General features: G+C 44.0%; 1 long non-coding RNA gene across 1 annotated transcript; it reads right to left on the bottom strand.

Moving 5' to 3' along the window:
* Positions 1 to 14,981: 14,981 nt before the first annotated feature.
* Positions 14,982 to 32,422, bottom strand: LOC128324370 (uncharacterized). Its single transcript, XR_008306818.1, has 4 exons — positions 32,292 to 32,422; positions 29,668 to 29,741; positions 24,035 to 24,119; positions 14,982 to 15,221 (listed from the first exon to the last, which is right to left on the bottom strand). It is a non-coding gene; the product is annotated as an uncharacterized LOC128324370 (long non-coding RNA).
* Between the last annotated feature and the right edge of the window lie 29,581 nt (positions 32,423 to 62,003).

Here is a 62,003-nt window from a genome sequence, read left to right as displayed (position 1 = left end):
ACTTTACTTTAAAGTGAGATGAGATGTCCCTGAGACAGGCATATGCCTCATTCATTCCTTCATTAGTTGTGTTTTCTGTACAAATAAATTATACTATTATGTGGCATCAGGCAGAGCCTTGATATGATTGGAGAGTAACATCCAATGCATACTACTGGAAAATAACATTCAGTGCAGCAGCCTTTGCCTTGGGTGGATAGAATCTCTATACCAAGTGCTGACCTTACAATCAATGAGTACAAAAAAGTATATTCTAAAGTTTGTGAAATGAAGTAACTACTACTTGCATGAGCATAGCCTAATCTATGTCCTCATCAACAGCACATAACGTTACTATGGAATAAGCCTGATATGCTAAAGCAGCAGTTCCCCTGTAGTCAGATTTGTTTTGATAGTGGCATGTTTTTTTCCACTGATGTTCTCTGCCCATGGCATTCTGTCCTTTAGCTCAAGGGATCACAACCTTGGGTTCTCAGATGTTGTTGGACTACAGCTCCCAGCATCCCCAGCCACAATGGTCAAGGCCATTGTGACTGGAGAAGATGAAGATGAACTACCAGGAACCATACTGTATGTCAACAACATCTGGGGACCAATGACCTTGGACCATTGCAGCTGGGGATGCTGGGAGTTGTAGTCCAACAACATCTGGGGACCAAGGTTGTGATCCCCTGATCTAAAGGACAAAGTACCATGGGCAGAGAACATCAGTGAATAAAATGAGCCCCTGCCAAAGCAAATCTGCATGATGTATGCATGTGAGCCAACTATAGGAGAAGGCAAATGCAACGCCTCTCTCACTTCCCTACATTTATTTATTTATTTATTTATTTATTTGAACCATTTAATATACCACCCCCTCTGAAGACTCTGGGTGGTGCACAAAAACATGCAAACAAAGCAACATTAAAAGTTACATTCTAAATTAAAAACTAAAGTGCCTAACAAAAAACAAATAGGTAAACTACAGGGCAAAAGCCTGGCAAAAAAGAAAAGTCTTCAATAGAGATTTGAAGATCAGTAAAGAAGGGGCTAAATGAATCTGGAGGGGAAGAGAGTGCCAAAGAAGTGGGGCAGCAACCGAAAAGGCCCTTTCACAGGTCTGAGAGTCCTGAACCTCTCGGAAATCAGGGACCGACAAGAGGGCCATCTGAGATTATCTAACCGGACAGGATGTAACTGGATGGAAGAGACGGGTCTGTAGGTAGACAGGCGCCAAGCCCCACAAAGCTCTGAAGGCCAGAACCAGGACCTTAAATTGAAATCGGAAGCGAATAGGCAACCAGTGTAATGACTGCAGGAGAGGTGTTACCCTGTCATATTTTCTGGCACCCATGAGTAGGCGAGCCACTGCATTCTGGACCCGTTGAAGCTTCCCGATCATCCTCAAAGGTAACCCTAGATAGAGAGCGTTACAATAATCTAAGCGGGATATAACAAGGGCATGGGTCATTGTCATTAATGCCTGCCAGTCAAGGTAAGGGCATAATTGGAGAACCAGATGAAGCTGGGCAAAAGCACTTCTGGCTGCAGCCTCCACCTGCTGTTCAAGCAGGAGGTATGAGTCTAAAAGGATCCCCCAATCCCGAATAAGCTCCTTAGGCGGCAGCGCCACCCCATCTAAAACAAGGTTCACATCCAGCTGTTGGACGGTACGAGGGCTGAATAAAAGTAATTCAGTCTTAGTGGGATTCAGTCTGAGCTTGTTTTGGTTCATCCAGACCTTAACAGCTTCCAGGCATCGAGTAAGCACAGAAACAGCATCCCCAGAATGGTCTGGGATGGCAATATACAGCTGAGTATCATCAGCGTATTGATGAAATCTCACCCCAAACTGGGAAATGACCTGACCCAGTGGCTTCATATAGATGTTAAAAAGGACAGGGGCAAGTACTGAACCCTGGGGAACTCCATAAAGGAGTGGCCATGGATCAGAGCACCTGTCCTCAATGCATACTGACTGGACACACCCGCTAAGGTAAGAACAGAACCACTGTAAGACAGTGCACCCAATACCCAACCCACGCAGGTGATCGAGAAGGATAGCATGACTGATAGTGTCAAAAGCTGCTGAGAGATCTTAAAGGACCAAGAGAGGGACACTACCTTTGTCAAGGTACCGAAGAAGGTCATCTACCAGAGCAACCAGTGCTATCTTTGTGCTATGCTGAGGCCTGAAACCCAGCTGATGAGAATTAAGATAGCTAGTTTCTTCCAAGACCCTCTCGAGCTGGGAACATACAATCCTCTCTAACACCTGCACTAAAAAAGGGAGTTTGGAGATTGGTCTAGAGTTGTCAAGGACCTAAGGGTCCAGGGAGGGTTTTGTCAAGTGAGGGCAAACTATCGCATTTCTAAGGGCTGCTGGCATGAAACCCTCACATAACGAGGAGTTAACCAACTCCCGTAACCAAGAATTAACATTTTCACCGGCTGTTCTAACCAGACAGGAAGGGCAAAGGTCCAAGCAACATGTTGCCATACCCATTCCTAAAAGAATTGTGTCCATATCCTCAACCAACTCAAAGGTGTCCCATGTAACGTCACAAGGCGGAATCTCCTCTATCTGATCGGATCCTAGTAGAGTCCAGCTCTAGCTGAAGGCGGGTGACTTTATCAGCAAAGAATCAAGCAAATTGATCACAGCGGCCAGATTGAACATCTACCGGTAATACGAAATAAGGCCGCTGGACGAGAGTCAGCTGATGCGATAAGAGTAGAGAAATAGTGAGATTTCGCCGTTCTTATCATCCTAGAACATTCCCGAATATGAGAAAGTAATCGCATTCGGTCATCTTCAGCACCAGTTTTCCTCCAACAACATTCCAAGTGTCTTTTGGTCTGCTTCATCTCCCTAAGATCTGCAGAGAACCAAGGGAGCTGGGATCCACGAACCTTAAGAGGACGCTTGAGAGCGATTTCATCTAACGCTTTCGTGGCCGCGATGTTCCAAGATTCCATGAGCTGCGTCAGAGAAAAGCCCACCAGATTGCAAGGAATGTCCTCAAGAGCCTCCTGGAATCTGACAGGATCCATAAGGCGCCTGGGGCGGAAACCATCCGTGTTGTAATGCTGTCCTGGTGGAGACAGGGGGCCGCTACAATATGCATATTAACCAGAAAATGATCGGACGATGGCAGGGGAGAGATGACAATGTCTCCCGTGGCCAGATCCTCCTGCCATTGCCCTGAGAGATAAACCAAGTCCAAGGTATGTCCACCCGCATGAGTCGGCCCCGAAATGATCTGAAATAAGCCCATGGTAGCCATAGAGCTACATCCCACCCAAAAGACTACAAGCATTTTATTACCTTTTTATGTAGCTCCATTATACCATCTGAAACCATTTTTAAAGGGGCAAATGGTTCTCTACAATGACACAGCGGTTCCTGCTTTTGTTTGTAAAAGTGTTCCATCAGTGCCAGAGATGTTGTTTTCTTCCACCATCATTTTCATTTCATTATTACTTAAAAACATACTGGAAACTCGCTTTTTGGTAGAATTATTTTTCAGTACTCAATGATGCAGGCGCTCTAATGGATTCAGGAGCTTATAGGTAATAATTTAACGTCCAGTCTATCGCCATCCTGCTCACATCCCACACATAATCCCCCAATGTACTTATGCCATTATACAAAATATGGGTATAGTTATTAACTCAGTAGTAGCAGTTAAGCAGAGTGTTAATGACATGCCTAATAAAGTACAAAATACTTTCCAAATAACACACATAGACACATTCACACAGAGAGGATATTGTTCTGGGGGAAAAATATGAGTATGACTCTGCTTTCTGTGTCATTTTTCCTGTCACCAGTCCAATCTGATATAATGTCCTTGGCCTCATAACGTTGGCGGGTAGAAATCTTAATGCAATAAAAACTCAAGAAGGGGCAAGTTACTGGGCAGGCTGAACATTATAGCTAACAGCCAACTACTCCTCTGTGGCTTAAAATGCTATTTGGGTCATTAATGGCAGGCCTTAAATGAGCATTGTCTGAGTTCAGCAATACCAACCACTCAGCCATATCATGACTTTTAGTACTTTGTCCGTAAGCCCCCACCCAGAGTTGCAAGCTTATGTTCTCTGTAACAAAAAGGGCAATTTCTGTATAGCAACTTAATGATTATGGTTCCTCAATTCAGGATTAAACCAAAGCCCCTGTACACAACAGCATTTAGAAATCGTGTTACATTTTTTTATCAGCTGGACTTCTAGAATATTCTGCTCCTAAAACTCCACAGAGAAAGAAACATGTTGTGCTAATAAAAAGTTATGGCAGAGAGAACTGGTTCTTTTCAGCACTTGACAGGCAGGGGGCTAAAAGCATAGTTCTCAGCCCCACCTTGGATTCATTTGTGTAAGACTAAATATATATCCACCTCACAGCAATTAGAGCTGGGAAAGATTGCTTGGGGGAAACTTGCTCATGTTTATAGAAAATGAGCAGATGACTTTTGCCTCTGGTTACTGAGAGCCCATGTCGACAGCAGGTTTTGAGAGTCATCCTGTTTGTTTAGGTTTGGGTAATGACCCTGTTCAACCAATAAAGGAATTTTTAGTGCCACTGGTCAGAAATAATGTTTAGGGCTAGTGGTCAGTCAAGGCCAGTCTAGTCATTTGGGCAACAGACAGATGCCCATATCTTCTTACCCATATCCCACATATCCAGCATCATTTTTAAAATGGGGACACAACAGGTAAATATGCTTCTACAAGGCACACAAGTGAAGCTGTACTGCTTCCCATGCAAGAGAAGTGGGATGGCATAATGCCCTTTAAAAGTTTAATTCCCAGTTTAATTCTCCTTTGCAAAGTTGTGCTGGCACTGGGCACTCGTGGCCAAAGAGAGCTCCAATGGGAAGACCACGAGGTAAGGTCAGTTAGCAGGTCCTCAGAGAGTGCCAAGGGAGCAAATTCATCCAATGGAGCCCCAAACCCAACTGAGCCCTTTTATGTCTCTTGGTCCTGGGTATGGCAAAATGGGGCTTTGTCTTGTTCTAGAATTTCAGTTAGAAAATAATTATTTGTATTTCTGTTTGTAGTAAGGTATCACGTTATACTGGAGGTTTTGCACTAAATGTAGTAGAGGCTGCAAAATCACCATGGTGATGGGGGCAGTGGGGATTCCATATGCAGATTGGGAGAGAGTCTGTGGCAGTTAAACGCCTTCAGGATGGGGAGATGTGTTTTATGTAGCACTGTGTAAAGGGGGGAAGTATTACAATTATTTCAAACAAGGATAAATCCTTGATTGTTGTTTGTCCTGTACTTGTCCAATTTCCCAAGTACAGACAGAAGGATTTCATGCCAAGACAACACAGATATTCTGAGATGCTTGAGGGATCAGGGTGAGTTTCCTCAAATTGTGGCAGTGGGCTGATTATCCAGCTACAAACATCTCAAAACTTTATGGTGAGGCTTCACACTGAGTACCTTTTTCAGGCTCCACCCCTTTGCTGCAGTGTTGGATCTTTAAAGGGGCAGCCCTTGGGCCTGAAGCCAACCTCTATGTCATTTCTCAGCCAGCTCTTGTTTGATGCATTCCCCAAGTTAGTGAGCAGAAACTGGGGATGTGCACAAAACCAGTTCACCCAGTTTGGTTCAAATTCTAACCGGGTTCAAACCGGGGTGGTGGTGGTTTGGTTTTGCTCAAACCACCCCCTGGTTTGGCTCAAATCTGAACCAGTTTCAAACTGGTTTGAGCCAGTTTGAACTGGTTCAAACCTCAAAAAGTAGGTAGGCTGGTAGGCACCCTTGGGTGCTAACTACCACCCAAACCTCAAAGCAATTGGACATTCCTATGATTTTATATGAATTTCCCATTGTTGCCCATAACTCCTTCTGTGGAGTATTTAGGGGCAAAAAGCTGGGGTAGGTGGTAGGCACCCATGGGTGTCCCCCACCCACAAACTCCCAAGGCAATTGGTTGCCCCTAGTATTAATGGTGAATTTTTTTGGGGGGGGGAATTCCCATAGGATATAATGAAAATTTGGGGCGGCCCCGAACCCCACCCCAAAGTGGGTCTGGGGCCATGGCAAAAATGGCCTCAATCCCTCCCAGACATCCCCAGATTGATAGGATTAATGGTTTGTTTGTTTGTTTTTAGGATTTTCTAAGGCATTAAATAATATCTAATTGGAAAGAATGGAATGTGTGTCACTGGGTGAAAGGTTAAGCCATCAATCCCTATGAGATATTATTTCATGCCTTAGAATATGAAGATAGATAGATAGATAGATAGATAGATAGATAGATAGATAGATAGATAGCCTATCAATCTGGGGATGTCTGGGAGGGACTGAGGTCATTTTTGCCATGGCCCCAGACTCACTTTGGGGTGCTGCCACCCCACAGAGGTGGGGTTCAGGGCTGCCTCAAATCTTCATTATATCCTATGGGGAAATGTTTTGTGTTTTTTTTAAATTCACCATTACTACTAGGGGCACCCATCAATTGCCACCCCAGCTTTTTTGCCCCTATCCGGGCACCCTAACACCATCCAGGTCAGTCCACCTTATATACCCAAGCGACTAAGATGACACAAACCACCAACTAGTGTTGACAATGACAATGATCTAAAAAGCCACTGCTGCCTGCCAGCACAACACAGCACACACAGAGAAGAAGCACTGCTCTGCTGCTCCTGCAGGATGAATGATGCCAAAAAACCCCACTGCCCCAGTGCCTGCCCACTGAGGTCACCACAGACAGAAACTGACCTGCTCTGCTCTGCTTCTCTCCTCCTTCATCATGGATGCACAGTTGCACATGCTACAGCTGAAAAAGCCAAGAAGGGGTCCAGGCAGGCCAGGGCACCAATCCAAACCAAACCAAGCACAGACTACTAGCTACTACTACTAGTAGTAGTAGTAGTAGTAGTAGTGCTACACTAACATCACACCAAAGCATGAGCATAGCACACAGCCAGCAGCTGCTTCCCACACAAGCCAACAAGACCTAACTAGATGGTGCACAGCAGTAGTAGCCAACCCGTGTGATGACGCAACTGCAAGGGAAACAGGGGAGGGCATAATTACAGGCAGACAATTCTAACACAGATAGAAAGTTAAAATTAACTACGGAGGAAAACACCAGTAAGTCTACATAGTGCAACTGAGAGCTGAGTGTGATGACAGAGCAGAGCATTGAGCATTGCACTCACCTGCTGGTTCAGTAGTTCTCTCTGCTAATTTTCTTGTCCAGTGTCTTCATCTCTTCGTGCATGCCTTTTGCCTTGCTTGGGGAAAGAAATGGCTCTGGTCCACCACATCTTTGCTCTAGAACACAGAGGCCCAAGGCAGGTGGTAGCACCAGTGTGAGTGTATGTGTGTTTGTGTGGCTAGGTGGTGTGTGTGTGTGTGTGTGTGTGTGTGTGTGTGTGTGTGTGTGTGTGTTGCTAGCTAGGAGAGGGGAAGGGAGAAGGGAGGGGAAGGAGGGGGAGGAGGTCCGGCTCAGAGCAGGTCATATGCCACATATATGCACACACGTGATGTGTGTGCTTCAGTGAGAGACCAGTTCTCATCAGCTTGCCAGACCAGGGGTAGGTGGGTGTGGAAGGTAGGATGGAAGGGTGATGAAGAGGATGAGGGGAGGGTGGGAGGGGGGAGGGGGGAAACATGCAGACACAGACAGACAGACACCACACTACAGCAAGCATCCATACACACACACACACACACACACAGAGAGCTTTTTCTCAAGACAAGTACAAGCAGCACAGGCAGACACAGACCCAATTCCCTCCCTCCCCCCAAAGAACCCAGACAATCAATCAATATGTTGTGTTGACAAGTTCTATTATGATGATTTGTTTTTTTCGATCAGTCAACATCAATAGTAACCATAATTAACAACATGAGAATTCATCCAGCAAGCATTAAAAAGATATTAAACACATTTTTTATGAAAATCAACTCCACACATGATTTCTTTGACAACATATTTTTTAAAAATCAATACTTTTTTGAGTCATCATTTGTTTTCAAGTATGATTTTCAATATGTTTGGAGGGTTGATTAACAGAACATTGTTGGAAATTATTGTTTACATATTTAAAGAAAGTGTACCCACCGCTGCCAGTAATAGTCTGGTGGTATTATTGTGGGGCTGTGCTACTTTTAGGTGTGTGTGCCGTGCTCACGCCAGGTCCCCGAATGCTGACAGGTGGAGATAAGGGCTTGTTGTGGTCAGCATCGGGTTTCTTACATGGGCATGATTGGGGGGGTGTATAAATGTTTGGCCAGTCGCAGCACTAGTAGAGGGCATGCTGCGACTTGGCTGGCATGGCTCAGCATCTGTCACGTCAGCTCAGATAGAGGTGGAAGGGTGTAGGGTAGGGATGAGCAGAGGATGAGCCAGGCAGGTGACCAACCATGGGGCAACCATGGTAATCACTTACCCAGCTCCAGCTCCAGCTCTAACTCGGGGTAGCCCAACAAGGGGAGGTTGACCTTAAGGAAGACCAACTGCTCCACCAGACCAGCATCCAACCGGGAGCGAGAGGGTGTCACCACCACTAACCTGGCACATGAAAACACCCGCTCACTCTGGACACTGGTTGGGGGGCAGGAGAGGAGGTGCACAACAGCCACTGCCAGGTTTGGCCAGACTTGGCAGTGGGTCGCCCAGAACTGGGCAAGGTCCCTTGAACTGTCTTCCTCCACAGGCTCCTCCAAGTACTGGGCAACGCATTGGTCAGCACTGGAGGGCCTGGCAGGTTGAGCCTCCCGCACACCAGGTAAGGCACCAAGGCACACCCGCTGAAACCACTGGGTGGTTTTCATGGCAGGAGCAAGTACCTGCTGCATTGGCACTGCCTGGGATGCCACGCTGCTGGACTGGGAAGAGGAAGGGGAAGGGGAAGCTCACGCCACCTGGCCACCTACACTGCTGCTGGATACGGGTCGCTCGGGGGGAGACACACCCACACCACTGCCACTCTCCTGGTCTCTCCTGGTCCTAGCAACCTCCTTCTCCATAACTTTCTGGACCAGGAGGTCCCTCCACCCGGGCAAGTCACTGGCACTCACGACATTGCCCTTGATGGCCAGGTCGCAGAGACAAGCGAGGACATACTCCTCCCTGCTACCCAACTCACCAACAAGCCTCTTGGCCACTCCAGACTTCAGCCTTCCAGCCAGGACACGACCCTCTAGCGTGGTCAGAGAAGTCTGGAGTTCGCCCATTAGTTTCTCAAGACTCAGAGCTGTGGGCAGCACCTGGCTCAAGGGAGTGGTGTTGCCACACAAGCCCTTTGTGGCAAGCTGGAAGGGCTCGAGTGCCGACACCACCTCGGACATCTGCTTCCACTCTGCATTTGAGAGGTAGCAGACAGCCAAGGACTCATGCCTCGCCAAGGCGCCAAGGGCTCTCTCCTGATCCAGCAGGCGCTGGAAAAGGAAGAAGGTGGAGTTCCACCACATCTCTACATACATTGGGATGAGATGATGAGGAAGCCCGAGGTCATCCTGCTTCTCACGAAGCAGGCGCCTGGACTTCTCGCTGCGGTGGAAATGGCCGGCGAGCTTGCAAGCCTTCTCGGCAAGCGTGGCCGTGGCAGCAACACCACCTTGAAGGGGGCAGGCCTGGGAGGATGCCTTCAGTTCCTTAAGGCCAAGGGCATCCCTGACAGCCAGATGGGGTGTGTTTGCCATACACTGTATTTGTGGACACCAGCCAATCCGCTCCTCTATCCGGCGGTCGAGTACGGCTGCCACCTCCTCCATGGTGTGCCCCATGTCCATGGTCTCCACATGCAGAATGGCCCACCTGTGCCATAGTGCAGTGGGAGACCCGCTGGAGCCAGAGGCAGTGTTCACGGAGGTCCCCTCTCTCTCCGGGCCCCACCAGTGGGCAGTGAGGGCCAGGAAAGCAGTGTGCATCCCACTGACACTGGTCCAGAGGTCAGTTGTGAAATGCACGCTGGTGCCAGCCGAGGCCGCATGCAGCCCGGCTGACACAAGCAACCTGCACCAGCGGTACAGGGAGTGGACCACATTCCGGCTGAATGTGATCCTTGAGGGGATGATGTAATTGGGAGCAAGGTACTGGAGAATCCGGCGGAAACCAGAGTTCTCGACCACCTGAAATGGCTGGTCATCGGTGGAAATCATCTCCCCTATGAGGCAGGTGAGGTGATGATGGTCCACACAAACAGTACACTTACTGACTGACACCTGTGTCCACCGCTGGACTGGCAGTGTAGCCTGCTTTTGGGGTGGTGCAGAAACACTGCCCTTGTCCGCCCTAGTGGCAGGAGCACCAGGTGCACTAGTGCTGCCAGCCGGGCCATGGAGAGCTGGGTGATGACAGTCCATGTGCCTCCACATGGGCGTCGTACCCAGGTGCTTGAGATCCTTGCCCTGACTGACCTTCTCCCTGCAGGGCATTTTCAGGGATCTCAAAATGCTGCCAGACACCGCTGCCCTTGGCCTCCTTCGCCCTGGGAGATGTCTTAGGCCTCTTGGTTTTGGGTGGCTGCAGTCCGGGGGGGGGGGCAGCTGCCGCTGCCTGCCCACTGCTGCCACCCAACCCCCTTCCACCCTGCATGGAAGAGGAAGGGCCTGGCTCCACTGGCAGAGGAGAGGCAGACCTCTCCACTATCTCAGCAGACCCTTCCTCATCGGAGCCAGAGTGGTGGGACCCACCACCACTGGATGCTGCCATGACTGCCTGGGCATAATGAGGGGGGGCCACTGAGCGGCAAAATGATAAGGGGAAGGGCCCCAAGAGGGAGGAAGAACCTGGCTGCATTGCAGCCAGCCGTAACATCCTCTCTGCCTGCTCCTCCACACCAGCAGTCTCCTCCACCACCACTGGTGGTGCCCCAGCAGCACCTGGCACCAAGGGACTCGCCACAGCCCTAGTGCCTCTGCTTTGGCCTCGGCTGGCAGCAGGCTGGGAGAAGTCCAGCCTGAGCACAAACCCCTCAGCTGGGGCAAAGAATTCTGCAATGGGGAGGAATGGGGTATCCTCAGGCTTGTCCCCATGTCCGCTCCTACTTTGCCCACAGCCACAGGCACAGCCCACCCATGGCCTCTCCCACCTCTGCCTGGCAACCTTATGCGAGGCCTGGCCTGAACATGGTGCTCGCATTGCTCAGACATAGTAAAGGTGGGTGACTGTAGGAGAAAGGCCGGAAAGGGGCAAAAAAATACTTTGGGAGAAGGGGAAGGGGCAAAAAAAGGCCAATTAATTGGGAGGCAGGAGGGAATGTTTAGGGGGAAAGCCAATTGTGGGGAAGGGAAGACTTTGAGCAGTGGGGGGGGGAGGCCAATTGAGGGGAAGGGAGGGGAACCTTTTGGTTTAGGTTGGAAAAGCCAATTGGGGAGGGGGTGTTAAAATTTAAATAAAGGGGAGGAACCCTGGGTGGGTGGCATAGGCAGTTAGGAGGAGGAGTTGCGGGGGGGGTTAATGGGAAAAATGGAATGGAGGGGGGAATTAGGACACAGCACCTACTGGGGAGGGATGGAGTCAAAGCTTGGGGAACCTGAAAATCAAATGAAACCCTTCTTTAGTGAACAGTGTAGTTTAAGATTTGAGTGGGAGGAACAATTTAATTGCTAAGCCTACCTAGCCTATTTTAAAAGACCCCTTTAACAAAACCCACCCACTCCAACCAAAGCAAGCAAGCAATACATACAATAGCAATAATCAACATAATAATAACAATAGCCGGGGGGGGGACCTGTGAAAAAAGAAACAACCTGCAAAATAAGCAACAATTTCTTCAAGCAAACAACACAACAGCACATCTCAAAATATCCCTCCCCACACCCAAATGCATTGCAAAATAAAGGAGTCCCTATTTAAAACCACCAACTAGGGAAGGGGACAACAAAAGGTGCACACATGCGCACGCACACACCTGGTACATAGACAGGGCGGGCATAGGCAGCCGGGGTAGTCAAGGTTGAGAAGGGTACTGGGCAGAATGAGGAGCCACTATTTGTGACTCACCCACCCCCAAGCAGCGACAAATAAAATGAAATACTTTTAAAAATATATATATAAACCAATGGCAGGTGCTGTGGCTGCAGCTGTGGGGATGAAAGAAGGAAAGGAGACAGGAAGAGACTAGAGCATAGAGTGAAGGAGGAGAGAGCAGAGCAGAGAGTAAGAGAGAGAGAGAGCAGCACAGAGAGGGGGTAAGTGGGGGTAAAGTAGCTGGGAGGGGGTGTTAGGAGGAAGGGGACATCAGCAGGCACAAGGGGGCAGAGAGAGGGGGATGAGTGGGGGTAATATAGCAGGGAGTGGGGGTGTTAGGAGGAAGGGGGCAGCATGCCCAAGGGGCAGAGAGAGGGGGTGAGTGAATCTAGCTTGGAGGGGGGTTTCAGGGGGAAAGGGGCAGTAGGTCCAGGGGCCACACAGAGCGGAAGTGAGGGGGGGATCTGGATTGGAGGGGGAGATTGGCAGAGCAGGAGCAGGAGTGGGGGGGCACCAGGCCCCAAGGGGCACAAAATAAATCAACAGGTTAACAACAAAAACCAGGAATGAACCAAGAAGAGCAAAAGTACAAAAACCCAGGAAATAATGGACAACAGACCAAACAAACTCTTCAATAATATTAATAAGAGAAATCAGGCCAACAGGGTGCCACCTCTCAAACACTGGCACACTCAACAGCCTACCAGAGTGTAAGACTCATTCTGGCCAATCAAACGATCAATAGCCCAGCCAATGCAAAGTCTGAAAAATAGGCTCACAAAAATGGAGGCCAGGAGCAAAAGTAAACAATGATCCGCAAAATAGAGGACAGACACACGCAATTGCAAAAATAGACCCTAGGCACTCCATAGCACATCCGAACCGGTTCGAACCAGTTCGGATTCTGTTTGAACTCGGACCAGAAGGGCAAAACCATAGCTTTGTCTGGTCCAAGTTCGAACTGAACTGTTTCGAACTCAAACTGGTTCACACATCCCTAGCGGAAACTGAATGGCAAGAGATTCCTGATACATCCAGGTCCAACTCCTCAAATATATTTTACTCAGTGTGGGTGCAGGGAATGATCTCTGAGGGTTTGGGTTCCTGGGGCTCCTCATTGCCCAGTTCATCCTTGCTGCTGGGGCCAGAACATTGACAGCTGATGTTGGTATTGGGGATTTGCCTGGCTCTTTCCCCTCAGGATCTGAGACCTGGCCGCTGCTTGAGGTTAGGACCATGACACCCACCTCCTTTGTTAAACCCCACCCACAAAGGCCTTCAGAATTCTTGTCTAGCACCACCACAATCTGTAGCAGTGACAGAGAACAGAAGGGCTGGACTATAGTGTCTGAGTAAGTGGAGAAGACACCTCCTTGCTCCATATTATTATTATTACAATTGATTATTTGCATGCTATTAAAGAAAAATATGTTGGTGTTGTCAGAGAGGGAATTTCAAAGCTTGATATACCCCAGTTTCAAGTTACTCCAGTAAAAAATAGCTCTCTCTTCTTCTGTCCTTTAAACAGTCAGCTCCTCTTTTTGCTCTAGGTTACCTAAACCTTCCCTAAACTCTGATGGGTATCTTGTTCAAAAGCAAAGAAAGATTCCCAGCTATCAGAATAAGATCATGTCCTAACAATTAGCTCATTAATGAAACATCAATAGACCATCCTGGATTATTAGCCAGCAATCGACCTAACAAAGGAATGGCCAGCCAGCAACCACAACCTATATTTCTTTCTTCACTCACTTTCCCCTATAGTTTTTTCTTTTGTTAATTCAGTCTGTTCTGTCTTGTGTGCATTAACTTAATGATTCTTAAGTGCAACATTCCAGCTAAGTCTACTCAAATTCTACTCAAACATGTTATTTTTGTGTTTCTACATACAGTTAAAATTAAGTTGTGCCTTTGTTAAAACTACAAGGTGCGTAATTAGTTGTAATTGCCCTGGAGCACAATTATCCTTTAGCTTCTGAGACTAGTGAATGGAAGTTGTTAACTTGATTCTTATTCTGTAACAGCACTTCAGTTTCAAGGTGCCCCTGGTTTCTACAAAATCCAGAATGCTTTCCAATTTTATCACCAGCAAATTGTTTTGGATTTTCACCAGGCACCTGTATAATTTTTTAAAAAGTGAAATCATATAGAATATTGGAGGGCTAATATGTACTATGCAGTTTGAAAGTCTGGAAATTGTACATACTTCACGGTGATGCTGTCTTCGACATGGAAAGATGTTAGCTCAGAGGCGGTCCCCGACGTAAACCATGTTCTGCAGAAAAGACTCAGAGGAGATCATTCTACCAGCTTATCTCCCAGCTCAGGCTCTCTGCTTCTTGCTTCCAATTCCATTATCTAGCAAATACAGGATTTGCAAAAGTACCCATTGTTCATCTGACTCTGCCCTTCCCTAAGGAAAGGCTAAAGTCTTGGGGGCAAATTTTTAGTTTGTGGCGGGGAAATGACTAAGGGCCAAACTCTGCATTATTCTAAGTGCACAATTAGTCCATGTGTGCTTTATTTATTATTTATTATTATTATTATTATTGCTGTTGTTGTTGTTGTTGTTAAGAGCTGTGGGGTACACTGATCTGGATCATGCAGGTGAAGGACTTTAACCCTTTACCCCCATCATGTTCCCAATCTGGATCAGGTGAGGTCCCCCTGAGGCTACTATTTGCAGATGTGAAGCTCCCATTGGCACAGTTTCCTGTCCAGGGCAAAAAGCAGCAGTGGAAGGCCTGGTTTGGGACTCTGTGGTGGAGACAAAGCCCTGCTTTCTACTGTGGTGCTGATCCAACTTGACCCCCACCCCAGGTGCTGTTTAGTACCAAAACAAAAAACACATGCAAGGGACAATCATGTGCTCAAAGTAACAGCTTTTTTTCACCCTAAGCAGAGACATGATAAAGGTTTACAAAATGGTTAATGGGGTTGGGGAGGGGGAAGAAATTTTTTACCTCTCATATATAGGTCTGTATGTCTAAATACAGAAGGAAATAAGACAGTAGATTAAGTTAGGCAAAAGAAATTTCTTGTTCACATAACACACAAAGTATTAACTTCACTGCCATAGGATATGGTGATGGCCAGTTCCTTTGACATCTTTAGAAGGAGAGTAGACACATTTATGGAGGACAAATCTGTCACTGAGTCATGATGCCTATGTGGAACCTCAGTATCCAGAGGCAGTATACCTCTGAATATCTGTCGCTGGGGTGGTCAACAGCAGGGGATGGCTATTTCCTTCATGCTATTTGTGGGCTTTCCGGAAGGCTTTGATTAGTCACTATAAAGAAAAGAATTCTGGATTAGATGGATATTTGCCCATTTCATCAGGGTTCTTCTTTTCACTGAAATGAAAAACAAGGAAGGAATAATACAAAACCTTAGTCCATGTCATGGCCGCCTTGTGCATTGACAGCTGCAGTTTTCTCCTTGCTTGCCCTCCTTACTATCATTTCTCTCCTCATCAATCAATTCAGAATGCCTCTTTTAAAACAAACTCTTCTATCACTAGTGTCATATCAGCAATCTCTAATAGATTATGCAATGGCATCTTGTCACTTGCTGCATGAAGTTCAGTCCTTGTTTTTAAAGGCCTCTTTAAAGACATACAGCCATCTCTTATCCTTCAAGTGCCTGGTCTATTTGGTCCATTGTAAACATACTGTGTAGCCACCTAATGGCACAGCAGGAAATTACTTGCCTGCAAAGCATGAGGTTGCTGGTTGAAATCCCCACCGGTATGCACTTGACAGCACACTTTACCTTTAAACACTGTACCACTAAAACCCGGAGGACATATCTTATTACTTGTATTCGTTTAGACTGATGCTAAACAGAAACATCCTTAAAATGCTTCATTCACTGCCAGGCTCTAAGGCTGAACAATAGATTTAAATTTTTGTTTTTCTGTTCTGTATTATTTAACATCACATTATTTAGCATCACAAGTGGCTGCCATCCCTCAACACCACCACCACCCATATACACACAATGACCAGAACACTAGATTTTTTTAAATAAAAAAATGGTTTTTAAAACAAAATTTATGATAAACTTTCAAAATTGCAAATCAATAACTTAATTGCATATATATATCCCATCATAGACCACAACAGATCCTCACTTATATTTATTTATAATCCAACAATCTAAAATGTTAAATATTTGAACTGGATACATTACCACCGCCATAGTAGCTTCAGCAACTTCAGCAGTCCTTTAGATGCTGGTGATCTTCTTGGTGGCCAGTACCTGCTAGCTGCCATTTCTTTCCTGGAATGCATTCTGATGCAGGGTAGTTTCTTGTGCATTCCCGGTAAAACAATGCTGCACCTTGTGGCCCACCTGGGTAGGGGGCAACAGTTTTTAACCTACTTTCCTTAAGGAAAGTAAGCTTATGAGATCACCCAGCTATGTGAGTGTCTCTCTCTTATCAACTTAGCAATGCCTGGTCTGATTTGAACCAAATCTGGTACAGTTGTATGGACACATAGGGACACTTCAGTGGTGTACTTTGATGATGTCGTCCATCACAATTCAAGATAGTGGATGCATAAACATTTGAGGGCTAAGTTGTGAACCGCATAAGTAATTTGAACTAAATTTGGTATAGTGGCTGAGACACATAGGGACACTTCAATGACATAGTTTGTGACGAAGTAATCCACCCCAAATGCAATATGGCATGATCGTTTGAGGTAGAAGTTTTAACCCACTTCCACTTGATAATAATTATCAATTAAGATTATAGTGAAAGGAAAGTAGGCAGATTAGCTCTTACTAAAACTTCTTGTTTTACCTGGAATGTACTAGGAATGATAAAATATCACTGTGTAGCTTGTTTCCCAGTGCATTTGGGTGGGTGGGTGGGGATTATGGCTAGCAGGAGCTGACCACCAGGAAAATTACCAACACTTAAAGCACTACTGAAACATGATTTTTTTAAAAGTTATCGCTCAGCTGTGATGTGCCCCACCCCCTCAACCCCGGACATGCTTTTTCATTTTGCCTCCAGCCCCAAATCTCCTAAGAAAATTTTACCACCGCTGAAAAAGAATCACCTAATGGCTTCCCATTTTCATCTGGAAAGAGAGCAATGAAAATGAGGGGACCCATTCAGATCAGCTCTAAGGAGGAATCAGTTGCTAGAGTTGGGCCAAATCCAGATTTCTGAGGAGCATCTGCTGTCTACCAGTTGCCAGCCCAGCAGCATTGCTTAACTTTCATCTTACTTCTGTGTAACATCCAAAACTGCTTGCCAAATGTTGGCAAGTCAATATTTTAAGCTGTCCATACACCTACCCCAAATATGAACTGGTTCACACACAAAAATAATAGCACAAGGTTGTTGCAGAAACCTGGCAACTGCTATTAAAGCCTTGATGACCACAAGATTGAACTATGGTATGTAATGCATTCTACATGGAGCTACTGCTGATGCAAAATGCTCGCAAGATCTCAGACCAGAATTAGATCTCATCCCGAAATCTTGTGAGATCTCGGACCAGAATGGACTCTCGTCCTCATGAGATCCCATCCTGAAATTTCACGAGATCAGAGACTGCACGAGAACTAAGCCCTGTCATCTTGCCCATGTGCTTCTCCCTATTAGGGATGTGCAAACTGGTTCAAATTTGAACCGGTTCAGTTCGACGGTTCGAATTCAAACCAAACCAGGAATTGGGTTCGACCTGCTGATTTGAATTCAAATCAAACTGAGCCTGGTTTGATTTGAACTGATTCAAACCGGTTCAAACTGGTTTGGGCCTCCAAAACTGGGTTGGGTGGTAGGCATCCATGGGTGCCAACTACCACCCAAACACCAAAGCAATCGGACACTCCTACGATTTTTAATGAATTTTTGAAAAATTTTATTGTTGCCCATTATTCCCTATGTGGAGTACCTAGGGACCTACCTACCATGCGGGTACCCCTGGGTGCCTATCACCCACTCCAGTTTTTTTGCCCCTAGGTATTCCACATAGGGAATAATGAGCAATAAAAAATTTCAAAAATTCATTAAAAATCAGAGTGTCCAATTGCTTTGGGGTTTGGGTGGTAGTTGGCACCCATGGGTGCCTACCACCCAAACCAGTTTTGGAGGCTCAAACCAGTTCAAACCAGGTTTGAATTCAAAACGAACCAAAGGGGGGTTTGAGCATAACCAAAACCAAACCTCTCCACCCCGGTTTGAACCCAGTTCAAATTCAAACCGAACTGGGCAAACCAGTTTTGTGCACACCTCTACTCCCTATTGGGGTCAACCTGGACTGAACTTGCCACATGCATGCTCACCTTTACCCTCAGATTGGGGCAGAGGGTGGGGCGCACGGCACAATGGCAGGGCTCTCCCTATCATTGGGGTAAGTTCCCCTGCTTTCTCCTGCCCTGCATCCGTGTTCCCTGACACATACCCCTTTCTGGACTATTCCTGGGGATTGAGTCAATATCCGTATATAACCAGGAAATATAATCAGCATTTAGATTGTCCACCCCCTTACAATGTTGAATGGTAAACTTGTAAGGCATCAAGGCCAAATACCATTGAAGGATACGGGGAGATGTAACCATTGCAATGGAGCATGATCAGTTACCAGGATAAAAGGATTATGATCCAGATAATACCATAACATCAGCACGGCCAATTTCACTGCTAATACTTCTCTCTCAATCAGTCTTTATTATGGACATAGACCAGCATAAAGTATAAGGGTGATTACATGTTAAAAGTGAGAGTAGAGAAAAGGTGATTACATATAAAATGGTACATATTAATACTAAAAGGACTAAAAATACTAAAAAATAATAGATAATACAACAGAAGCATGAGGGCCTAAAAGCCTGAGAAATAGTAAAAGTCATAAACACACATGAAAGGCATTAAAAAGGGGTGGGGGTGCGGCATAAAAATGGATGTAATAAAATTAAAAGACATGAGAAGACAAAAATACATAAAAACCTGAGTAATAATACTGGAAAACAGCCAGATTAAAAGTTATAAGGAACAGTAAAAAAGGAGGCGTGTGAGCAATTGCAGGCCCTGCCCAGAATCACCGAGGTTCAGATGAAGGCTGATAGGACTCACTGCCTGTCATCTGCTGACGAATGCTGATCGCAGCCGCACAGTAATGGCGACACTATATGTGATGGCAGGCTTAGAGTCAGAGAGTAGCAAGGAGCTGTAGAATTGGCTCGGACGACCTGGATACTTGCTTAGCAATGGAAGGATGAGGGAGGCACAAATGTCTCTATAGAACAAGCAGTAGAGGAGAACATGCTCAGTAGTTTCGGTCTGCCTTAGGCCACAGGGGCATAGTCGCTCTGCAAATGGGGTCCTTCTATAACGGCCTTCTAGCAGTGCTGAAGGGAGGCCATGACAGCAAGCCAAAGTGAATGCCCTTCTGTGATTTGGAACCTCCAGTTGGGTGAGGTATGCTGCTGGAGAAGCAGAAAATTTATTATTTATTTTTTCTTGTTTACACAGTCAGACAGGTGTTATTGACTGGTTTGTTTTATCCAGACATCGAGTCCATCCTAAGGACCTGGGGTGGCTGAATTTTATTATCAGTGTTGTTGCTGTTATTATAGATAACATCGCAGAATATAGGCTGTTCCCCTGTTGTTGTTTTTTGTAATTAGCTGATGGTGATTTCTGTGGCCCCTATGGTGTTGAGGTGCTCTTCAAGTTGTTTTGGAATTGCACCTAGGGTGCCAATTACCACTGAGATTACTTTGGTCTTTTTCTGCCATAGCCTTTCAATTTCAATTTGTAGATCTTTGTATTTGGTGATTTTTTTTCTATTTCTTTTTCTTCTATTCTGCTATCCCCTGGTATTGCTATGTCGATCATTTTAACTTGTTTTTCTTTCTTCTTGACTACAGTTATATCTGGTGTGGCAGATGTTTGTTTGTAGTCAGAAGTCCCATAATATTTTTGCATCTTCATTTTCTACAACTTTTTCAGTTTTATGGTCCCACCAATTTTTGGCTACAGGTAGCTTGTATTTTTTGCAGATGTTCCAGTGTATCATCCCTGCTACTTTGTCATGCCTTTGTTTGTAGTCAGTCTGTGCGATCTTCTTACAACAGCTGATAAGGTGGTCCACTGTTTCATCTGCTTCTTTACAAAGGCGGCACTTGCTGCTTGTTGTGGATTTTTCGACTTTTGCTCTTATTGCATTTGTTCTTAGTGCCTGTTCTTGTGCAGCCAGTATTAAACCCTCTGTTTCTTTCTTCAAGTTGCCATTCTTAAGCCATTGCCAGGTCTTGGTGATGTCTGATTTTCCACTTATATTGTGCAAATATTGACCATGCAGTGGCTTATTTTTCCATTTTTCTGCTCGGTTCTTGACTTGTTCTTTCTTGTAGGCCTGCTTTGTTTCATTGGTGTTTAATAGTTTCTCGTTATTGGCCATTTTAAGTGCATCTTCTTCACTGTCCGTTATATATTTTTCAAGGCCTCTTTTCTTCTTCTCTACTGTTTGATGACTTGCAGCATTCTTCTTCCACCTGAGCTGCGAGGGAAGTTTAGCCTATCTAGATCACTGCGAGGGTGCAGAGCATGATGGATGGTCATGATTTTCCTGGTCTTACAATCTAGTGTCTCTAGCTCTGCCTGGGTCCAGTCTATTATTCCTGCAGTGTATCTGATAACAGGTATAGCCCAGGTGTTTATGGCATGTATGGTGTTCCCGCCATTGAGTTTGGACTTGAGGATTTTTCGAACTCTCCTGATGTATTCACTTCCAATTTTTCTTTTAACTTCAGTGTGTGCCATGTTATCAGCCTGGAGAATGCCCAAGTATTTGAAATGTTCTTTCTCTTCCAGGTTCTTGATGTTGCTTCCATTGTGTCACGCCCTCGATCTCGGACAGCGAGGAGGAAGGGGAACCTGTCAACTTTCCAGGCGATGCAGGAGTGTCTGAGGGGCAGAGCTCAGCTGTCAGTGTTCATGAAACAGCTGTGGTTAATGATTCAGAACAGGCACAACAACCTGAGGCAGCAGAAATTGTGAAAGACCAAACTGAAGAAGAGCTATACAACCAGCCCTTGCTGACTCCGCAACAGCGGCGTGTCACGAGACGCTGGGATCAATTGGAGACTTTTAGGAGAAGCAAACGCCTATTGCAGAGGGCTGATAAGCCTTGAATGCCTGCCAGCTGGGAGCTCTCGGCTTGCACTATAAATCACATCACCAGTCTTCTACTCACTGCTGAAAAACAACATTTGTCATCCCTTGTGCCCGACAGCATGCAGCCAAGTCCGGTCAAGACGAACTTCCTGAGCCATATCCAGTTTCAGCAGCTTCGCTTTGTCTCATGATCTTCCCTGGGAGTTGGCCAGACCTTGACACATTGGGCAGTTCTATTCCTTCTGTTTTTCTTATTTTTCCTTTGTTCATTATTAATGCAGCACACTTGTCTAGTCCAAACTCTATTGCTATATCGCTACTGAATATACGGACAGTGTTTAGCAGTGATTCGATTTCTGACTTGGACTTTCCATACAACTTCAGATCGTCCATGTACAGCAGATGGTTTATTTTACTTGATGTTTTAGATGTTTGGTATCGGAGGCCTGTTTTGTTTAGTATTTGTTAAGTGGGGTCATGGCGATTACAAACAACAGAGGGGATAGTGAGTCCCCTTGGAAAATACCTCTTCTAATGCTAACCTGTCCAAGTGTCTCACCATTGATTGTTAGCTGTGTACTCCACATGCTCATTGCTTTTTAAATAAATATCTGAATGTTTTTGCTGACACCAGTTGTTTCTAAACATTTTAGTATCCATGTGTGAGGCAATGAGTCGAAGGCTTTCTTGTAGTCAATCCATGCAACACTTAGATTGGTTTTTCTTCTCTTGCAATTTTCTAAAATCATTTTGTCAAGTAGCAGCTGGTCTTTTGTGCCTCTGGTGTTCAGGCAATTTCCTTTCTCTTCAACTGGAAGCTTTTTGTTAGTTAATGAGTGTTGCATCACTTCATCTGCTATTATTCCAGTTAATAATTTGAACATGGTTGGCAGGCAGGTTATCAGTCTATAATTACTTGGAACTGCACCTGTTGCTGGGTCTTTCATGATGAGATGAGTTTTCCCAGTTGTTAGCCATTGTTCAATATCACCTCCTTGCAAAATGTGATTGAACTGTTTTGATAGTTGTTTATGAAGGCTTGTTAGGTGTTTAAGCCAAAAGCTGTGCAGTTTATCGTCGCCTGGTGCAATCCAATTTTTAATTTTCTTTGCTCTTTCACTTATTAATTCTGGTGTTATTATTAGATCTTGCATTTGTTGGTTACATTTTTCGACCTCTTTTACCCAGCCTGCTTTTTTATTATAATCTATTGGATTGTCCCATAATTTCCCCCAGAATTGCACTGTTTCTTCTTTATTTGGTGTTTCTACATTTCTTGCAGTTTCTCCTTCTATGCTTTGGTAGAAATGTCTCTGATTCGACTGGAATTGCAGATTCTGCCTGTGTTGTGTAATTCTGTCTTCGTATCTGCTAATCTTCTTTGACACTGCTGTTATTTGCTGCTTTATTATTTCCAGGACTTCTCTAATTTTCCTTGAATCTAGGTGGTATTTTTGGATCAGCTACTGTTTGGTGTTTTCATTCTTCAGCTTCTTGTCTTTCATATCTTTCAATTTACTAGCATCTGATCTAAGCCTGGAGATTTTATTTTCTAATCTAATCTTCCATTTAGGTGATGTACTGCTTTCTTTTTTTACAGGTCCACTGATCTTATATCTGAACTCTTGTGTTGTTATTGTTGCTGCACTGTACATTAGTTGGTTTGTTTCTTGCAAATTATTGGTTGTTATTTCTGCAAGTGCAGCATTTATATCTTTTAATGCCTGAGCAAGTTGTTTTTTGGCAACTGTTTTTAGCGCTGGAAGTCGAACCCTGGTAGTTGTTTGGTTCATGTGCTCAGTTATTTTCCAAGCCAACCAGTCCCGATTATTTTTAACAATCTCCAATGGAATAAAATCCTCCCCTGGAGCCTTCCCCGATCTTAATTGGGTGACTAAACTATGGATCTCTGAAGCTGACAGCGGAGCCCATGCTGGAGTATCCTCAGTGGCACAGGTGGAGCAGCAGGATCTTTGTATAGGTCATGAAAGTATTTCTCCCAGATCCTGGATGAATATGACAATCCAAGTGATTTGCACCACAGCTGGGAGAGTGCTTTGTAAGACACCAGAACATGGCAGAATCTTTGGATCTAACGGCCTGAATGAGTCCCATCTAGGCATTTTTCATGGCATCTCTTTTCTTACGAGCCAGCAGAAGTTTGTACTGTCTTTTCTGCTGAAGGAGATTCTGCGCAGCCAACAGTTCAGAACTAGATTTATAGACTACCAAGAGCAGCCCTCCAAGACAGCTTGGGTGTGCCTTGTTTAATAGCCAGCTTGCATGAAGAAGCCTCCTTGCCTGAGGAGGAGGAGGCCTCCATGCCCAGAGCCATAAATCTATTCTTGGTACTCACAGTGTATGCATCTCATGGAGTCACCTCTGATAAGGGGAGAAAGGAGTTGAGCTTAGTTTGTTTCTTCTTTCCATTGCATCCTCCACTATCATTTGTTGGACTTTTGTTGGCAGGGCTGTTGCAAGATATTTTCTTCCCCCTGGGGGGAGGCAGGCCCCTGGAAGGCATGCTCAGGAGTGGGGTGGAAGCCCAGGTCAGGACAGGAGCTCGTGAGTCAAGCTGTTAACCAGTCACCATCTTGGCTCTGCCCTCTCTCAACCATAGAATACTGATGTTCCACGGGTTTCAACTTTCGACCAAGAAACATGATGGGATGACCACAAATGCCTCCACATCAGGAGTTAATTTAGTGAGATGAAAAGCAGGGGCTGGAGTGCCACCCACAACATTCTCCTCAGCTGTCATCAGCAGAACTGGAGTATGAGCTGCCAATCCATCACACAGCCCTTTAATTAAATCAACTCATACCAAGTGCCACTGTTGAACCAAATCTCTTGTAATAAATACATGCTATTCTACTAGCCATTGGCCAAATGGCATTAAATCCATTGACATTATGAGATACTGGTTAGCACCTCCCTTGTCCCATAAAACGTGTCACATTTACCTTAGGTCTTCAATATTCATTGCACCCACTAAACCTGATCAAAGAAATCCTGGGTTTCAGCATCATTTGTGGGGTCTTGAAGCACCTGGGGTGAAATAAAGGAAAGCTTCCAAGTAGTCAGGACAGGCTTCTGAGCACCACCTATAGCAGGGCTGGTTACATTCAGACAACCCCGCAATAGTTCTCTCAGTCTGACTCACAGGGCACTCACCAACACAGGCCCTCATTGGTATCTGGCCCCTCATTCTTGGCCAGTCCACCTTTATATAGGTCCCAACAAATCTCATGAGATCTTGGAATGAGAGCTCTTCCCAAAATCTCACAAGATCGCGGACCAGAATGAGATCTTGTCCCATAATCTCACAATATTCTGTCCTGAGGTCTTGTGAGATCGTAGACGGCACGAGAACGGGTGCTCTTCCTTGTTGGAGCCAACCTTGACTGAACTCGCCCCCTGTGTGCTCACCTTTACCTTAAGTCAGGGCAGCGGGTGGGGCAGTGGCCAGGCTCTCCCTGTCATTGGGGTACGTTCCCCTACTTTCTCCTGCTCCACAACCACTGTTTCCCTACAAGCTCTTATTTAAATCAACTGCATTGGCTACCAATATGTCTCCAGGTCCCATTCAAGGTGCTGTTTTTCACCTTGAGCCTTGATTACCTTAAGAAACAGCTCTTCGTGTATGAGCCCTGCCTACTCTACAGCTGTTATCTACCAATGAGGCCTTGTGAAATATTCCATCTAGATTAGCTTCCAAAAGAAACAGAACATTCTCTTTTGGAAACCTGGGTTGCCCTTGTTTAAAAGATTTGTATAACCTTGTCTTTACTATATTACCAATGGTGAGTCGAAACAATTATTTTCTTCATTCTGCCTTTGCATGGATTCTATTGTTACATCTGGTATGTTTGATTTGTATTGTTTACATTTGCAAACTGTGTTGGGATTTTCTTAATTGTAAAAGAAATACTTTACATAAATTGAAATAAGTACACCTTGCGGTAAGGTACTTATACAGTAATGAGTATATTCACAAACACAGATTCCCTTAAGGATCAACACCACAAGCTACTTATTTCTCATGGGGTAAATGTCATAGATACTTATCTCCACTGTCTGGTTTTGAAAACTAGGCCCCAAAAGTACTTATAATGAGCCATCTAAGCGTGCTTTCATGTGCCCTGGTCAACTTACTGTAGGAATGCTTTCCATGGCATGTAAAATCACCTCACAATACATAGCAGAACATTCATGTTATATCTAAAATAACAACAGTCATAATATAGTTTAACATATTGATACCATCTAAGAAAAGTTATTACTTTCAATTACTATCTAAACTCATAAAACTAACATTTTGGTGTGTCTGTAGCTTTGAAATAGTAATAGTACAGCACATTCAGCTAAGCATCCCCCCCCCCCACACACACACCTTTTCCCTCTTAGAGTTTTGAATGTTTGCACTGACTATTCTATTGTAGCCTAAAGGAATGTTCTGTGAACATCAACAGGTCAGTCCAATTAAAGATAGCAGTCACAACCTCCAGCTCTACACATACACCCAGACGTTTGTAATAGAATCTTGTATGGCAACTCAATTTGCTTGGCTCATTTGGGCCAACCACCAAATCACTTGTTATACTCAGGGCTTGTCCAGACAAGCAGTTTCCTCCCCACAGCTGGCTTATCAGTGCCACCTGCACTGATCTTCTTTGTCTCTGGTCTGTCTTGAAGACTATGAGGGTTCTACGCAGTGACCAACACATATGACTTGCAGTTGTCAGGTTCACTGGCAGCTGCAAGTGAACCTGACATATACTCTCACTCTCTCTCTCTCTCTCTCTCTCTCTGAAAACAGGTTTTGGTTGGTTTTCTTAGGTCTCTTGGATACATACACTTGAGACTTCAAGACTCAGGCCATTTAGTCTGCCTACTCTGTTCTCCTTTGTTAGGATCAACATAACACAATGCCAATAACTCCTTCTGAGGGAAGGGAAATTGGTGTGCACATCCAAGGTATTTATGTGTATGTGTCTCTTTCAGCCATAATTTCTTACAACAGAGGCTCTGGGTTCAAGCACTTTTCTCTAGGATGAAAACCTTAGGCTTGAGGGTTTCAGGTTCAGCTTCTCAATGATGACATTCCCTTTAGCCAATCATATCTCCCTGACATGCGTTGTTGTGAAGACAAGACTGCGTAACCCCATGTAACTTGAGGAATACAAATGCAGTTTTTCATAATTATCATCTTCATCACATATTATTGATATTGATACATGAGTTGTGGATTTTTCCTTCCTTCTTCTAAACAAACTACAGTAGTCAAACTGATGTAACAATCTAAGGCAGTCCAGTGTTACTAATAATGAGACTATATTAAGGATCCTAAACATCTTGATTTGATTTGGAGAATTACTTACACACACACACACACACACACACACACACACACACACACACACACACACACACACTTAATAAGCTGCTATCAAACTACATATCTATGCTTAAGTGGAGGAAATCTGTAATTAAAGATTCCCTCCCACATAAGATGAACCTGAAAGTAATACATTTTTATTTGAAGTTGCCAGGTGCTTTGCTGAATGAAACTTCTTTGTGCATTGATTCTTGGCCATGGGGAAAACCTATTTAATATACAACCATATTGCACTGGTGATTCTCTTATCTTTAGCAGGGAGAGAGCAACTGTCTCTACCCAACCCCAGCACAGCATCCCTGCAGTGGCTGTTACTGGTTTCTGCCTTGTGTTTCTTATTGGATTGTGAGCCCTTTTGGAACACAGAACCATTTATTTATCATTTCTGTGTAAACTCCTTTATTTATTGTTAATTTATTGTTAAATTTGTATACCACCTTTCATTCAATCCCAAGGCAGTTTACACAAAAAATAAAAACAAGACTATAAAAATGAGGCAATTAAAATATTAAGCTAAAATATAAAACAAATCTGACTGAAAAGATTTAAAATACAAGCGTAAAAACTGTACAAAATACAAAGCAGCAGCAGTAGAGACAATCATATAAAAGCCTGGGTAAAAAGCCAAGATTTAATACGCTTTCTAAAAACTGTGATGGAGACCAAGGAGTGAATAGCCACCGGGAGGGCATTCCAGAGTCTGGGGGCAGCAAAAGAGAAGGCCCTGTCCCGCGTCACCGACAACCAAGCCTCCTTCATTGTCGGCACCCAGAGCAGAGCCCCCTCAGATGACCTTGTCAAGTGGGCAGCAACCCTTGGGAACAGGCGGTCCCTCAGGTATTCTGGCCCAAACCGCTAAGAGGTTTTTTTTGAAAACTTTTGTGTAAAAGTGATATCTTTCTGAATTCATTGTAGTATTTATGGAAACTCAATGTCTCAGCAGCGTTAAAGGGTTCTAAAGTGAAAGTACCTATGGTGTCAACATACCAAATGAAGGTAGTCTTTGCAAATTGAGGGACTTAATTAGAAAATATATGAGAATATGTACAGAACCCAAGTCTACCTAAAAATCACACCCTCTGAGAGAATCGGCAGGGTCAGGCAGACTGGTCTGAAGTACCATTAAATGACAGCAAACAGTGAACTACTTCATTTATCACCATATGGACACTGTTTGGTCTTTTCGCTTCAGGCACTAAAGGCTTAGACATTGACCTTTCCTCTAATTCTTGTGGTAATTTAGTAAGGGAGGGAAAAGAAAGGCACTCTGCACATGCTTCTAAGGCTTGGCCTTTAAAATAGGTTTGGAGTTGAGCGCCCTGGTGAATTCTGGTTCAAAAAGAGCCCTGTGTACATTAGATCAAACAAAAAGATGGATACTCTATACAACAGAAAGGTTTTGCAAACTGTACATCATGAACTCCATAGGATTATGTTCCGATTTGTTTGCAAGCAGACCTACTATTAGACTGAAAATGGCCTATTGGTGTTAAATGGCTCTTATTGTAAAGCTTCAGTTTTAAATAGCTTTGATTATACTATACAAAGAAAAATGCTTTTAGTCAACTAGAGGGGAAGCATTTTTAAGAAGCATCATTTTGCTGTTTAAAGAAAACCAACCCTCACCTTTCAACATTTCCTTTCCTCCCATGATACTAATGAGTACCTGATCAACCATTATGACTTTAAAGAAAACATTTCAGTGGGCACTGTGAAGGCTTTCATCAGAACATATAATGAGAAAATCCTCTCCATAAATAATTTGTCAGCATTTAACAAGTAAGCCAAATTCAGAGCTGGCTGAATCTAAGAAGCAGGGCTCTCATTGATATTAATGTCTGATAAAGCTAACCCTAACCCAGATTAAATGAAGCCCGAATCAAATGCTGAATGTTAAAAAATATATTCAAGGCTAGCTGCAGTTTTCATGGGAGCCCCAGCAACTGATCCCCATTCCTTAGGATCCTCCTACCTGGATGGGCCCTGAGAGAATCCCTCCTTCACCACTACCACTACACTAAGGCTATTAAGAGCACAGAGGTGGTCCCATAGATCAGCAGTTGGCCCTTCACAGCTGCCCAACTATGCCAACTCCTGATACTGGTCCTGATTCTGTTGTAGATGAACAGGTTATTGTTATGCTAAACTCTGATTTTACACTTCCTTTCAGTAAAAAAGCAACTAGCAAAGTGCCTATCAATGTGTTGAGCTATTGGGGGGGGAAGTGACCCGAATGAAGGCCCTTCTTCATGGAATGGTTTGGGACCAGTCCAGTCTTTGCTTGGTCTGTCATAGGAAGGGGTGATTGCCATGCTAGGTCACCTCTATGGAGCAAAGAAGAGGTGGTGTAGGGAATGGGCTATGCTTTGTTTACTCATTGGCAGCAAACTGGAGCCTGTCAAAAGGGGAAGCAATGATTAGAATTGGGCTGGAAAGAGTGCTGGAGCAGATACAGTCTGAACCAGGGGCAGATCTACAATTGAGCAAACATGTGGAATGAACATGGGTCACCACTAGGGGAAGGTGCATCTGAATTTCTAACAAATAATAATTTCCCCATAAAAATAAATGGGAAACTAAAAATGTAACTCCTGAATGGCTGGGCAGAAGCTCTGAAATTTCACATGGTATTTCTACATAGGATTAAATGAGTGGATATTCAAGATCAGTCTGCCTGTTGATTTTTAATGTTTCTTTTAATTAAAACCTTTTTAAAAATTTATTAAAAATCAATAGGTGAACTTTGACACATTTAATACTACCATCATGTGCTACTCACTTATGAATTTTGATAACCTTCTGCCCAGCCATTCTAGAGTTATAATGTGTGGTGCAAACAATGGGGGTACACTTTTATATGGAGACAAGGAACAGTTTCCTGCAAATAAGGTTTGAATGATGTTCAGAGTGGACCTGTCAAGTCTAGATCATTTTGTAGCTTTCTGCCATGAAACAAAGCAGTTATGACACTTTTAAACAGTTCTAGAAACTTAGGGGGAAATTTCATTAAAATCAACCATTATCCTTGAAAGCCCACACACTTAGTCTTCAGTGACTGGTCTCGAAAAACCAGTGGGATTGAAATTGAACCAAGCAGCCACTTTTATTAGCAACAAAGGACTTGCTTCTTAAGGGTCTATTTCCACATTGATGATGTTTCACATCTTAGAGCAAAGCAACAATTTTTATCTTCCTTACCTCATACTTTTTCTCTTGTGGGAGCAGATACTGTAGATTACAGTTCCTTGTAAACTGGAAAATTACCTTTTAGTCTGCAAAACAGTATTCAAAATGGTTAGACCAACATTTAATCACGACTGATGTCTTCTCTGATTGGTTTGAACATGCCAATGGACCAGAAAAGAAACCAAGGAGCCAGTTGGTTTGGCAAGAAAGGTCTTACCTCCATGTTGGTAGTGACCATCTGTGGTCTTTTACATTTCTTCTTTCCTGGAACAGTGCACTGATGTGTATCATCAGACCTTTTGTTATGAGTTTGTTGCTCTCTTAAACTGATTAACAACCATGCATTTCAAGCCAAGCTATTTCCTGCTAATAATTATGATGGTGCTGCCTCCCATTTTTTACAAAAGAAACAAAATGGCTGCTTTCTTTAGCAATAAAATACTTATCTCTGTGTTGGTGATGTTAATATCTGAAGTTTTTTGCTTCCCTTTTTCTGAAAGGTACTTTTCTGGAATTAACTTTGATTCAATAAGGGGGTAGGCATTGGTGGTGGTTGATCTGCCCCTTATCCTATCACATGCAGCCCACAAGCTGCCTCAGTGTTTGTTTTCTGAGATTCATGGGTGATTCTGGAGAAGGAAAGATGACACACATGCACACTCAAAACTGTGAGTTTAAATGGGCTTTATTAAAGCTAATGATTACAAGTGTAGGTGATTAGGCAAGTAGTCATCAATTTCATTTTTTCTATTATTGTAGTGTAGTGTTTAGTAACACCTAAAAGCATTCCTAAAATCATTTCCCCCCCTTTTGTCAAAATGCAGAGCTGCTAGCTAGGAAAGAGTTTTGACCTCACCAAGAAACAGGCAGTCGCGTTATCAGCCAGCTGTGCATGAAGCCTTATCTTGCTGTTACATAGCAACAAGTCAAAACAATTCCCCAACCTGGCAATCAGTATTTCCCCTTTAATTTGGTCTAATAATTTCTATGACAATTAATTCATACCAATACTAGGTGCAAGGCATCTTTAACTCTTAACAGAAAAAGTATTTCTTTCTAACCCTTCTACTAAATGCTGAATAGTTTAAAACAGTTTCATTTCTTTTGGAGCAAGTAGCTGAAGGCCTTTTGCTATCTCCTAATTGTTCCCAAAACAATCCTAGAAGCTGTGTTGACAGAGAGGAAAAAGCTAAAGTGCAGTTTCTCAGGAGGGAGGGAGACCAACACGAGGAATGTCCATTAAGGCAGCTTAAGAAGAAGGGAGGAGGAGGGACCAGAAGGAGCAGAGAGAGACAGATGCCGTTTCCTGCGGTAGGGGCTTCACTAGAACTCAAGATAGGTAAGAGAGAGATCCAGGGACAGAGAGGAAAAGAGGGAGGGGGGAAGGTGTGTTCGTCAGAAGTGGCTGGTATATGAAGGCATAGCTCTGGGCAATATTTACCAGTTTTCCGGTGAGCTGGAACAAGATCTCTGCTGGCTTCTCCGGTGGGAGGATGACTAGCTCTGGAGATACAGGAAGGGGCTACATGATGCCTCTTCCGCAAAGAAGCCCATGCCTACCCTTCCACCATGAATGGCTGTCTGCAGCTTTTTATACCTTTTTGGCCACCTCTCAAAGCCAAAATAATCACGTAATCTACTCAGAGTGTCTCCTCTTTGATAAACAAATGTGGCCTGGCTCTCTGAATCCCTCTCTCGAGAGCCAATTAGGAACCTGGCCTGGCTCTTTGTTTGATCAAATTCAAGATAGAGACACTTTTTTATGTCCAGCTGGCCCTGGCTTGTAGCCGTTTCAGATCTTTTGTTGATGTTCTTCAACCCAGAGAAATATGTTAGGACAGGGAATGTTACATAAGCAAGTGTTATAGGAATGTGTTAGCCCCCATAGTACAGCGTAGGCATTATCATCTCTATGTGGTTTCCTATAATTTCCTAAATCAGCTAGATATGATTATGCTTGACATGTCAAACTAGTTCTCATGGTTTTAGCAAGTCACGAGTGGCCCAAGGCTTTTTGAAAGGCAGTTAACAGCTTCAAGGCTGGGAGGGTGACGGAACATTCCCCTTCTTTCTCAGACTCTCAGGAATAGCATTTCTATTCACTGGCATGGCTTAAAGGGGGGGGGGGGATCAAAGTCAGGCTTCAGCTTCCTGCCAAAATGACAATTCAAATAAAGGCCTCAATCTAGCCTTTTGGCTTTTGGGGGTCTCAGAGCAGGCCCTGGTTCTAAAAAAGGGGGGTCCACCCACCTGTTCGTATCAACTTGCATAATTCCTTTAATTACATAATGATTTTTGATATGCGCTTTTAAAAAAAACGGAATCTATGGATGTTTTTCTTTTTTACTTTTCCAGATTATTCCCAAAATGAAGTCTGTCATCCGTTTGTCTGTAGATTTCTGTTCACGTTGGTCTGTTTCCAAGGTGAAGATTCTTCTCCAGACAATGTAGTATATTTTACCCTGCTGTCTCTAAAATGAAGCTTTGGCAAAGGTTATTTACAGAACAAAGAAATGAAGTGAAAGATCTAGCATTTAGAGCTGCTGAAATACTTGCCTCATCTGCTGAATTGCTTGGTTTCAAACTGTCTCCATCCATTACAAATTCCTGTTCTAGAACAGAAAGATACTTCTTACCTGGCAGCTTTACCAGTCATTTTTATATTCAAAAGGAGCACAACTGCTTTGCCATGATTATCCCAACTCTTATTAGGAGGGGGAGAACCAAGCTGCCCCTGTGAAATGCTGCTGCTTCTCCTACATCCTCCACAACTTAATGGCTTAAGCCTGATGATGAAGCTTTAGCCATCATCAAGAAGACAATGAGCACATCATAATAGAGAAACTACTGGTCATGCCATAACTGCCACCTGCAGAGGTGGGAGCACCCTTCAGCACTGGGGAGAGATGTAGCTGGTGGGCAACTATCTGCACTACTTTATGTGCTTTATATCAGTCCTATCCAGAGAGTTTGGAGAGAGTGCAGATAATTCTCAGTTATTGATCTTTTTGAGTTTCTCATTGATTCCTATGGGGAAATTTGATGGGGTCCATGTTCAATTGTACACAGGCCGGGGCATAGCTAGGGGAGAGGGGGCCCATGTTTGGCCCTCTCTCTGACAGTGTCTTGGAGTGAGGGAAATAATGGAGAAAATAGGGAGGGGTGGAGCTGGGGGGGCCTGGGTTCTTTGAATCCACCCGCTCAATTATAGCTACACCCCTGACACAGGCCCCCTAAATAGAGCTTATGCCACTGGCCTAAACTACCTTTCTAGATAATCTGAGGTACAATAAATTGACCTTTCATTTGATTAAAAAGAACAGCATCCATCCAAGTGCTCTGTCAGCACCATGTTCATAGGAGTTTATTAGCAGAAACAGAGGGTTAGTCTAGATGCTACCCAAGTTTTTGGCTACCTTTGCTGGGTTCTGTACATCCAGTGGCAACCTTCGTCACCCTTGAACCTGAAGCAAAATGTCAAAATGAAACTCCATCCCTGCTTGTTGTTTTAATAACACAAAAATGGAGAATGGAGCGAGGAATATGGCCTCACATTGAAACCTACCATGCTCAAGCAACTGCTTCATGTCTGAAGCCCCCACCCCCACCCCATGTGCCCTCCTTTTGAAACAATGCAACATGCAAATTGTAAAATACAGGTGATAGAGGAACAGAACCAAAGTAGAAAAGTGGCCTAAATCCAGACTCACCAATATATTTCCTGTATGCTTTGGATGGCATTTATAGTCGAGGTAAATGAAAATAGTACTTCATTGGCAATCCTTTTAACTTAATCATCTTTCTACATAAATATCACAACGTTTGCTGAATTGGGACCCCAAACAGCAGAAAAATAATGAAATAATCTAATCAACTGAGCAAATTTTCCACCATTTTGGACATCCCCTCATAAATTAAAATGTATCTCCCTGTAAGCAATTTTTATTCTGTACAATTTTATCTGCCTATCAGATATGTGTTGATAACTCCAATATCTTTTGCTCTTCTTGGACTTAAATTCAATACTTTTTGTTCATGTCAGGACTAATATTCTACAAATTCCTAATTAGCTAATTAATTAAAATGGGTTTCTTGCCAGAATGGCAATTTAAAAGTAGGAATGTGCATGAATCGATTTGCATGGCTCACTGGGACATTTTGGTGGGGCAGGGAGCAGTACCTTTTAAGCATGAGTAAAGCAAGTCCTTACCTGCTCCTCTGCTACCCTGCTGCTTTTCCAGGTGCGGCAGCACTCAGAAGTACACATGTGACCATGGGACTTCACCCAGCAGCCTGCACATGGCAGTAGGAAGCCCATGGCCACCTCACGGTGGGCCAGCGGAGGAGCAAGTAAGGTCCTGCTTTACTCATGCTTAAAAGTGCTGCTCCCTGCTCCACCAAAGCATTCGTCCTATTAAAAAGTCAGCTTCAGCTTTTGCAGTGAATTACTGGCAATTCCTTCTCTTTGCCTTGGAATTCCTGAGCCTAACAACCTCTCCTCAACTTGCCCAGTGGTATAGCTTATTAAACTCTAACAACTATCTTTTACTTCTCCCAGCTACCCCATCACAACCATAGCAGCCAACCAGGCATGTATTTCTGGAATATTTGGCTTCTTCCTTTCTGCTGTTCGCAATGTGCTCTAGCTGGGACTAAAATGACGGGCCTACTTCACCTTACAGCAGGTAATGGGTTCAGTGGACTGTAGCTCCTTCTGCCACTACTCTGTAATACCAAGGTTAGCTGCTATCTTCAGTAATGTTACTTTTCCTCATGGACTCACTTGCTGCCATGACTTTATAAAACATGGTGACTATGCATTCAGAGCTAACAAAATGTGAATCAGCAGCAGTTGCAGTGGAGCAATGGTAATACTGGCAGGCCGGCAGAAGGCTTCTTCATTCACAGACAAGCTGAGCAGCCTTGGTGACAGGAAGAAAGGCTAGTGCATTTACTGTTGGGATTTGCTACAGACATTGTCTCAATTCTTCATACAGCACATGTGTCTCTATTTGAATGTATAAATGTACTGGTTTCAGGATGAAGTCACAGTCACGGTTTGTTTGTTTGTCTGCTCCTCATTTGTTGCCTTGAATTGAAACTGAGAGGTTCTTCTTCTCTCTGCATAAGAGACTATTAGTCTGGTTATTGTTTTCTCAGCCTGTTTAGTTTTTAAAAAATCAAATACTTGTTTCTCACTTAAAGTTGGCTTCTTGTTCAATTATAGAGGATAAGTAATTACTCCGCAACATTTACTATTGATAAGAAGGAAAGTGCATTCCATTTAATGGTGTTGCAAAGGGCTGCTACAAAGTGCAGCCATCTAGGCAACCATCCATGTGATTATTTATTATTTACAATATTTATATACTGCTTTTCCACACACACAAAGTTCTTAATGCAGGTTCCATAGGAAAATAAAGTAAAAGATGGTTCCCTGTCTCAAGGGGGCTCACCATCTAAAAGCAGCCTTATGAAATGGTTGAAGTGTTGGATTTTGAAAATGATTCCCTATACTTGTGCCTGCCAGTAACTGCTGTAAACTCTATATGTGAACTTAGCTCTCAAGCAGCTGAAACCTTGATTGCCTTCTTTCTCCCACATGTACTGTCTCCTCTGCAAGCTTCTTCTGAAGCTTGTCAGTCCTGTCCATGTGGCCCTGTACATATGGTCCAACTGGCCCTATCCATCCCCAGCACAGCATCCCTCCAGTGGCAGTTGCTGGATGTCTATCTTGTGCTTCTTTTTTAGTTTGTGAGCCCTTTGGGGACAAGGAGCCATTTTCTTAATTTTTTTTTTATATTTATGTAAACCACTTTGGGAACTTTTGTTGAAAAGTGGTATATAAATATTCTAAATATTCTACACCTCTCAAGACTCTTCACAGTATTTGTATGTTCTAAATGTAGGTACAATTAACACATTTTCTGGGGGAGGGGATCTCACTGCTAACCTCTATGTAGTCATTATATCTTATGTACAGAGCCTACACATACAGCAAGATCCCAGATCTTGTGTACAGGAGGAACCTATGTATGTACCCATGCAGACTCTGTACACAAGGCATGGTCAACATGTGAAGGTTGAAGGAGATGCTTGCCAGCTGCCACTGCAATCTCATGCTTTTCTCCAGATGTTCATCATTCCCCTTTATTGCCTGATTATAACTGTAATTTGTAAGAGATGGGCAAAACAAAGTTTTAAAGCACTCTCTTATTTTAAAAAGAACAAGACATAGAAGTAATTATTCTCTGCACTTCCAAAACCTTGCCAGTAAATTGTATTTTAACATGGTTAGCCATTTTCTTAAATTTATGTGTTTATTCCAGCCACCTCAAGGCATCACATTGTTTCCAGTAGTTTTGCAAAGCTGCTTATCCTCACTCCTCCAGCTCATCACATTTACATTTTTATCTTATTGCTAAGTTACTAATAAAGTTATCCTACCACCATCCCATGGATCTCCTAAAGATTTTCTCCCACTGGTACAAACAGATAACCCAAAGCATTTTACTTACTGAGCTAGGACTCTGTGTTCCATGCTAACGCTGGCCTGCCATTACAGTATAGCGGTTTGCAAGAGCTTTAAGGCAGACACTTCAGAGGAAAGTACCACTTTACAGATCAAGGAATCCAACAAGGATATATGAATTATCTTGCTGGGTGACACAAAAGGGACTACATAGCTAGAGGCTCAGCTGGCTTCCTCCCTCCCCTGTTTTAGATATCTGGTAAAGATGGTATTGTTTAGGCAAGCTTTTAGAACACTGGTGGACATCCTAAATACTGCAGAAGGCACAGTACATCAGCTCTGCACCTGCTGCAGAGGACCTACCCTCGCTGGACCTACCCTAGCTGTGCATGACACAGCATACAAGGGGAAGGGTGAAATTAAAGAATCCTTCCTTCTCTTCAAAGCACCCTGTGACTTGCATAAGTATATCCCTGAGGGTTGCATGGGCCTCAGAGACATACATTTGGGTGGTGTAGAGTACTTCTGGGGAAAGGAGAGATGGGGGTAATTTTGCCCATCTCCCTGAGGACTGCATGAACCTTGGGGACATATTCATACAAGTCACGGGGCACTCTGAAGAGAGGGAACTCCAAAATTTGTCTCCATTATGCACTCAGTTCTGTGCCTGTTGCAGTATTTAGAATGTTAGCTATGAGTTAAAGGGTTTTGACTTTTTGCTCTCTAGTGATTTTATTTTTGTAATTTTATCTGTGTTTTTAGATTGATGTTTATTGCTGTTGATTTCCCCACAACATTTCCACCACATTTTTGGTGGTGGCACCCTGTCTATGGAATAGTGTCCCCAGCAAGGCTTGCCTGGCATCATCACTTTCTTCTTTTAGATGCCAGGTGAAGACCTTTCTGATAACTCGGGCTTTAAAAAACTGATTTAAAATATTGTATATTGTACTTTCTATTTTATATTGTAATTTGTTTTACTTACTTTATATGTTTTTATTGGATGTTTCTTATTTTATATGTTTTTATTGGATGTTGTGTTATTGTGTCACCCAGAGAATAATTTGTTATGGGGCAGCTAACAAATTATTTTATTTTGTATGCTGGCTACAGAATCTGTGAAGGCAGACAACATAAATATTTTAAATATTTAAATAAACATAGATTTTATTTTATTGCTGTGGTCTCTATATTGATTTGATTGTTTTTGTAATTGTTTTAATACCTTTTAACCTGCTTTATCTATCATTAAAGGTGTTATATAAATGTAGCTATCTATCAAATAAATAAAATAAAATAAAATAAAATAAAATGAATAGCACTGGGTGGCATCCAGGCCTTAAGTGCTAAGGCAGAAGCTCCTTCCATTCATGGAAGTAGCACTGCACTTGGACAAAGACCCCTTTCACTTGCACGTGATCACAGAGCTCCTCCTGTGAATGGAAGGATATTATACTTGATGGATCATCCCTGTGCTAAATGTCTGGATGCTGCCTATTCTGTTTTCAGTAGTGAATAGCCAGATTTTTCTAAGAAGCTTGCAAGAAGGGCATAATGGTGATAGCCATGTTGTTTGCCCCCAGTATCTCAACATGCCCCCAACATCTGGTAGCTAGAGGAACTGCTTTGACATGAAGGTTTCATTTAGCTGTCATGATTAATGCCTAATTTCAATGTTACATTTCGTATATTCCAAACCTCTAGGTAGAAATAAAGTTAAAGGAATTGAAATTTTAAAAAATCCTGTGATATTTGAACAATTTTAACCAGAGATTATTTGATTGATTGATTGATTGATTGATTGATTGATTGATTGATTTGGGGTGGAGCTGTAGCTCAATTTTAATAATTTAAAAACTTGTTTTAATTACTATTTTATTCTGTTGTTTTTTAAATATTTTATTCTGTTTTTTAATATTTTAAATTTTGTGTACCACCTAGAGATGTACATATCAGGTGGTATAAAAAATATGATAGATAAATAAATAATTGTAGAGCATTTGCTTTGCATAGACAAGGTACCTGGCATCTTCAGGTAGGGCTGAGAAAGGCCCCAATCTGAGACCATGGAGAGCTGTTGTCAGTCAGCTTGGACAAAACTGAACTTGACAGGCCAATGTGTTAAGTCCGTATAACAGAGCTTTGTATTATTGTTATTGTTCTCAAACGGAGGATATGATCTAATGTTATATGGAGGCTTTTGAACTATTAAGCTTAAATGTTAGCTCCCTGGAAAAATCTAACTGGAAACAGAATGGGTAGCATCATGTTTCCCCACTAGTGAAAAGTTCCAGGAGCAGCATTACTTGGATTTTTACTTCCTTTGAGGAAGAGATCACTGGAAGCTTATGGTATCTGTGTAATATATGGTTTATATGACATATCTGGTTTATCAGTACACCAGCTGAGCACAGACAGAGGCGTAACTATAGGGGGGGCAGGGGGGAACGTGCCCCGGGCGCCATCTTTGCAGGTCACGTGGGGGGCGCCGCCATGATCCCCGCCGATCCCAATTTTTTTAAAAAAATATATATATATTATTTTTTAATAAAAATTTCTCCGGCTCAGCAGCAGCAGTCAAGGGAGCGTGTTGGCGCCTCCTCCCCCACGAGTGGTCCCTTCCGCGCCCCCCCATTGCCAAAATGCCGCCCATCGCCGTGTGCCCCCCTTCAGCTCTTTTAAGATAATCAGCCAGCAAACGCTCTTGGCTCTGAGGTGGGCGGGTGCCGCCGCTGCCTGTTTTACTGCTGCCATTGATTGGTTGATTGGCCTCCCGAGTCCTTGCACTTGCGCGAGATCTCCCCGCTGGAGTCTCGCAGCGTCATCACTCACGTGCACTGCATGCTGGCAATGAGAGCATTTGTGCTCCTCTCTGTTTCGAGGCTGCTCTAGTGTGCTGCGCGGGGAGGATCCAGCAAGGAGAAGACCACCAACCAGACTGAGCCTAAGCCTTGCTTTTTGCAAACTGAAACTGGCCGCCTTCACAATAAAGTGTGCAGCTGCAGCATCAAGGTGTGTGTCTGTTTTTTGTTCTTTTTAATGTTTTATTTAAACTTACGGGGGGGGGGGAAGGGTTGAGGAAAAACGGTTGGGCCAGGCATGATGTCTCAGCATCAGTCAGGTGTCTGGGGTGGTGGCGGGGGCGGTGGGGGGTGAACTCCCCACCCCCACGGAGGCAGAAAACCTGCCCTTTCCCCCCCTAGCCTGAGCCATGTGCTTTTAAAAAAACACTGTTTGCTTTAAATTTATGGGGGGAGGGTTGAGGAAAACAGTGGGGTGCTCAGAGCTTCCATATATGCTAGTTGAAGAGGCGATGGTGACGAGAGAGCGTGCCCTGCTATTTCCCCACCCGGAGCAACCGACAAACAGCCGCGGGTAGCGCAGAGCTGTGTGTGTGTTTACTGTGTTTTAAAACCTTTTCTTCAAATTTACGGGGGGGAGGGTTGAGGGAAACAGTGGGGTGTGTTGGGGCTCAGGTGGTGTCTGGGGAGGTGGCAAGGCGGCGGGTTGGGGTCACCCCGCAGTTTGAAGAGGCGGCGGCGGGACTGAGGAGATAACCTGCCCCTTCCCCTGCTCTCCACCGACAAACAGCTGAGACACGGCTGTGGCTGGCAGCACAGAGAGATTCAGAGAGAGACCCTTGGCTGGGTCACGGTGTGTGCTTGTTTTCGTTTGTTAGTTTTTTAAAAAAAGCTTTCATTCTTTTGATTTTAGGTGGGGGGAGGAGGAGGAGGGTGGCTGAGGAAACTTGGGGTCTGTGCGGTGCTGCTGCTTGACTCTTGAGCAATGCGCTGGCAGCAGTTGGCTTCATAATGTAGTATGTATCATCATTGCATCATAATTCTGATGTTTGAGATACAAGCCAACTTCACAGGGTTGTTGTGAGGAAAAACCTAAGTATGTAGTGCACCACTCTGGGCTACTTGGAGGGAGAGTGGGATGTAGAATGTAAAAATAAATAAATTGAAATACAAAAAATAAATACTATTTTCTCTCAAAAAACAATAATAGCATTTTTGGTTATTTATTGCATTTTTGGTTATTTATTGCATTTTGAAATTTTTGGTAATTTTTATAATTTTTTAAATTTTTAAAATAAAAGTTTTCTGAAACATGTGTGTCGGTCAGATGTATGTTGGGGGGGGGCAGGGGGCGCAATTGCAGTGCTTGCCCCGGGCGCCGTTTTCCCTAGATACGCCTCTGAGCAGAGATAAAGGCAAGCAGCATTTATAAATAAAATGAATACAATTGGGTGGCACCCAGGCCTTAAGTGCTAAGGCAGAAGCTCCTTCCATGCATGCACTCCCACAAGGCAGCGTCTTCTACCTTATAGTGGGTCCTAGAAAGAAGCTTTGCACCCCAAGGTGCCTTTCAACTTGAACACACTCTCTCTCCTCAGCTTCTTCTTCAGTTTGTCTCTCACCCAGAAGTAGCAGCAAACTGCTTCTTTACTCTCTTCCCCCCTCCCCCTCACCACTACACACACACAAACACACACACACACTAACAAGAGAAGGGGCCTGTGGAGTTGTGTTACCTTACAAGCTCTGACAGCTTCACCTTTCAGAACATTCTAAAACCATCTCTCCTAAGTATTAGTTTACGTCAAGAGACATAAACTTATCTTCATTGGCCATTAAGAAAAATTAATATTCTTTTGTCAAATCCCAAACTCCGATCAGGCATTCTCTTAGGGCAAAACATAGTGATAGGCCTGTGTACCAGCAAACTTACAACAATATAATAAGAAAAGGTATGAAGAGGTGAAAATGCCTACTTGGAAAGTTTTCTTCCCTTACTTAAGCCAAATGTCCACCCTATGGTCAGAGTAAGGTAATAGAATTGTGCTGTTTTCAAAGTGCATTGGAATAATTCGTTTCCATTTTTCATACACACTGTTGGTTTCTCAGTTAGCTAGAGTTTCTCAGCATAGATCTCAATTGTGTTGTGAACAGTTCAGTGAAGATGTCTGCTCAATGTTGCAGCCGTAGGCAAAAATAAGTCTCTAGTGGAACAGAAGGATGCATTTTTAAGAAGCAAAAAATAATATAAAACTGTCTTAAAAGCATCGCTTGGATTAATGCTATGTCTGCATCTAATACAGCTCCGGAGGAATGATACAGAGTATGTGCCTTTTATCTCAGGGTCAATGGTTGAGCTCCAGATAATCTCAGACCCAACCAAAATGTATTGCAATGTAGACTGATGGTCTAAGCAGAATGAATTACGGAGTTTGGTAACTAGGTTGTAAAGGCCTTGTTTTCACAGTAAGCACAGGCAAAATTCAAGTTTGTCAACCAGAGAACACCCAGGGTGCAGCATTGATGCCCCCATACAGTTGATACCCTTTGGGTTGCTATGGGTCCCTTCTAACATACCCTTTACTGAAGCATGGTTATATCTTGTACCAGTTTATTTAATTTATCTATTAGTGTATTTGATTTCTATACCACCCTTCCCAAAGTGGTTCCTCCTCACATTACCCCAGTTTCTGAAGCAGTTGGCATAAAAACATAAGAACAGCCCTGCTGGATCAAGCCCAAGGCCCATCTAGTCCAGCATCCGTTTCGCACAGTGGCCCACCAGATGCCTCTGGAGGCCACAGGGAGGAGTTAGGGCATGCCCTCTCTCCTGCTGTAGAGAGAGTACCCTGCAACTGGTACTCAGAGGCATCCTGCCTTTGAGGCTGGAGATGGCCTATAGCCCTCTGACTAGTAGCCATTGATGGACCTCTTCTCCATGAAGTTATCCAAACCCCATAAGGCATAGTGAGGGCAGAGAGAACCCATGTTCAATACATTAACACAGGCGGTCCCTTTGCCCTCTGTGGTGCCACGCAGCCCCACCCCTGGTGGCATGAGTCCCTCCCCCCACTCACCCATGGCCATGCATAAGATCTTGATTGTAACTCTGGACTCCCCTCACCAGGGCATGCACACAACCTACCCCCCCCCCACACACACACACTTGCTGGACCTTTCTTCCACTGCTGCTGTTCTTGCAGGCTGCCAGCCACCACCTGCCACTCACTGCCAATATCACTGCGCTGAGAAGCAGGGAGATCCTGCTCTGTTCCTCTCTGGATTAACACACATGTGCTCCATTCCCATCCGGCCTGAGGGCTGCTGGGAAGCAGGGAGACCCCATTCATTCCTCTCTCCAGAGAGGAACAGAGTGGGACCTTCCTGTTTCTCAGCACCAGATATCAGAACTGAGTGACAAGTGATGGGCATCAGCAAGGGCAGGTGGAGAGGAGCCCCAGTGCAGCGTGTGGAGATTGTTGAGGGGTCGTTGCTGGGTCCATGATCTTTAAACATGTTGGGGCACTGGTAGCTCTGCCCCTGGACTGGCCAACTGGGGGGGGGGGGGAGAGATGAGGGAGGCAGCCCCAGAGGCAAGGCAGTGAGTGTTCTTCAGATGCCTCAGCCCAATTTTAGCTCTGCCACTTTTCTGGAGGAAGGGCTCTAATGTGGGTTTCTTCCAGAGCTTCAGATGTTACTTGAGCAGCTGTGAAAGGAACTGTGCTGCCTGCAGTGGATCCAACATATGAAGTTAACATATGAGGCGGCCCTATGCTCACTGCTATAGATGTAAATCAGAGCAGCATCAGGGTCAAAAATGGAAGAGGGACTCAAATGCATCCAGCCTTATGCTGAAAGGAACAGCCCTTATCTGACATCTGCTTGTCTGCGGTCAGGAGGGTGCATGTATGTGTCTGAAAACATATGAAAATGACTACTTTAAAAAGTACTATTCTCTCACCTAATTATGAGTTTGAGATATTTACTGTATCTTTATAATTTAGTCTGGAATAATTCTAATCTGTTGTAAGCCACTTGGTTCAAAAAGCAAAGTAGAAATCTTTAAAAAGACAAATAGCACCTATCTGATGAATGCTATTTGCATTCACAATCAGTAGCACACCTAGGTCAAAATCAGCCCAGACCGAGAGGGCCCCCCTTAATTTTTTTAGACACCTTGCCCCACCACTGCTCCTGCCTCCTGGGGTGCCTCTAAATGACCTGGGAGGCCGTGCCAGAGCCCCATCGCTGTGCTGCTTCTCTGCTGCCGCTGCCCCATACCCGCCGCGCTGATATTTCCCATCTTCACCGCCAGGGGTGGGGTGAGTCGAGTGGAGCAGACCACCCCCCATGGCAGCGGGGCTTCTCCCCACTCCCCAGCTGGTGAGTGGGTTTCTCTCCATCCGACGCGCCTGCACGGTTTGAGTGTGGATAGCGTTGCATGCCGTGACACCATGGCACATGATGCTCTCCATACTCACACTGCGCAGGTGCACAGTGTTGGGGACCCCCCCCTTGACCCCAACATTCAACCCAGAGCTACCAACCCAGAACTATATGGAATTCAGACCTGTGTCTAGTTCCATTTTATTAAGGAATGAATTACTGCCTGAACTCAGGATGAACTGACACCCAGGTCTGAACTGCTTTGTGAAGGAAGAGGCGATCCAGCATTGTATTGTGAAATGGGTACTCAAGGAAGCACAAAAGCCAGGCCAGAACAATCCAAATGTTGAAATCTAACTCACTATCAGATAATGCCTGTGGAAGAGGCCAGAGGCTGATCTCCCCTTTCCTGTTGCAAGAGATCTATGTTAATCTTTGTCAGTGATTGCTCTGCTATACTCAATTGCTCTCTGTAGAAATTCAACATAGGTAAATGCACACAAAGAAAACACCTATAGACTTTAATTCTTACTTTACTAACACCTTTACACCTCATGGAATCAGGCTAGCAAATCTGGGACAAGAGAAGGGGCCCATTTGCAACTCAGAGATGCAGATTTGCCTTGGGCAATGTCCCCTCCTCAAGATAGCAGCTAACAGAAGATGAGATTAAGATCTCTCTGGACTAGCCAATATCCTGAATAATTAAAAGACATTATCCAGAAGGTAACAGCATTGTCACCCTTTTGGGGACCCAGGAAAAGATGAGGAGATTTGAATAGACTCTATGAGAGAACAAAGGAAAATACAACTATAAAGCGTGAGGCTTACTGGACAGAGAACTAGCAGTCTTGTGCCTACATGCAATCTTCTGCCTACAAGCAAGACTTGCTCATGAGCAATCCCAGAGTTTGCTGCTAAGCCACGGGGCAACAAGCAGGAACTCTGTCCATGGACAGGAGCTGTCTGTGACTTCCACTGCGCAGTGAGAAGTCTAGACTTCCCCAGCCATGGTACCTTTACTCTCTGCCTCGCTCTGTGCAAACTGTCTGCTTGACCACCAGAAGCCAGACCACCGCTCCCAAGTTGCTGTTCCTAGCCAAAGCCTCTCACCTTCAGATGAAAGATCCACCGTTCTCAAGCCTCTGATCCTGGTAATATGCCACCCCACAAGCCTCGGATCCCTCCATCCTTTCCCCCTTTTTCTCCTTTCCCCTCGTCCCTCTACTAATTCCTGATTTCCCCAACCCATGCCAGTCCTCAACCTTCCTTATCCTCCACCCCTCTTCCGACTATATCTGAATTATATGAGGCTCTAGGAAGATTTAATACACACACAAATGTTAGTTAGGAACACTGGGTGAATATTGTTGCTGGTTAATACTGTTAGTAATATTGATAGAATGTTCTGCTTTCTGCTCAGCTAGATTGATGTTGTTATTCTTTTATACTCAATAAAGCCCATTAAATCATTTAGGATAGGTTTGATCTCCTTTCTTCCTTGTGCCCAGATCCTACATGGTCACTATATAAAAGAACTTGGTCACTTGGTAACACTGATGAGACAGGCCTAATTTTGTATGCTAGCTAATGAGCATATTTAGTATATAAATCAGGCCTGGACCACAACAACAGGCTGGAGAGAAGCCCACACATTGGCCAGGGTGTGGAGAGAAGCCTACACACACGCCCTCACGCAGCCGCCGCCACGGTGGGTGGCCTGCTCCACTCAGCTCACCCCCACCCCCCGGCGGTGAAATATTGGCACAGTGGGGAGATGGCAGGCTCAGGGCGGCAGCGCAGCACAGTGGTGGCACAGTGGCGGGGCTCTGGCGAGGCCCCCCAAATCATTTGGAGGCTCCCCAGGAGGCCACGGACCTTTTCCCCAAGGTCCATGGCTAAGTATGCCTTTGTTCACAATAAATTGGAAACTGTGGGGAGTACACTCAGTGTAGCATAACACTTAACAACTTTATCACTTTGGAAAGGATATCACTTTTTCCCCACTTTTGGTGTAAGATGTTTCAGATAGGAAAGCATACAAAAATCCTGAAAACTGCAGCTGCTGTCCTTGATTCAGTGGGTAGTATACATGCTAAGCTGGTCATGACTAAATACCAGGGACTTACATGATGTACAACATTATATCTTCATAATGTTCTGTCCTAGTGCCGGTGCGGACTCATAAGCAGCCACAACACTGTTTGGAAGCAGCGGCTGCACAAGCAGCACTAACACAGTTTCCCCCATTTGCTGCAATAGGGAGAAATGTGGCACTGCTGCTTGCACAACCACTGCTTCGGGAAAGTGTTGGGGCGGCTTACACCCGGGCAGCAGCCCCGGGTGTGGATGTGTGGAGCGTTATGGAGATGTAATGCTGCGTATCATGAAAACAATTGAAATCAGTGGGATTTAAGTTAGACAGGACTAACTTGTCTCATTTATTTCAGTGGTGCTTTAACTTAGTCTGGATCCTACCCAGTGTTTGCAGGGCTTCCGCCCTCCCTTGATCATTCTTAATTCCGTTTAAGGAAATTTGGCCCAAATACAAAAGAAGCAGTCAAACAGACATGAGTATTGCCAATGCCCATATATGCACAATTATGTGGCTTCCATGTGAGAGTTTGACTAAGTGAAGAGAGCCTTTAGTTTAATTTCTCTTGCTATTTTTTGTTTTGTTCAGGGCTGTTCATTTGTAAAGTTTGTTTGTTTGTTAGTTTCTGACACTGATAAATCAGAATTAAATTTGGTGTGCACATTCAAGATATCATTATTTTTCAGATTTGAAGGTGGGACCAATCTACCAACCCATTCTTGAAGGAGGCAGGAAAGATGTAAAACATTTCCATTCCAGCCTGTCAGAAAGTGCTGCCCTTGTAGGAAGAGGCTTCAAGAAAGATAAAATAATGCAATCATTGACACATTTTGACACTGAGGTTTTTGAACCATCTTCTAAAGGATCTAGAAGGATGATAGAAACCAAGCCATAACCATATATCATTAAGGCAGTCCAACTGCCCCCATACAATTCAATACACAATGGAGTACTCCGTGGAAGCCGTGGGAGGAACAGATAGCCCAAGACAAATGCATTGTGAGTAATGAGAGCCAGGATGACAACTAATTAAAACTTTGCCTTTTACTGCAAACATGATTGTCACATGAACTTCTCACAGGACTCATTTACCAGGCTATCAACTATAGCAAAAGAGGCCTCACATTCACATTTTATGTAAGTGGAACTTCAAAAGGAGCAGCAGACCACAGCAAGCCATGCTGTAAATAACAGAAGTTATTTACCTCCCCTGGCTTTTCTCTAGTAAGAAAGCCTCTGAATCATTTCCAGAACTTATTACTGATATGAAACCCAGGCCAATGGTGGCATAAGAAAAGCTGTGACATTAGCGACATTAGCAAAGTGGAGGAGGATAGTGAAGTAGGTAACTGGACACTTTGTCATCTAGCCTTTACATCTCTGGCTGTGAGAGGACTGTACTGCAGCTTTCTCTCTGTTCTGGCTCTGCTGTCTCTCTGAAAGTTAACTTTGAGATAACACTGCTGGAGGGAGGCCATGAGTGAGAGGTGTGGCTGGCTCTCTTGCTGATAAGAAGGAGGCAAGTGACCATCTAGTGCAGCTGAAGGTGGCCACCAAAGGGGGCCAGTCTTCGGTGTGCGATGGAGGGTGGGTTATGTTTGTTTGTCTTGTGTTTTTGACAGCCTTTGGGTGAGGTCAGAGACATTCATAGCCAGTTTTCAGGGGAGAGCATTTTATTGGAGGTCCTTTTTGTGATTACGAAGGGACTCCTTTTGCTCTTTCTTAGTGCCTGGCTAATTACAATTATGTGTCAGGGCTCTAGTTCAGACGAGGGAGTAGGAAACACATTTGAGATTTCAGGAGTGGCTATTACAGTAGTGGTGGGGAATAGAAGATTTGGCATTGGCAGTTCATCAGACTGTTGCAGGGGAAGGGAGACCAGAAATCTAATAGCTGTTTCCCCTTGCAGCTGTCCTGACAGCTCTCAGTCCTCATTGAGTAGTTCCAACCACCCACAGAACCTGACCTTGCTCCTTTGTAATGCCAGGTTGGTTTGAAATAAGACTAAAATCATCTATGATCTGATCATGGATGAGGGAGCCAACTTGGCTCGTATAACTAAGACCTGGTTGGTGGAGGCTAGTGTCCCAGTATGGGCTCAGCTTCTTCCTTCTGGGTACTCTGTGGTGGAGCAGGCTAGGGGAAGGGGTGGGGCTGGAGTAGCTGTGATCCATCAGAATAACATCTCCCTTACCAGAATCCCTGTGAGACAACTGGACCATGTTGACTGGGTATATCTTGAACTAGGGACTCAGGACAGATTGGTGATTCTGTTGGTGTACCAAGCACCCTGTTGTCCCATGGAGTCCCTAACTGAGCCAACTGAGCTGGTTGCAGAGTTGGTGTTGCAATTGCCCAGGCTTTTGGAGTTGGGTGATTTCAATGTTCAGGGCAGGCTTGTCTGGTGCAGCTCAAGATTTTATAGTGGCCATGACAGCTATGGCCCTATCCCAATTGGTCACAGGGCCAACACACATTGCTGGTAACACTCTTGATGTGGTCTTTTGCTCAGGTCAGGGTGGTGTTCTGTGGGTGGAGACTCCTAGAGTATTTCCATTGTCATGGATAGGCCACCATCTGTTTAAAGTTGGTTTTGTGGCCACAACCCACTTCTTCAGGGGTGCAGGACCTATTAGGATGGTCCGCCCAATTGGATCCAATAGGATTCCAAGGGGCATTGAAGGGTTTTAGACTAGAGTTGGTTCTGCCGGTGATTTTGCTGATGCCCTGGTAGAGACATGGGAGATTATCAGAGCAGTAGACACTACCACCCCTAAGCATCTTCTCCATTCTGGTTCCATGGTATATTGAACAGCTACAGGAGCTGAAGTGGCAAGGGAGAAGACTAGAGAGTAAATGGAGGAAGACTCAGCTTGAATCCTATAAAGCCCATTTGAAGGCTTATTCTGTGGCAATATGTGCAGCAAAAAAGCAATTCTATTCTACATGTATTGCATCCTCAAGTTCATGTCCAGTGGAGTTGTTCAGAGTTGTGAGAGGATTGACTCTGAACTTCCCTCCCCTCTGAACTTAGATTTAGGGTTTTCATCATCGCGCTGTGATGCTTTAAAAAACTTTCTTGTGCATAAAATCTCTCTCATTCAAGTCAACTTGGACTCCACGGGTATGGCAGGGTCAAGTGAGTCAGCGTGGTGTAGTGGCTAGAGTGCTGGACTAGGACTGGGGAGACCCAAGTTCAAATCCCCATTCAGCCATGATACTAGCTGGGTGACTCTGGGACAGTCACTTCTCTCTCAGCCTAACCTACTTCACAGGGTTGTTGTGAGGAGAAACCTAAGTAATTATCCTGCTCTGTACTCAGTGTACTCTGTACTCAGTGTACTAAGTAAGTACACTGCTCTGGGCTCCTTGGAGAAAGAGCGGGATATAAAATGTAAAATAAATAAATAAAATTGTCCGGCCTACCACTTGTCCTTTAGATCCATGCCCAACATGGCTTATAGCATTTAGCAAGGAGGCTGTTAGAAATGACCTAGTTGACATCATACATGCCTCGCTGAGGGATGGCAGGATGCCTCCATATTTGAGGGAGGCAACTGTGAGACCTTTACTTAAGAAGCCTGCCATAGAACTCTCAGTGATGGATAATTATAGGCTAGTCTCCAACCTCCCTTGGGTTGGGCAAGGTAATTGAGAGGGTGGTGGCTGGTCAACTCCAGATAGTTTTGGAAAATATTGATTATTTAGATCCATTTCAAACTAGCTTTAGAGCAGGCTATAAGGTGGCGGGAGCCTTGGTTGGACTGATGGATGATTTATACCAAGGAATGGACAGAGGGAGTGTGACTCTGTTGGTTCTTTTGGACCTTTCTGCAGCTTTTGATAATATCTACCATGGTATACTTCTGGATCCTTTTGGGGATTTGGGAATAGGTGGTACTGTTTTGTAATTGTTTTGTTCCTATCTCTCTGGTAGATTTCAAATGGTGTCACTAGGAGATAGTTGCTATCTGAAACAAGAGCTATTGTATGGTGTCCCTCAGGGCTCCATCTAATCTCCAAAGCTTGTTAACATCTACATGAAATTACTGGGTGAGATCATCAGGAGATTTGGAACAGGGTGTTATTGATATTCTGATGACATCCAAATCTATTTCTCCATGACATCATCATCACCCCCCGCAAATGCCTGCCTATAGGCAGTAATGGACTGGATGAGAGATAATAAATTGAAACTGAATCCAAACAAGATGGCCATACTTTGAGGGACATGATAGATCTTCCTGTTCTGGAGGGGGTTGCACTCCCTCCGAAGCAACAGGTATGCAGCTTGGAAGTGCTTCTGGACCCAGTCCTCACTCTGGTTTCTTGGGTTGAGGCTATGGCCAGGAGCAGTTGCTTCAGTTGATATGGCAGCTGCGTCCATTCCTTGAAGATAATGATCTCAGAACTGTAGTGCACTCTCTGGTAACCTCTAGGCTTTACTACTGCAATGTGCTCTACGTGGGGCTGCCTTTGTATGTAGTTCGGAAACTTCAGTTGGTCCAAAATGCATCGGCTGGATTGGTCTTCTCTGTAGTCACTTCTGGTCTGTGGAATAGGCTCCCTATAGATATTTGTGGCTTAACATCTATATTAGCCTTTAAAAGAGCCCTTAAGTCACATGTTTAGCATGGCTTTTAGTAATTTTAATAATTTTACATTGTTTTAAATCATTGTGGTTTTAATAGTTCATTTTATATTGTTTTTATTGTCTGTATTGTTGTGAACTGCCTAGAGCGTTGGAGTCAGGCAGTATATAAACATATAAACAAACAAACAAACAAACAAATGGGGCAAAGTAAATTCTGACAGGTCAAACTCTTCTTTGGCTTATCAGAATATATGTTGTTGTAGGTGGGAAATGTAGATAGCTTTAGATTTAGCAGCTGCCAAAAATAATGGATAAAAAGAGAAGAGGATCATGTGCATCATGTGCATAGAAGGGCAGTATAGAAAATCAAATTAATAATAATAATAATAATAATGATGATGATGGAAAATCAGACATCACCAAGATCTGGCAATGGCTTAAGAATGGCAACTTGAAGAAAGAAACAGAGGGTTTAATACTGGCTGCACAAGAACAGGCACTAAGAACAAATGCAATAAGAGCAAAAGTCGAAAAATCAACCACAAACAGCAAGTGCCGCCTTTGTAAAGAAGCAGATGAAACCGTGGACCACCTCATCAGCTGTTGTAAAAAGATCGCACGGACTGACTACAAACAAAGGCATGACAAAGTAGCAGGGATGATACACTGGAACATCTGCAAAAAATACAAGCTACCTGTAGCCAAAAATTGGTGGGACCATCAAATTGAAAAAGTTGTAGAAAATGAAGATGTAAAAATATTATGGGACTTCCGAGTACAAACAGACAAACATCTGCCACACAATACACCAGATATCACTGTAAGTCGAGAAGAAAGAAAAACAAGTCAAAATAATCGACATAGCAATACCAGGGGATAGAAGAAAAAGAAATAGAAAAAAATCACCAAATACAAAGATCTACAAATTGAAATTGAAAGGCTGTGGCAGAAAAAGACCAAAATAACCCCAGTGGTCATTGGTGCCCTGGGTGCAGTTCCAAAAGACCTTGAAGAGCACCTCAACACCATAGGGGCCACAGAAATCACCATCAGCCAATTACAAAAAGCAGCTTTACTGGGAACAGCCTATATTCTGCGACGATATCTATAACAACAGCAACAACATTGACAATAAAATTCTGGCATCCCAGGTCCTTGGGAAGGACTTGATGTCTGGATAAAACAAACCAGTCAATAACACCTGTCTGACTGTGTAAAATAATAATAATAATCTTTCTCCTCCTGTAACTAGCAACAGGTAAGGAGCAGAGTAATCCTGAATTAGCTAATTGGATTACCATTATTGACCTTCATCTGCCATGAATCTGGCTGTTATTTCATTTGATAAACCAAAGACTAAATGAAGAGATGCTTGTTTAAGAGACGTCACATGATCTCTTCCCATTGTAACATTCTTCACACTTGTATAACCTTTGTGTTTTTGCATTTTGTTGATACCCTTGGGCGAAGAGAGCTTGTTTCACATTATCTCCCCATTTTTTACACTCACATAACCTTTCTGTGTTCTTTGGTTATTGATATTCCTGGGGTGAAGATAGCTATATCTATAGCAATATATAGCAATAGTAACAAGAAAGGAAGAAAGAAATTCTGCAAGACCATTTCCATTACTCTAAAACCACAGTTGATGTGCTCCTGAATATGTAATGTACAAGAGCCACACCAGACATACCCAGAGGAATTTGCTTTGAATAGCTATGTCCCGTCCTCATACACATAGAAACTGAAATGATTATTAATGACCATTTAGTCACTCAAACTAAAAAAAAAAAAAGCAAATGCATCAACAATAATTAGGCTCCTGCTAAGTCAGTTCCATATTCTGGCTCTTCACTATGCAGCGTAAGTACAAAACATATCTTTGATTTGAACAAGAGGTTGAGTCTTTTGTTTTCTCAGACTACAAACTGTATAACAAAGGGCATTCAAGGTGGTTTTATTTCTAAATTCCTCATAACTGTAAAAATGCTTCTTTTTAAAGGAGACAGGTAAGATCCTGGTTCATATACAGAGCCAAGCCAGCAAAATACAGAATCCATGCAACTGTTGCCTCCTCCTCAGGCAGCCCCCTAGGCAGACACAGGTAGCTATGACAAACAGCTTTCCTCTCTCTCTTTCACCCTCAAGCCTCTTTCCCCTTCCCAGCTTAAAAGCTCACCACCTTCCTTTCACATTCTCCACCTCTATTATCCTCCAATAAAGCAACTCTTTGAGCCCTTTCTCACAAGCAGAGAAAGGGCTCCGACAGGGCAAGGGGAGGAAGCCTCGAAAAGCTTACCTCCCCCACAAACGAGCAGGTCCTTGCCTCTGGGTGGGCAGATCACCTGCCCAGACAATCACTGGTGGCTGCCGGTTACTCCGAGGGTTGGGGTGTCGGGATGCCTTGCGTAGCTGGAATTGCACGCGTTTGTGAATAGACTCTTTGTTTTCAAGAACACATATCTACTCTCCTTTGTTCTTTCCAGTGCGTCCATGGACTGGATTCCTGCAGCATTTTAAGGGTAATATTGTTGTTGATTGGTCTGCACCCATTTGAGCAAAGCACAGCCACGGAGCATGATAGTTAACACATGCCCTTGCAGACCTCTTTACACATATCGTTATTAACCCTCATCCAGAGTCATGATTTTCTACACATGAGTAGGACTTCCTACTCCCAAGTAGTCCAATTGGTTACATTGGATACCACCCAACTTTTTCAGCCCACAGAGCCCACCCCACAATAATTTAACATTTCACTACAGGGGAGTGCAGTGGTGACTCCCACATCCCAAGCATGGCACCCTGCGTGATTGCACAGCTCACTGAGAATGTGAGCTGTTAGCAAAGAAAAACAAACATTTCCAACCCCACACACTAATGAGGAGCCATACTTCAACATCTCAGTTCTCAACATTTCAACTGAAAGGACACACTGTGACTGACTTAAAGGCAATCTGGGAGCTGGTCAAGTGCATTCTACAGGCCAGTTGCCCATAATTATTACATCTTTTGCTTGTTTTCTTGTCAGCTGTCCTGGGCACACACTTCCTGGGTACACACAAGATCTTCTGTCTGCTCAAGCCAAACACAGGTAAGAATGCTTCCCTTTGTGAATGTGGTTGCATCTCCAGGGCTATGTATGGCTTGTTGTGTCTCATAGTGCCAACACAGTTCAACCCCTTGCTCAAGAGAGCCTCAGCTATACACTGGGGGCGGCGGTGGGGTTATACGTCACCACAATTATCTGAGGTTGTTCAGATTCAGATGAACATTGCCCTGTACATGTGAGAACATCAGGTCTGTGGTAAGAACACACCTGCCCTAATGTCACTGGTGGATATGATTGTGCATGAACCAAAAATGCGGTTCGGCTAGAATTTTAATGGAATTTTGAGCTGAACTGCATGCTGCCAAACAGGTTCACTTGAATCGACTGGCCGGTGAAGGGGCGGCTGGATGAGCAGCGAGAGAGGTAGTTAAAAAGGTTGTCTTACTGCCTAGCATGGCTGCCAGTGCTGCTGCTCACCCCACCCCCAGCACAGCCCATATCCGAAGTGTGTGTGATCCTCCCTCTTTTGCCAAGCCGCCTGTGTGGCAGCAGCGGCTCAGTTCTGGCTTCTGTGCATGTGCAGAAGCCATTTGTGTGGCCATGAAAATTGTGTCTGCCTATGTGTGGATGCCACACAGATGGCTTCTGTGCATGTGCAGAGGCCAGAACCAAGCCACTGCCATTCGGGCCGCTTGGTAAAAGAGGGAGGATCTGTATGCTTTGGAGATGGCTGCACCGGGGGGGGCAAGGAGCAGCTCCGGCTGCCACACTGGGTGGTAAGAAGACTTTTTTAACTACCTCTCCTGCCACCGCCCCCAGTCGGCCCATTCAGTGCTGAATCAGGCTTGAGACTGTTTGATTGCAGACCAAACTGCCCTGGTTCGGTCCATGATCAAACCTCCAAACCAGCCTGGTTCGAGGCAAACTGGTTTGACGCTGAACCGTTCGTGCACACTCACACTGGTGGATAAACCGATGCACTCTTGGCACATCCTTTAATCGTGTGAATCATCCCTCTACACACACTTCAGCAAGGTTTGGGAGTGCATGTAGAGGGGATGTAGAGGGGTGATCCTCCTGAAGTGGCCCCAAGTGTTGTTCCATGGTTATACACATTGCTCCACAACTTGCAGGAGTAGTTGTCTTTGTTGCAATTCCAAGGTAAACATTTTCTGTCAGTGGGTGAGATATTTTTGCATCATAGCACCATCATATTTTCAAACTGCACCTCTTTGGCTTCTGCAAGGTCAGATGCTTCCAAAGACTTTACTTGTTCCAAACACTAAGGGACTATTCTCACGATTAACAAAAATCGGGCTAGGAGAGCCTAGCCCGATTTTTGTTAATCGTAAGAACCACCAGGCTCGCAAGCGAGCCTGGTGCTTCTTGAGCGGCTAACCCGCTCAAGTAGATCGCCCCTTAGCCTGGGTTTGCGGAGTGAGCACTCTGCAAACCTGGGCTATCTGCTCGTGAGTAGCCATGGTGCAGCTCCGTGCCACGGCTACTCATGAGTAGACCCCCAACCGGGAGGCAAAAAGCCTCCTCCCAGCTCCAGGGGTCTCCCCAGTATGCCCTGCGCACTCGCGTAGGGCATACTGGGGCTTCCAGGGGCCATGCGGACCCCGCTCCCCCCCAGCCCCCACTGGCTCCGTCATGGAGCCGGCAACCATGTGGGCAGCCAATCCGGCCGCCCAGGGCTCCCTGCTCGGTCGTCTGCGGGGAGAGTGGGCTTAGCCCGCTCTCCCCGTAGTTTGGCAGAAAGTGGGTCTCATGGATCGTGAGACCCGCCTCTAAGTCTGACATTGTGGTAGGGGCTGGTTTAATCTTCCCTAATTCGGGAGACAGAACTATGCAATGCCTCAGACTGGTTTTGAAACACTGTCATCATCAGAAGAAACAAAACTGAAGTTTCTAAAGAGAAACAGGATGTTCTCCTACATCCCAAATGGCTTGACATGGGCATGGGATAGAAACCAACCCCTCCCCCATAAAAAGCCCATTCATTTCTGGGGTGGTTTTCCTCTCTATTGACATATAATGGGAATGGGATATAAACCACCCGACCACAGAACGCCCATTCATTTTGGGGTGGTTTTCTACCCTCTGTCATATTTTTATTAATAACATAAATATTGTGGTGTTTTGGGTTTATCCATCCCTTGATCCAGGCCAGTTTTTGAATGGTGCTTTAGTTACTTTTATTTCAGTTCTAAAGTAGAAGTGGGGCTAATGAACAGCCAGCAGCAAGGTCACTGAAGGCAGACGGCACTTGCCTCTCTAAAAAATATCCTTGCATACCACAACTCTTTCCTCTGGATTCTACAAATATCATAACTAGGGATGTGCACGGAACCGGCAGTTCCACCGGCTCGACGGTGGGGGGTGTCTAGCTTTAAAGGTGGGGGAGGGTGCACTTACCCCTCCCGCTTCCCTCCCCCCACCCGCATACCTCCCTTCCGCCCCGTTGCCCCTGTTGTCCGGATATGGCTGGAAATCTACGATGTGGCTGTGCATGCCCATGCAAGGGCCAGCACACACAGGCGCATCGGAGACTTCTGGACATATATGGACAATGGGGGTGACGAGGAAGCAGGGAGGTACGCTGCCAGCCCGATGGGCTTGCAAGTATACAGACACCAGCAGGGGGGAAATGGCAGGAGGGGTAAGTGCACCCTCCCCCGCTCTTAAAGCAGCACCCCCGCCACCTTTGAGCCTCCCTGCCACAGTTCCGTGAACATCCTAATCATAACTGGTGAGGGGCCATACTTCTGTATATATCATGTACCAGAGTGCAGGTATGAGTTCAGTAACAAGAGCATAGCAGGGAGTGAAGTGGTTTGCTTGTTTACACACCTTTATGCAGCTTGGGGTGGAAATATACTCCAAAATCTGTATGAGGGATAACTGAGATGCACCCTACAAACCACTGAGAAGTTACAAGAGATTCTTGGACACACTGTCAGACCTAGTTCTAACTGAAGTGACAAACCTGTGCTGTGTGGTACTACTTTAGACTGAAGGATCAAATGGTCCTTCACACAGGACCAAAATACTCACAGGACCAAATGGTTCTTCATACATTAAAAAAATGCCTTGCACATAGGAAAGGTGATGAGGTGATGCTAGAACCCTCCTTCCTGAGCAGCTAGCTTTTTATTTTATTTTATTTATTTATTTATTCATTCATTCATTCGATTTCTATACTGCCCTTCCAAAAATGGCTCAGGGCGGTTTACACAAAGAAATAATAAATAAATAAGATGGATGCACATGTAATGCTAACATAATAACATGGTGCAGAGATAACAGTCGATGATGGAATCATCATTAGCATTTATGAAAAGAATGTTATGTTTGTTATATTTCCAGACATATAGCCCAATAACATCGCCTAGAAATGTACAACAGGCAGTATAAAAATATGAAAACTAACTAACTAACTAACTACATACATTAATTGTAAACTGCCCTGAGCCATTTTGGAAGGGCGGTATATAAATCAAATAATACATTTATTATTTATACATTTATTACCACTGCACCCTGGTGGTGCAGGGTATACATTTATTACCACTGCGCCCTGGTGGCGCAGTGGTATAAAAAAAACTGCCGCCCTGTAACCAGAAGGTTACAAGTTCAATCCTGACCAGGGGCTCAAGGTTGACTCAGCCTTCCATCCTTCCGAGGTCGGTAAAATGAGTACCCAGAATGTTGGGGGCAATATGCTAAATCATTGTAAACCGCTTAGAGAGCTTCGGCTATAGAGCGGTATATAAATGTAAGTGCTATTGCTATTGCTATTGCTACATACATACATACATACCTTTCAGGTTTGAAAGCCTATAAGGGCACAAATACAATACCTTTAAAGTAGACCCTGAATTTATGTAATGAATTGCACGTAAGAAGCACTGACCCTTGAGATTAAAGTGCTTCCAGTAGGAAGGTGGCTTCTCACCTACTTTTCTCCAGTCATTTTCTCCAGTCAGACCATTTGAATAGCACTGACTTCAATTTTGTCAGAAAATAATCTTCATCAGTCAACATACAGCTCAGTTTAAGGACTGGAGATACTTTCATTGTACTGAAAGGATGAACTGAATTCTTAGCGTGATTGTCTACCAAGTTTTCTCTCTACTTACATGTAGCTTTTAATCTGGTTATTTTATAAGAGAAACTCCTGGCACTAGGAAAAATAGTATTTCAGTGTGGATTGCATGGTGGTGACTGACATTTGATAGAGGCTAGTTATAAAAGCTGACATACAGGTGAAACTCGGAAAATTAGAATATCGTGCAAAAGTCCACTAATTTCAGTAATGCAAATTAAAAGGTGAAACTGATATATGAGACAGACGCATTACATGCAAAGTGAGATAAGTCAAGCCTTAATTTGTTATAATTGTGATGATCATGGCGTACAGCTCATGAAAACCCCAAATCCACAATCTCAGAAAATTAGAATATTACATGGAGCCAAGAAGACAAGGATTGAAGAATAGAACAATATCGGACCTCTGAAAAGTATAAGCATGCATATGTATTCAGTACTTGGTTTGGGCCCCTTTTGCAGCAATTACTGCCTCAATGCGGCGTGGCATGGATGCTATCAGCCTGTGGCACTGATGAGGTATTATGGAAGACCAGGATGCTTCATTAGCGGCCTTCAGCAATTCTGCATTGTTTGGTCTCATGTCTCTCATCCTTCTCTTGGCAGTGCCCCATAGATTCTCTATGGGGTCAGGTCAGGTGAGTTTGCTGGCCAATCAAGCACAGTATACTGTATATTTTTCAGAGGTCCGATATTGTTCTTTTCTTCAATCCTTGTCTTCTTGGTTCCATGTAATATTCTAATTTTCTGAGATTGTGGATTTGGGGTTTTCATGAGCTGTATGCCATGATCATCACAATTATAACAAATTAAGGCTTGACTTATCTCGCTTTGCATGTAATGCGTCTATCTCATATATCAGTTTCACCTTTTAATTTGCATTACTGAAATTAATGGACTTTTGCACGATATTCTAATTTTCCGAGTTTCACCTGTACAGTGATGGATAACAAGGATCTCTGGGTGCAATTTGAACACATTCACAGATGAGGTGCGCTTTGTGGGACAGGTGAAATCAAAGTTCCTTCAGGTGTTGAGCACTTTAAATGTTGCTTTTATGAGTGAGAAATTGCCCCTCTTGGTCAAAAGTATAATTGAAGCATGGTACTGCAATTCTCAATGGCACAAACACTTTTGCTGTTTTGATTTTTAAAAATTAACTGTTGTTAAGGTGGAAATGTCAGTGAGGTGGGCAATAGGTCATGGATGTATCACAAACTGTTGTTTTTAATAGTATTGTCAAAGATGAAAATGTTCATTATAAATCTTAATAACTAAACATATTTAAATAGGTTTAGGAATATTTTTTGTTTGCATGTGTCCAAGTATGTTTTGCCCAGAAAGCTTTCTCATGTGAAAAAGATGTAAAAATAAAAATAAATAAAAAGCCACAGTGATTCTGGAGAATGGGATTTGTTTAATATTTTTTTCTGAATTTAGCTATCTTTCCATGCCTTAAAATGAGTTTAGCTTTGATTGGATGTAAATACAGTTCTGTTGTTATTATGGTATGGGCTAGCGTAACATGGTACAGTAAATTGTATCATGCAGTGACTCTCAGCAAGGTGGCTTGTGATTATGTATTTGTCATGCATTCATTGAGATATATTAATTCTTGAGACATTTCAAAGTAGATAACTATATAAGAAATATTTGAAACAGTTAACATTACTAAAAAGATATCTGTCATGCCCAGAGATTTACATCATTTCTATATATAGTTACAAAAATGACTTTGTCTAGGTGCTGTGGAAGATTATAAGCATTGGTGCTAAGTTTTGTTCAGGCATAAGCAGTATCTGAAGGGTTGTAGATGCAAATATTCTTATACCAGGAATATGTACATCACTCATGCTATGCATGGCCAATGGCCACATTCATTTACAGATTCTCTCCCCCTTCCTGAAAATCAGCCCTTTCCTTCCTTCCTTCTAATCTCTCTCCTTTCCTTCATTTAAATCACCCCTCTTCCTTTACAGGGGGAGAAAATATTAAATTAACTATTTCCATTTGATTCTCTCTATACGTATAAGGATCATAAGCAAGTCTGCTTACAAGCAGAGATGCACCTAGGTAATTCTGGAGTCTGGACCTAAAAGCCTTTGGAGAACTCCCCCCCACCGCAAATTAAGCATCATCATGCTCCGCCAGGCAACTATGCCACCCAGGACAGATGAAAGAGGATTCGGGGGGGCCCAGGGGCTGTGTGGAGGCCCTGGACTTCGGCCCCAAAGTCCAGGCATAAGAGCGCCTCTGCTTATAAATATGACTTACAGGTAAGCAAGTGTGACAAATGTTCCAAAAACCTGCTGCCTGAAATGGCCTGCTTCACTCTGCTTTATGACAGGGCTGGCCCTGGGATTCAGTTTTAATTTATTTCATTAGTTTTTAACTGAGAAAGGTAGTGTAGTGGTTTCAAAGGATGTCACATACACATTGGCTTCCCTGGTCATGTAATGGCAATCTAATTCTCAAGGACTTCTAAAAGAATGGTGCTCAGATTTCCTGGGCAACAGCTGTGATGATCAAACTGACATCATGCATATGGTTTATTTTTCATTGCTTAGATTTGTACGCATTTTCATATTTTTCTTATAAACCTGTTGCTGAAGGTAGTAGTGGAATGTTCTGTTATGATCATTATGAAGGTACCCTGCTGCTCTTGTTATGTCTGAAGGAGCCATTATCTAACAGAAAAGGAAAAACTCTGGATTTTTTTAGATGGCCATGAACTGAATATGTGTGATGCTGAAATGAGGATCAAATACAGGTGATATTTTGTAGTTTTGGGTGGTCTGCCGTTATTAATATTGTGGAAGTTACTGCCTCAGTGGGCCCTGCACATAAACCACTTGCTGGCACCAGGTCAAGTTCTTTTGACTGGTTCTACCTTCCAGTCACTGGAGCCTCTGTCCTTCAACTTTACAAAAAGGTAGCGAGGTAAGGCAATTTAGGCAAGTAGGCATTGGATGGGAAAAATCATAGACAGAGACACTATTGAAACAGTTAAAAAGAAACTAGAAAAAGTTTGCTTGGTTCAAAATCTTCTTAGTTCTAAAACAGTGTAGTAATATAAAAAATATATAAAAAGCAATAGGAAATAGAATAAGAAAAGTGTTGAAATAACCAAGTCAAATAGCACAGTGTAAAGGGGCCAGCATAGTGTACTGGTTAGAGTGTTGGACTAGGACCAGGAAGACCCGAGTTCAAATCCCCATTCAACCGTGAAACTCACTGGGTGACTCTGGGCCAATCACTTAACTCTCAGCCTAACCTACTTCACAGGATTGTTGTGAGGATAAACAAAACCTTGTACACCACTGTGAGCTGCTCGGAGGAGGAGCGGGATATAAGTGTAAAATAAATAGAGGGCCAGTTCAAAGGTGGAGGGGGGCCAGTTCAAAGGTGGAGGGGTGCACTCCCCCCACACACACACAGCATTTTCCCCGCCAGCGCTCTCGTAAAAACTGGTCCAGCAGGGGTTTTCCACCGGATTCCCTCCTCACTCTGGAATTGACTGGAATAACCCCGCACGTATGTGCATGCAAGCGAGCACGATGTGCACATGTGAGCAATGTGCACACGTGTGGGGTACTTCCGGTCACTTCCAGACCCAGGAGGGAACAGGGTGGAAGGGAGGTATGCTGCCGCCCTGCCGGGCCGGTTTTTAAGAGAGCGCTGGTGGGGGAGACGCGGCCACCGGGGGACACGCAGCCGGCGGGGGGTTAGTGGACCCTCCCCCACCCTTAAAGGTGTCCCCCACCTTCGAACCAGCCAAACTTCCGCCTGTTCGAACCTGTTCAGAGGCCCATAAAAAGACCTCCAAACAGGTTCGTGCACATCCCTACAGCATGGCCCTAGTAACACATTTCCTTTCTGTCCTGGTATTGTCACCCATAATGATTCTGTGGAGGACTCCAGTCCTCCTAGGTTTTCTAGCTTGTTGGATTATATCTCCTCTTTAATATAAAGTGCTACTCCACCCCCAATCCTTCCCTCCCTGTCATCTCTGTAGAGTTTGTATCCAGGAATAAGTGTCCCACTGGTTCTCACTGTTCCACCAGGTTTCCGTTATGCCTACTATATCTGTGTTTTTATTAGCAACCATGCACTCCAGCTCATCCATTTTGGCTCAGAGGCTTCTTGCATTGGTATATAAACATTTATACACCAAGTCTTTTACCTGGCATTGGAGTGTGCTATCTCCCTTACTTTCATTTTACCTTCTTGACCAGCTGTCATGTGTTTTCATCTGTTCTATTCCTGGTTCTACTCTGTCCCCTTCTGGTTTATCTGAAATGCTTGCACCCTCACATCTTAGCAGATTTTGCTTGCCGAACCAGATACTACCCAGTTCCTGTTGGCAATCCCACATATAACAGCAGCAATGTGGTTGACAGAGAAAACATGGAAATTTAAATGTATGATTGGATATGATCTCTCACTAAGGACACTTTTCACACTAACATTGAACATTTTCCCTTCTAGGACTCTCTATGATGATAATTTACTTGCTACTCGATAGAACTCTGATTTTCCTTATAGCAACTTTGGTGTTAACATAATACTGCAGCAGTTTCAAATATTCTGGAAGAATTGACATGAAAGAAAAGGTGCAGACAGATCTAACATGGCAACTACTTAAATCTCTAAAAGAGAAACAGTTGGCTAGCCTGTTCTTATGAAATGCAATTTTCTTTGTATGTTTCCTTAATCTCCCAAATGCTATATGAAATAACCATTCCAAACATGAAGTAAAGGAATAGAGAAACCAGTACAAATGTACAGTTGTAGCATTATGGATGGACAGAAGCAAAGCAAAGCTGTAATTACTCTGA

Source organism: Hemicordylus capensis, chromosome 4 (genome assembly GCF_027244095.1).
Source record: "Hemicordylus capensis ecotype Gifberg chromosome 4, rHemCap1.1.pri, whole genome shotgun sequence".
In the NCBI taxonomy this organism is placed as follows: Eukaryota; Metazoa; Chordata; class Lepidosauria; order Squamata; family Cordylidae; genus Hemicordylus; species Hemicordylus capensis.
Note: the sequence above shows the minus strand (reverse complement) of the source record. Positions and strands in the feature narration are given on the sequence as shown.